Genomic DNA, 71,445 nt, shown 5'->3' with positions numbered 1-71,445 from the left:
CAGTGGTTCTAAACCAGGGGTACATTTACCCCTGGGGTTACGCAGAGATCTTCCTGGGGGCACATCATCAGCTCATCTAAATATTTATTTAGTTTTACAACAGGCTACATAAAAAGCACTAGCATAGTCAGTACTAACTTAAATTTCATACAATGACTTTTTTATACTGCTGTATATACTATCCATTGAAATGTAAGTACAATATATATATTCCAATTGATTTATTTTACAATTATACGGTAAAATGAAAAAGTAAACTATCAGTACTAATGTGCTGTGAAACTTGTGTATTTATGTCTGATTTTGTAAATAAGCAGTTTTAAAGTGAGGAGAAGCTTGGGGGTACACAAGACAAATGAGAATCCTGAAAGGGGTACAGTAATCCGGAAAGGTTGAGAGCAACTGGTCTATAGGGACTTTTCTCACTGAGACGTGGCCACCTCTGGGGTGGGGCATGTGGGCTGTTTATACATGTGACAGGGAGGAATGGGGGGGCTGCTGTGGGGAGTGGGATGGGGTCAGGGTTGCTGGAATAATTTGTATAGTGGGGGTGGTAAGAGCCACTGAATTGGGGGAGGGGCTACTGGGGGAGATGGGGTGGGGGCGATGAGGAACCTGGGGTAGGGGGTGCTGAGGCAGAGACAGATATGGGGGGGCATTGTGGATTTCACCCTAGCATTGAAACTGGAAGGTTTAATCTCACTTTATTACCTATGTCCTGAGTGAATCAGACACGGCATCTCAGAATTGATTCCCCCAACACACACACACCATCTGCAGCTCCCTCCCACCCCCCACGGGCTCTGTCTGGGGGAAGAAAGCTGTCCTGTCGGTGGGAAGCACAGGGCAACAGCTCATTGGGGCTGGGAGATGCTCACAAAGCTGAGTCTGCAAAGCTTCCGAGGCAGCCAGCTCCATGTAAGCCTCAAACAGCTTGGATCAGCTCTGGGGCCAATTGTGATGAAGGGTGTGACATACCATCTGCAGAGATAGTCGCCTGCATCTGGGTCAGCCACAGCCCAAGAGCAGGACCTGAGCTGAAGTCTCATCGTGGCAAAAATTCAGCCTGTTCACACCTGGATACGCACCAGACCCCAACTTGGGTCCCTGAAGTGCCACTGGGTCGGTAGTGATTTGTGTGACGATCCTGCTGCCCTTCATCCCCAATCAGTCCTCGAACCTCCTGGAGAGACATTGCCAGGTGGTGAGTGGATTGTGAATATCTTGATTCGGTGGCTGTGAGACACATGACATCGTGCTTGCTCCACAACTGGCTGGTGGATGGGTTGGAATCTGGAGAATGGCCAGCAACACAGTGAAGGGCGAAAGCTTCATGAATTTTGGTCAGGAATATTAGGATTTATTGAGACACTGGCTTAAAAAGCCACTGTGATGGGATTCCCGGCGCGCAAGCTGGACTGTGGGACCTCTGAGCCTTTTGTAACACCAACCTGGGGTATCCCTCTCACACTGTGATGCTGTGTCAGGCTGCAAACCTCTGGCAGGTCCTACACTACACAGCCATCCCCACGCCCTGCTGAGTTCCATGACCTCCCAGCCCCTCATGAACCATCAATAGGGAGGCTCCAGTCAATTCCCCCCCCCCCCCGGCTCCCTGGCCTTGCAGCTCAGAAATATACAGTCCTGCATTGGTCAGAAGCCTGGCAAGTGAAAGTTCATTACCCAGTCTGCGCCTCCCCCAATGTGGAGAGCACAAACACCAGTTTTGGAAACTGAGCTGAGTTTTACCAAGAACTTCAATCAAAACACACCGTTTTACGTAGAATATAAAGCAGGTTTATTAACTACAGACAGATTTAAAGTGATTATAAGCAGCAAGCATAGAGATCACAGTTATTTACGCAACAAGTAAAAGTAAATTTGAAGTCTGAGTTAAATAAACTAGACAGGATTTGAATCAAGCCATCTGTCACCCTGGCAGATGGTTCAAGAAGGTTATAGTTCCTCAGTTCACAGGCTGAATACCAAATTGAGGTATCAGTTCCTCAATATCCAGTTCCTCAATATCCAGCCGGATACCAAATTGCTACAGTTCAAAGTCTCCATTGTCTACGTGCTCTCTCTCAGAAATCTCTATTTTATACAGTTCCTGAGATAGTGGATTCTTGGATGGGTGCTGATGAGCCAGTAATGCTGTCTGGCTCCTCCAATGTTGAACCTGAAAGGCTGGTTTTGGGTGTTCCCAACATCACAGCTCATTTCAGTAACAGACACATAGCAAAACTTCCTAACTCCCGATGCAATGACAGCACATACAATTCAATAGGATATTAATAATTAACAGATCAAGACTTTTTTAATGATATCTCACAAGGCAGATTTTGTTCATATTTATATGACAGTGGTGAATATGGGGGTTCAAGGGTGCTGCTTTGAGGTACAGAGTGCCACAGCCACCCACATTTTATTTAAAGTCCCCAATATTTTATACACCTCCTCACTCCATTGGTCTCCAAAACAGAGCTGGATATTTATTGTTTTCTAAAACTTTTGGTGTATTTTTGTAGTGTTACCAACTCTAACAGTTTGCGTGCGGCATTTGCCATGCTTGTAATTTTCCTCCAAGCCCCAGATCCTGGAATCGGATGATTATGTGGGAATTTCAGCTTTCTTTTCTTTTTTTTAAAGTAAGTTTCCAGCCTTTGTTCTTGCCTAGAAAAGCTTTAAATGCGCCCCCCACAAAAAAAAAATCATAAGGCAAAAAAGAAGAAACCCAAATGTGTTTCTTTTCAAACAAATCTCATGATATATTAGGGGGTTGCTAATGAGTTTTGAAGGCTTGGGTTTGGTAATGAAGAGACAGGTCTAGATTTTAAAAAGTGGTTAAGGGAGTTAGGTGCCAAATTCCTATTGAAGTTAGGAGTTAAGTACCTAACTCACATAGGTGCTTTTGAAAACTTAACCCACAGAAGTCTGAGTCAATTCAATTACATCATGTAATGGCAGACAGCTAAAAAGTGATATTTAAGTGCTTATATACAAGTGCTAGAAGTCTAATAATAAGATGTGGGAACTAGAGTGCCTTTTATTAAATGAGGAGATTGACATAATAGGCATCACAGAAACTTGGTGGAATGCGGATAATCAATGGGACACTGTAATACCAGGTTACAAACTATATCAGAAGGACAGAACAGGTTGTGCTGGTGGGGGAGTGGCACTATATGTGAAAGAAAGCATAGAGTCAAATGAAGTAAAAATTTTAAATGAACCTAACTGTACCATAGGTTTCAGAGTAGCAGCCGTGTTAGTCTGTATTCGCAAAAAGAAAAGCAGTACTTGTGGCACCTTAGAGACTAACAAATTTATTAGAGCATAAGCTTTCGTGAGCTACAGCTCACTTCATCGGATGCATTTGGTGGAAAAAACAGAGGAGAGATTTATATACACACACAGAGAACATGAAACAATGGGTTTATCCTACACACTGTAAGGAGAGTGATCACTTAAGATAAGCCATCACCAGCAGCAGGGGGGGGAAAGGAGGAAAACCTTTCATGGTGACAAGCAAGGTAGGCTAATTCCAGCAGTTAACAAGAATATCAGAGGAACAGTGGGGTGTGGGGTGGGGGGGGAGAAATACCATGGGGAAATAGTTTTACTTTGTGTAATGACTCATCCATTCCCAGTCTCTATTCAAGCCTAAGTTAATTGTATCCAGTTTGCAAATTAATTCCAATTCAGCAGTCTCTCGTTGGAGTCTGTTTTTGAAGGTTTTTTGTTGAAGGATAGCCACTCTTAGGTCTGTAATCGAGTGACCAGAGAGATTGAAGTGTTCTCCAACTGGTTTTTGAATGTTATAATTCTTGACGTCTGATTTGTGTCCATTCATTCTTTTACGTAGAGACTGTCCAGTTTGGCCAATGTACATGGCAGAGGGGCATTGCTGGCACATGATGGAATATATCACATTGGTAGATGCGCAGGTGAACGAGCCTCTGATAGTGTGGCTGATGTGATTAGGCCCTATGATGGTATCTCCTGAATAGATATGTGGACAGAGTTGGCAACGGGCTTTGTTGCAAGGATAGGTTCCTGGGTTAGTGGTTCTGTTGTGTGGTGTGTGGTTGCTGGTGAGTATTTGCTTCAGATTGGGGGGCTGTCTGTAAGCAAGGACTGGCCTGTCTCCCAAGATCTGTGAGAGTGATGGGTCGTCCTTCAGGATAGGTTGTAGATCCTTGATGATGTGTTGGAGAGGTTTTAGTTGGGGGCTGTAGGTGATGGCTAGTGGCGTTCTGTTATTTTCTTTGTTGGGCCTGTCCTGTAGTAGGTGACTTCTGGGTACTCTTCTGGCTCTGTCAATCTGTTTCTTCACTTCAGCAGGTGGGTATTGTAGTACCTACAATCTTGATGGATAGTAATTCCATGCTGTAATTATAAAAATATAACAGTACGGATATATTATCGACCACCTGACCAGGATGGTGATAGCGACTGTGAAATGCTGAGGGAGATTAGAGAAGCTATTAAAATAAAAACAACTCTATAATAATGAGGGATTTCAACTATCCTCGTATTGACTGGATACATGTCAGTTTCGGATGGGACACAGAGATACAGTTTCTTGTCACCTCAAATGACTGCCTCTTGGACCAGATAGTCTTAGGACCCACAAGGGAAGAGGCAATACTTGATTTAGTCCTAAGTGGAGCACAGAATCTGGTCCAAGGGGTGAATATAACTGAACCGCTTGGTAACATGGACCATAATATAATTAAATTTAACATCCCAGTGGCAGAGAAAACACCACATCAGCCCAACACGGTAACATTTTATTTCAGAAAGGGGAACAACACAGAAATGAGGAAATTAGTTAAACAGAAATAAATGGTACAGTGCCAAAACTGAAATCCCTGCAAGCTGCATGGAAATGTTTTTAAGAGACCATAACAGAGGCTCAAATGTATCCCCCAAATTAAAATACATAGTAAGAGAATCAAACAAGTGCCCCCGTGGCCAAACAACAAAGTAAAAAAGGGACTGAGAGGCAGAAAGGCATCTTTTAAAAAGTGGAAGTTAAATCTTAGTGAGGAAAATAGAAAGGAGCATAAACTCTGGGAAATGAAGTGTAAAACTATAATGAGGAAGGCCAAAAAAGAATTTGAAGAACAGCTAGCCAAAGAGTCAAAAAGTAACAGCAATTTTTTTAAGTACATAAGAAGCAGAAAGCCTGCTAAACAACCAGTGAGGCCACTGGGCGCTCGAGATGTTAAAGGGACCAGAGTGACCTAGACAAACTGGAGGATTGGGCCAAAGGAAATCTGATGAGGTTCAACAAGGACAAGTGCAGAGTCCTGCACTTAGGAAGGAAGAATCCGATGCACCGCTACAGGCTGGGGACCGAGCTGGCTAAGCAGCAGTTCTGCAGAAAAGGACCTGGGGATTACAGTGGATGAGAAGCTGGGTATGAGTCAACAATGTACCCTTGTTGCCAAGAAGACCAGTGGCATATTGGGCAGAATTAGTAGGAGCACTGCCAGCAGATCAAGAGAAGTGATTATTCCCTTCTATTCAGCACTGCTGAGACCACACCTGGAGTATTGCATCCAGTTTTGGTCCCCTCACTACAGAAGGGATGTGGACAAATTGGAGAGAGTCCAGCAGAGGGCAATGAAAATGATTAGTGGTTTGGGGCATATGACTTACGAGGAGAGGCTGAGGGAACTGGACTTATTTAGTCTGCAGAAGAGAAGAGCGAGGTGGGATTTGATAGCAGCCTTCAACTACCTGAAGGGGGGTTCCAAAGAGGATGGATATAGACTGTTCTCAGTGGTGGCAGATGATAGAACAAGGAGCAATGGTCTCAAGTTGCAGTGGGAGAGGTCTAGGTTGGATATTAGGAAACACTATTTCACTAGGAGGGTGGTGAAGCACTGGAATGGGTTCCCTAGGGAGGTGGTGGAATCTCCATCCTTAGAGGTTTTTAAGCCCAGCTTGACAAAGCTTTGGCTGGGATGATTTAATTGGTTTTAGTCCTGCTTTGACCAGGGGATTGGACTAGATGACCTCCTCTATGATTCTGTGAGCACTCAAGAACTATAAGGCCATTGCAGAGAAGCTAAATGAATTCTTTGCATCGGTCTTCACAGATGACCATGTGAGGGAGATGCCCAAACCTGACCATTCTTTCTAGCTGACAAATCTGAGGAACTGTCCCAGATTAAGGTGTCATTAGAGGAGATTTTGGAACAAATTGATAAACTAAATAGTAGTAAGTCATGAGGATCAGATGGGATTCAAACAAGAGTTTTGAAGGAACTCAAATATGAAATTGCAGAACTACTATCTGTGGTATGCAAACTATCATTTAAATCAGATTCTGTACCAGATGACTGGAGGATAACTAATGTGATACCAATTTTTAAAAAAGGCTTCAGAGATGATTCCAACAATAACATACTGGTAAGCCTGATTTTACTACCAAGCAAACTGGTTGTAACTATAGTAAAAAACAGAATTATCAGGCCCATGGATGAACGTGATTTGTTGCGAGAGAGTCAACATGGATTTCTAGAGGGAAATCATGCCTCACCAATCTAGTAGAATTCTTTGAGAGGGTCAAAAAAAAGTGGACAAGGGTGACCCAGTTGATGTACTCAAATTTTCAGAAAGCCCTTGACAAGGTCTCTCACCAAAGGCTCTTTAAGCAAAATGAGCTGTCATGGGATAAGAGTGACGGGCTTCTCATGGATCAATAACTGGGTAAAAGATAGGAAACAAAGAGTAGGAATAAATGGTCAGTTTTCAGAATGGAGAGAGGTAAATGGTGTTCCCAGATGTCTGTACTGGGACCTGTCCTATTCAACATATTCATAAATGATCTGGAAAAAGAGGTAAACAGTGAGGTGGCAAAATTTACAGATGATACAAAACTACTAAAGATAGTTAAGTCCAAAGCTGATTGCAAAGAGTTGTAAAGGGACCTGTAACAAGGCGTAGTAGGGCCCCTCTTGGTTCCGCCTCTGCTCTGCCTTAAAAATCACTGAGAGACTTTCTGGCTTAGCAGTCACTGGTGCCATTTATTTACACACTGCAAACCCACCATCTCTCATCACATAGTACTAGGGGCTTCTCTTTCTTGTAGCCAGCAGGGCAGAGCTATCCCTCACCTTCTAGTCTCTGGCTTCTCCTTCCCCTTCTGTCTCTCTGGCTTCCTTTCTCTGAGGCTTTTATGCAGCCCTAGGCTAATTAGGCTAGCAACTGGTTCCCTTTTGCCAATCAGGTGCAGGTTTCTCTAGGCAACTCCAACCTACCTCCCTTAATTGGAGCTGGCTAAGCAATTCGGACCCAGCAGGACCTCACAAAACTAAGTGACTGGGCAACAAAATGGCTGATGAAATTCAATGTTCATAAATGCAAAGTAATGCACACTGGAAAGCATAATCCCAACTATACATATAAAATGAGCTGTTTCCACTCAAGAAAGAGATCTTGGAGTCATTGTGGATAGTTCTCTGAAATCATCCACTCAATGTGCAGCGGCCATCAAAAAAGTGAACAGTTGGAAATAATTAAGAAAGTGATAGATAATAAGACAGAATATATCATATCACTTTTATATAAATCCATGGTACACCCACAGCTTGAATACGGTGTGCAGATGTGGTCGCCCCATCTCAGAAAAGCTATATTGGAATTGGAAAAGGTACAGAAAAGGGCTACAAAAATGATTAGGGGTATGGGACAGCTTCCATATGAGAAGACTGGGATTTTCATCTTGGAAAAGAGACGACTAAGGGGGGGTTATGAAAGAGGTCTTTAAAATCCTGACGGGTGTGGAGAAAGTAAATAGGGAAGTGTTATTTATTCCTTCTCAGAACTAGAGGTTACCTATTGAAATTAATAGGTAGGTGGTTTAAAACAAACAAAAGGAAGCATTTCTTCACACAATGCACAGTTAACCTGTGTCACCCTTTGTCAGAGGATTTTGTAAATGCCAAGTCTATAATTGGGTCCAAAATAGAATTAGATAAGTTCATGGAGGATAGGTCTATCAATGGCTATTAGCCAAGATGGGCAGCGATGGTGTCTGTAGCCTCTGTTTCCAGAAGCTGGGGATGGATCACTTGATAATTACCTGTTCTGTTCATTCCCTCTGGGGCACCTGGCATTGGCAACTGTCAGAAGACAAGATACTGGGTTAGATGGACCTTGGGTCTGACTCAGTCCTGCTGTTCTTATGTTCTTATGTTATGTTCTCATTGACTCACAACTGGATTCCTATGGGCCTAAAGACTTTTAAAAATAGGACTTAGACCCTTTTGAAAATGTTTCCCTTTGTTTCATAGACCCCTTGATCTTCAACAAACATAGAAAAGAAAAAGAGCTGGAGCCCCACTGCTATGAGAGTTAAGATGACATGATGAGAAGAATAATGACATAGCAATGCAGAAAAGGAAAGACCATAAAGAACCAAACGCCCCAAAATGATCTAAAACTGAACAAAAACAAGACTCCAATCTATTTCATTAAAATAATAGATTCACAGATTCCAACGCTGGAAGAGACCATTGTGATCATCTCATATTACCTCCCCGATCACACAGGCCAGAGAACTGCCCAAAATAATTCCTAGAGCAGAGCTTTTAGAAAAACATCCCAGCTTGATTTAAAATTGCCAGTGATTGAGGATCTACCATGACCCTTGGGAAATTGCTCCAGTCGTCAGTTACTCTGATCATTACAAATTTGCACCTCCTTTCCAGTTTGAATTTGTCTAGGTTCAACTTCTGTTCACTGGATCATGTTAGACCTTCCTCTGGTAGATTGAAGAGCACTTTATTAAATATTTTTTCCTCATGTAGGTACTTACAGACTGTGAACAAGTCACCCCTTTTCCTTCTCTTTGTTAAGCTAAATAGATTGGGCTCCTTGAGTCTCTCACTCTAAGGCAGGTTTTCCAATCCTGCTATCATTCTTGTGGCTTTTCGTTGAGTAAGGCAAAAAAAATTCTCTTGCTAAACAGGACAATTTTGGGATCAAGAGGAAGTTATGGGTCACAGCTAACAGATTTCTTTCTCCATGCAAATATCGACAATTCATCCATTCCTCTATTCAGGCACCGCCAAATTCTCTGTGGTTTGGGCTCTGCATGAATGTTGCCGGTATCTCAGAAACTCTTCCTCCATGATGAGGTAGAAGATGGGGTTGAGGCAACTGTTGAAATATGTCAGGATACAAGCAAAAGTGCTTCCCATTTTCAGAGTAGGCAGAGGGTACTTAGCTGAGATCTGCAGGAAGAAGAAGACATGATACAGCAGCCAGCAGATGAAAAAGGTCAGGATCAAACCAAGAAGGATCTTGAGTGGCTTGGTGGACTGGTTCAGCCTGTTCCTTAGCTTGGCACCTAGAAAGATGTAGAAGGTTGGGATCAAGATCAAAGCTAATGGGATCAGAAACCCAAACAGGAACTGGATCACAATGGCAGCCTTCACCCTCCCTTCATCTAGTTGGAAATTCATGTCAGTGCTGGCAGGTGAGAGCAGGGATTCCCAGAGATAACCGTACCGCAAGCTGAACCAAGCAGACAGGGCCCACATGCCCATAACCATTCTGAAAGCCAGGAGTGGTGTCCGGCATGTCTGGGCCCACTCAGGGTGTGCCACAAGGATGCAGCGATCAACACTGAGGGCCGTGAGGAGGAAGGTGCTGAAGAACATGTGGAAGGAGGTGAGGGTGCTGCTCAGCCCCTTTGCCCAGTCTAAGTCCAGGATGAAGATGGAGGTGAATCTGAGGGGCAGTAAGAAGATGAAGATGAAATCTGCCATGCCCCAGCTCCAGAACCACACAGCGCTGGCCGTCCTCTCCAGACGGCAGCTGGCAACGGAGAGGACATAGTCATTCAACGGCACCCCGGCGAAGAAGGCCATGCCACACAGCACCAGGAAGAGAATTGGGAGGAACACCATTCTTGGAAGAGTTGCAGTCACAATATCCCCTCCTCCTCCTCCTCCTCAGGACATGGCACGAGCAGCGTAGACGTTGTACTGAGCAAAGGAAGGAAAACGAATGAAACGGGCTCCAGGAGGGGAACATGGGCAGAGTTTGGTTTCTACTAACCCAAATTTTAAGAAACACACCGCTTTGCTTCTTGCTGAAAAGTTGGAATTCTAGGCAAGGAGAGGTTGACAATGGGGGTGTCCAGGATGCAGAGACAGAGATATGAGAGACCCCCAACGAATACTTACTAAAATTCCCAAATAATCTTTTTGCTGTTAGTTTCCCAAAGTAGCTGGTTATTCCCTTCTTGATTAGAAAAAATTAATGAATGATCATTTCCCCCTTTTCTTTTGAAATAATGGAATTTTTGAAAGTGATTCTTCTCCACCCCTTTCATTTTGAAGTGTAGTTTTTGTATGGTTTTGGCCATTTTGGGGTGCGGGGGGGCAGCAGTATGAGTTAATAGAGCCGTGTGGGCAAAATCCCCACTGAAAGAACCCCTATAGAAACCTCCACTGACGGAGAGCAATTCCCCAGAAGGAGAAAAGTAAGATTGAAAAGACAATGATGACAAAAAAGCCACCTGGCAAAACACCAGGGGAAAAAGAGACCAGTAACAAGTCAAAAGATTATTTTTAATTGCTAGTCTATTTTAGTGGGTAGACAGGGAGTCTGGACTCCTCGGCTTCATCCCAGACTCCGTCACTGAACTGGTTGGGGAGCCTGGACAAGTCACACCACGGCCCCATGCCTCAGTTTCCCCTCCAAACATTTGTCTGTTTAGAGTGTGAGCTCACTGTTTCTCCCTGTGGGTCTGTGCAACACTTGGAAGATGGGGCCCCCAAGCTTGGTCACGATCTGTGTACAACAAGCATGATGGGGGACCCTGACCTCTGAAAACAGGACCCACAAGTAATTTCAACCGGCTCTATCCAGAGCAGATGAAGGGGGGGATAGAGGCACCAATAAGAGGGGAGATCCAGGAGGTAGCGGGTGGAGGGGGCAGAATGAGATCCAGTGGGGTAGCTGAAGGGATTACCTCATTTCCTTAATTGTGTCTTGGTCTCAGAGTCGACCCCCGTCCCAGGTCTGCAATGCGACGTTTGCAGCTTGCCCAGACTGGGTCAGCCCAGAGCAGGAGGCTGTTCACGTGCGGATATATTGGGGGGAGGGAATGGGGGGAATTCACAGGATGTGGCTGGGTCTGATCACATCTGCAAAGCCTCAAAAGTCTTCATCAACCACAGCTACATGCAGACATCACATGAATGACAAGCTCCCCCCACCCCTCCCCCATGCTGGGCCCTAGCAAGATGTCTGCATTTGGCTGTCCACATCTGGCAGCAGACAAGGGGGGTCCCCACTGGGGAGCAGAGACTGAGATAGTCATGCACAGCCAACTCCACAGGGCGAGGTCCTAGATCTGAGATGGCAACTGGGACTCTGCCCTCCTGCTCCTCCTGGCTGGGGAAAGGGAACACAGCCCCGCTGGGAGTGGGACACGTGAGATTGTCAGCCCTGGCTTTGCTGCAGGGAACCCACCCCTCGGCCCGGTCATGTTACAGGCCATCCAACGCTAAGGAAACCCTTGCTCTGTGCTAGAGACCACACAAACCACAGCCCAGCCTGCAACCTGGCATCATCTCTCGTCATTTGCCTGGAGGCCTCAGGTGTGGGGGAAGTTTTCAGCTCAACAAGAGCTCCCAGAGCCGACAGGAATGCGGCCGTGCTGGGATGCATCAAAAGGGGAATCTCGATTAGGAGCAGGGAGGTGATTTTCCCTCTGTATCCGGCCCTGGTGTGACCACAGCTGGGATCCTGTGTCCGGTTCTGGCATCCAGCCTTCAAGAAGGATGTTGAGCAACTGGAAAGGGGTCAGAGACGAGCCATGAGAAGGATTAAATGACTGGCCCCAGGGCTTGACAGAGAGAGACTCCAGGAGCTCAGTGTGATATTCTATACCTCGGGGGAGTGTGCTGTAATCCCCATATTCCTCATTTTCATATAATCATGATCTTACATATAAAGCAGGCCTCGTAAGGTATCAGGGGAAAGGTCATGTTCTGCTGCAAGTCATTTCTCGATCCATATATATAAGCATCAATGCACATGAAGTTGTGAGAATTGTGTATCATGGTGGTCACTAAAACATGCTGTAAATTGGGGGAATCAGCCAGATCTTAGCTCCTCAGAGGCAACAGCAAGGAAAGTAACCAATGCCCATATGGGATGTCAAACAACCCATCAGCAGCCATTGTTCTGCAAGGGAGCAATAATGCAATGACTCACCTGCATGAGGCCACACCAGGGGAATTGCTCAACCTTGCTTGGAGAGACTCAGTAATGCTCACCTGACTCTGAAGGGTGGGCGGGCAAAGCCAAAAGAGAAGAAAGGACATGATAAAAGGGAAAGACATTTGCCATGCTTTCACTCTCTTCCACCTATACCTATAGACACCCCTAAGCGACTGAAGCACTGATCAAAGGGGAGAACCAGGGTGAAGAGCAACCAGCCAGCCTGTGGTAAGAAGCATCTAAGTTTGTAAGGGCACTGAAAGTTTTAAGATCAGCTTAGAGTGCGTCTTGCTTTTATTTCATTCGACCACATCTGACTTGTTATGTTTTGACTTATAATCACATAAAATCTATCTTTATTGTCATTACATTTGTTTGTTTATTCTACCTGAAGCAGTGCATTTAGTTTGAAGCATGTCAGAGGATCTCCTTGGGATAACAAGCCTGGTACATATCAATTTCTTTTTTAAATTGATGAACTCATATAAGCTTGCAGCGTCCAGCGGGCATAACTGGACACTGCAAGACAGAGGTTCCTAGGGTTGTGTCTGGGACCAGAGATATTGGCTAGTGTCATTTGGTTGCAAGTAGCTGGGAGTAGCTTACATGCCAGAGGCTGTGCGTGAACAGCCCAGGAGTGGGGGTTCTCACAGCAGAGCAGGGTAAGGCAGGCACCCACAGTCGAGGAGTGGAGAGGCCTAGCAGATCACTGGTCCAGACAACACCAGCGGGGAACGTCACACTCAGTGTGTTCAGTTTATCAAAGGGCATGTCTACACAGGGAAGGCTGCATTGATGCAGCTGTGGTGCTGTAGCAGCTCAGTGAAGATGCTGTCTGTGCTGAGACAAGAGCTTCTCCCATTGGCGTTGTTAATCCATCCCCCAGAGAGGCGGTAGCTGTGTTGATGGGAGAAGTGTTGTTTACACCGGGCATTAGGTCAGTATAACAGCATCACCCAGGGGAGTGGGTTTTCCACATCCCCGAACAACGTAGTTATATCAACATCAGTTGCTAGTGTAGACCAAGCGAAAGGGAAGGTGACGGGGTGACTTGATTGCCATTTTTTGACAAGCAGCTGAATTGCACGTATGCTGCCACTTACAGGCCAGGTGGTTTTACAGCCATCGTCAGCCCTGAGCCTTTGAATAACAGTCTATAGCAGTGGGGGTTCTCAACCAGGGGTACACGTCCACTGGGAGTGCACAGAGATCTTCCAGGGGGTACCTCAGCTCATGTAGATATTTGCCTAATTTTACAATAGGATACACAAAAAGCACTAGCATAATCAGTACCAAGTAAAATTTCATTCAGTAACTTGTTTATACTGCTCTATATAATGTCCATTGAAATGTAAGTACAATATTCATATTCCAATCAATTTATTTTATAATTATATTGTAAAATTAGAAAGTAATCCATTTGTCAGTACTAGTGTGCTGTCTGATTTTGTAAGCAAGTAAACAGGGAGGAATTCAGGGGGCCTGCTGTGGGGAGTGGGGTGGGGTCAGGGTTGCTGGAACAATTTGCATATTGAGGGTGTTGAGAGCCACTGAATCAAACCCATGGAAACCACTTCAAGCCAGGAGGTACGGCACCAATAGAAGGGCCGGGAGCGATCTGGAGAGGCTGCTATGGGTTGCGGGTCAGGATATGGAGGGGCTGCTATGGGAGGTGGGGAGGGGGCATGGAGGAACCTGGAGCAGGGGTTGGGGGGCACAGACAGATCTGGGGGGACCATTTTGGATTTCACCCTAACACTGAAGCTGGAAGCTTTATTCTCACTTTCTTACCTATGTCCTGGGGGTATCAGATACGGCATCTCATAATTGATTCCCTCAGCACACTCACACCACCTGCTGCTCCCCCCACCCCCACTGACTCTGTCTGGGGGCAGGAAGCTGTCCTTTCGGGGGTGGGGGGTGGCTCAGCAGGGGTGGGAGATACTCACAAAGCTGAGTCTGCAAAGCCTCCGAGGTGGCCAGCTTGGTGCAAGCCTCAAACAGCCTGGCTCAGCTCTGGGGTCTCTCATGAAGTAGGGCCGGAGATCCCGTCTGCAGAGATGATCACCCACATCCAGGGCAGCCACAGCCCAAGCGCAGAAGCTGAGCTGCGGCCGCATCATGGGAAAAATTCAGCCCATTCTCACCTGGATATGCTGGGTTGGGAGTGATCTGTGGGTGGGCCGCCATTCACCTCCTGTCCTCCTCGAACATCCTGGAGAGAGCTTTGCTGGTGGTGGGTGGATCGTGAATCTCTCACTTCGTTGGCTGTGAGCCACATGACACTGTGTCTGTTCCACGACTGGCTGATGGATTTGTTGGACGCTGGAGAACAGGCAGCGACGTAGCAAAGGGCGAAAGCTGCGTGAATTTTGGCCAGAAATAACAGGATTCATTGAGACACTGGTATAAAAAGCCACAGTGATGAAGTTCCCGGTGTGCAAGCTATACCGTGGGGCCGCTGAGCCCTCTGTCCCACTAACCTGTGGTAGCCCTCTCACACTGTGATGCTGTGTCAAGTTAAAACCTCTGGCAGGCCCTGCACTTCCACAGCCATCCCCAGGCAGGGACACACCCAGCTGAGTTCCATGAATGACCTCCCAGCCATTCATGAACCATCAACAGAGAGGCTCCAGTCAGTTCCTCCTGGCTCCCTAGCCTTGCAATCCAGAAATATACCATCCTGCATTGGTCAGAAGCCTGGGAAGTGTAAGTTCATTACCCAGCCTGTGCCTCCCCCGATGTGGAGAGCACAAACACCAGCCTTTGTCAACTGAGCTGAGATTTCCCAAGCACTTCAACCATACACACAGTTTTAGGTAGAATATAAAACAGGTTTATTAACTACAGACAGATTTAAAGTGATTATACGCTGCAATCATAAAGATCACAGTTGGTCACCCAAGAAGTAAAAGGAAATTGTAATCTGAGTTCTACAAACTAAACAGAATTTGAATCAAGCCGTGTCTCACCCTGGCAGATGGTACAAGCAGGTGACACATCCTCAATGAACAGGCTGGGCTTGTCTTCCAGCCTGATACCAAAGTTCAAAGTTTTTGTCCTCCAGACATTTTTCCAGGTGTTGAGTTGTGGGGGTAGTGAGACGAAATGGTGACATCACTTCCCCTCTTCTGTTGTTTCTTCCACCCTGATGGAAATATATTTTGTGATGACTTGGGTCAAACAGTCTCCATTGTCTATGTGCTCTCTCTGAGAAATCTCCATTTTATACAGTTCCTGAGATAGTGGATTCTTTCATGGGTGCTGATGAGCGAGTAACACGCTCTGGCTCCTCCATGGTCAGACCTTAAAGGCTGGTTCTGGGTGTTCCCAACAAAACAACTTATTTCAGTAACACACCCATTGCAAAACTTCATAACTCCCCATACAATGACAGCACATACAATTTAACGATATATTAATAATCAACACACCAAGACTTTTTTAATGATACCTCACAAGGCAGACTTTGTTCATATTGATATGACCATGGTGAATATGGGGGTTCCAGGGTGCTGTTTTGAGGTACAGAGTGCCACATCCACACATTTTATTTAAAGTCCCGTGCATTTTAAACACCTCCTCACTCCATTGGCTTCAATAATAGAGCTAGATATTTCTGGTTTTCTGAAACTTTTGGTGGAATTTTGTAGCATCGCCGACTCTTACACTTTCACTGTGACATTTGCCATGTTTGTCGTTTTCCTGCAAGCCCCAGATCCTGGAATCAGATGATTAGGTGGGAATTTCAGCTTTTGCTTCTTTTTTTTTTTTTAGGTAAATTTCCAGCTTTCGTTTTTGCAGAGAAAAGTTTGACATGCCCTCCCTCATGGCAGCGGCCATCAAAAAAAGCAAACAGACTGCTGGGAATCATTAAGAAAGGGACAGATAAGATTGAAAATGTCATATTGCCTCTATATAAATCAATTTAAAAAAAGATATATTGGAATTTGAAAAGGTTCAGAAAAGGGCAGCAAAAATGATGAGGGGATGGAACGGCTTCCATAGAAGGAGAGATTAATAAGAGTGGGACTTTTCAGCTTGGAAAAGAGACGACTACGGGCCGATATGTTAGAGCTCTATAAAGTCCTGACGGGTGCGAAGAAAGTAAATGAGGAAGTGTTATTTACTCCTTCCCATAATACAAGAGCTAGGGGTCACCAAATGAAATTAATAGCCAGCAGGTTAAAAGAAATGAAAGGAAGTATATAAACAAATAAAAGGAAGTATTTCTTCACACAACACACAGCCAGCCTGGGAAACTCTTTGTCAGGGTTATATTATGTTATAGTCTCATTGACTCTCAGCGAGGTTCACCCCTCCACCTTCTCTTAGGCTAAATAGACTGTACTCCTTGAGTCTCTCACTGTAAGGCAGGTTTTCTAATCGAGTAATCATTCTCGTGGCTCTTCTATGAATAAGGTCAAAAAATTCACTTGCTAAAAAAAAGAATTTTGGGATCAAGAGGAAGTTACATGTCCCAGAGAACAGAATTCTTTCTCCATGCAAATATCGACAATTCATCCATTCCCCTATTCAGCCAGCTCCTGCCCCCATTTGTCGGGCGTTTGGGGGTTGCATGCACATTGTCAGTACCCCTGAAACTCTTCCTCCATAGTGAAGTAGAAGATGGGGTTGAGGCAACTGTTGAAATATGTCAGGACACAAGCATAAGCACTTCCCATTTTCAAAATAGGAAGAGGGTACTTAGCTGAGATCAGCAGAAAGGAGAAGACGTGATACAGCAGCCAGCAGAGAAAAAAGGTCGGGATCAATCCAAGAAGAATCTTGAGTGGCTTGGTGGATTGGATCAGCCTGTTCCTTCTCATCTTGGCAGCTAGTACGATGTAGAAGGTTGGGATCAAGATCAAGGCTAATGGGATCAGAAACCCGACCAGGAATTGGATCGTAACGACGGCCTTCACCTTCCCTTCATCTGGATGGAAATTCATGCTGGTTCTGGCAGGTGAGAGGAGGGATTACAATAGATCACCGTACCTCAAGCTGAACCCAAGAGACAGGGCCCACATGCCCAAAACCATAATGAAAGGCAGAGGGGGCGTGTGGTGGTTCCAGGCCCACTCAGGCGTGCCACAAGGATGCAGCAATCGACACTAAGGGCCACGAGGAGGAAGGCGCTGGAGAACATGTGGAAGGAGGTGATGGTGTTGCTCAGACTCTTGGCCCAGTCTAAGTCCAGGATGAAAATGGAAATGAATCTGAGAGGCAGGAAGATGATAAAGATGAAATCAGTCGTGGCCGAGTTCCAGAGCCACATGGCACTGGCCGTCCTCTCCACATGGCAGCCAGCGATGAAGAAGACGTAGCTGTTCAGTGCACCCCAGCAAGGAAGGCCATGGCACACACCACCAGGAAGAGAAGTGGGAGGAACACCATTCTTGGAAGAGGTGCAGTCACAATATCCCCTCCTCCTCCTCAGGGATCAGCTGGGACAGTGCAGACATTGTACTGAGTAAAGGAAGGAAGAGCAATGAGAAAAGTGCTCACGGACAGAGAGAGTCAGCTGCAGAGTTTATAATTTCCTTAGAGTTTATATACTCCCCAGATCCTGAGCTGAACTAAGATAGAATCAAATCCTTGTAGGCCAATGGCACCAATGGTTTGAAGATCTTTGGAACATAGAGCCAGAGGGTTAGAAGGGGACCGCAAGGGTCATATCTTCTAACCCCCTGACAAGATACAGGACTTGTGTCTATTCTCTCCCTGAATGTTTTTTGTTTTGCCCCAACCTCTGACAACAGGCCCCATAAATAATTTCAACTGGTTCTAACTGGAGCAGATGAGGGGATGGGATGCGGGCTGCTGGAAGGGGAGAGATCCAGGGGGCAGCAGTGTGAGGGGTGGGACAGGAGATCCAGTGAGGAAGCTGGAGAGTTTATCTCATTTCCTTACCCGTGTCTTGGGGGGATGCAACGTCTCAGAGTCGACCCCTGTCCAAAGTCCCCAACATGATGCCTGCAGATCTCCCAGATTGGCTCAGCCCGGAGGAGGAAGCTGTTCATGTGGGGGTATATCTGGGGTGGGGAGAACAATGAGTGGCAATCACAGGATGTGGCTGGGTCCAAATACTTCTGCAAAATCTGGAAGGCCTCTGGCACCCACAGCTACATGCAGATGTTATGCGAACCATAAGGTCCTGTTAGAATATTCATATTCAGGCCTGCCTGTAAAGGCCTATACTTTAAGGACTTAGGTGTATTTTTACCACTTAGCTAGTTACAGAGCTATAAAAACAAAGAATCAAAATTACAGTTCGCCTGTATATGGGCCTTGTCTCTCTAGAATAATTCATTAATGATCTGGAGGATGGCGTGGATTGCACCCTCAGCAAGTTTACAGATTACACTAAATTGGGAGGAGAGGTAGATACGCTGGAGGGTAGGGATAGGATACAAAGGGACCTAGACAAATTGGAGGATTGGGCCAAAAGAAATCTGATGAGGTTCAACAAGGACAAGTGCAGAGTCCTGCACTTAGGATGGAAGAATCCCATGTACCGCCTCAGACTAGCGACCGATTGGCTAGGCAGCAGTTCTGCAGAAAAGGACCTAGGGGTTACAGTGGATGAGAAGCTGGATATGAGTCAGCAGTGTGCCCTTGTTGCCAAGAAGGCTAATGGCATTTTGGGCTGTATAAGTAGGAGCATTGCCAGCAGATCGAGGGACGTGATCATTCCCCTCTATTCGGCACTAGTGAGGCCTCGTCTGGAGTACCAGTTTAGGACCCCACACTACAAGAAGGATGTGAAAAAATTGGAAAGCATCCAGCGGAGAGCAACACAAATGATTAGGGGGCTGGAGCACATGATTTATGAGGAGAGGCTGAGGGAACTGAGATTGATTAGTCTGCAGAAGAGAAGAATGAGGGGGGATTTGATAGCTGCTTTCAACTACCTGAAAGGGGGCTCCAAAGAGGTTGGATCTAGGCTGTTCTCAGTGGTACCAGATGACAGAACAAGGATTAGTGGTCTCAAGTTGCAGTGGGGGAGGTTTAGGTTGGATATTAGGAAAACCTTTTTCACTAGAAGGCTGGTGAAGCACTGAAATGCGGTACCTAGGGAGGTGGTGAAATCTTCCTTAAAGGTTTTTAAGGTCAGGCTTGACAAAGCCCTGGCTGGGATGCTTTAGTTGGGGTTGGTCCTGCTTTGAGCAGGGGCTTGGACAAGATACCTCCTGAGGTCCCGTCCAACCCTGATATTCTATGATTCTGTGACAGTCTGAGGCCTTGTTCTTAGGCTCAGGCCTTTGGCTAAGCAGCAGGGGCAGCCATAAGCTGGGAAGCGAATGGTCACGTCCTCAAATCCCAAACCAGTCACATTGAAATAAGGGTGTATTGGGCTATTAGGAAGACAATCCTGTCCTGATAGTGCCCATCACCACCACATAAAGATGGTTAAAGAAAACTCAGTTTGATAGCATCCTGTTTGGCAAGAAATAACTTATCAGTGGTTGTCGTTATGAAACCTCCATTTCTGTATGTTTTATCTTTATGGCCCCACTTTTCTATTCTTAAACTGTCTGGTTCTCTAATTGTTTCTGTCTGCTGTATAATTAATTTTGCTAGGTGTAAATTACTTAGGGTAGTGGGATACAATTGGTTAGAGAATGATTTTACAATATGTTAGGATTGGTTAGTTAAATTTCAGTAAAATAATTGGTTAAGGTCTAGCTGTGAATATTACTATATAAACTGGGGTCAACCAGGAAGTGGGGGGAAGGGAAATTGGAGTCATGCTTGCTGGACATTAACCCCAATAAACATCCCATTGTCTGCACTATGGACTTCTGGTCTTTTGCTGCCAGTGTGACAAGAACCAGAGAAGTGGGAGGATGGAGGGAACGCCCTCTAACAGCTCCCCTGCACTCCCCACTGGGCCCTAGCAAGGTGACTGCATTCAGCTGTCCACATCCGTGGGCTGGTGGGTGGGGCCCCCATCGGAGGGCAAGGGCTGAGACAGCCACTTCCAGCTGACTCCCCCGTGCGAGGTCCGAGGAGCAGAGATGCCAGCTGAGACACTGCCCTCCAGCCCCTCCTGGCTGGGGAAAGTGAACAGAGCCGCACTGGGAGTGGGTCGCGTAAGATTCTCAGCCCAGCCTTTGCTGCAGGGAACCCACCCCTCAGCCTGGTACACGTAACAGGCCAGGCAACGCTAAGGAAACCCTCGCTCTGTGCTGGAGACCACACAAACCACAGCCTGGCCTGCAACCTGCCTTAGTCTCTCATCATTTGCCTCGAGGCCTCAGGCGTGGGGACACTTTTCAGCTCAACATGAGCTCCCAGGGCCAACAGGGCTCCAGCCATCCTGGGATGCATCAACAGGGCAATCTTGATTAGCAGCAGGGAGGTGATTTTCCCTTGGATCTGGCCCTGGTGCAACCACAGCTGGGATCCTCTGTCCGGTACTGGTGCCCACCCTTCAAGAAGGATGTTGAGCAGCTGGAGAGGGGTCAGAGAAGAGCCATGAGAAGCATTAACGGACTGGCCCCCAGGCAGAGAGAGACTCATGGAGCTCAGTCAGTTCAATTGATCAAAGGACACGTCTACACGTGGAAGGCTGCAACGATGCAGCAATGGCACTGTAGCAGCTCAGTGAAGACGCTGTCTGTGCTGACTCAAGAGCTTCTCCCATCGGCGTCATTAATCCAACCCCCCGAGAGGCGGGAGCTGTGCTGATGGGAAAAGCATCGTCTACACCAGGCGTTAGGTCGGTATAACAGCGTCACCCGGGGGGAGGGGGGTTTCCACATCCCCGAGCGACGCAATTGCACCATTATATGTTGCCTAGTGTAGACCAAGTGAAAGGGAAGGGGACGGGGTGACTCGATTACGAGTTTCTGACAAGCACCTGAATTGCACGTATGCTGCCATCTGCTGGCCTGGTGCTTTTACTGCCATCATCAGCCCTGAGCCTTTGGATAACAGTCTATGGGAGTGTGTCCCAACCAGGGGTATGTGTACCACCGGGAGTATGCAGTGGTCTTCTGTGGGGTACATCAGCACATCTAGATATTTCCCTAGTTTTACAACAGGCTACATAAAAAGCACTTGCATAGTCAGTAGAAACTAAAATTTCAAACAATGACTTGTTTATACTGCTCTATATACTGTCCACTGAAATGCAAGTACATTTATGTTCCAAGTTATTTATTTTATAATTATATGATAAAATGAGAAAGTAAACTATTTATCAGTAGTAGTGTCCTGTGACACTTGTATTTTTATGTCTGACTTTGAACAGAAGTAGTTTTTAAGTGAGGCGAAACTTGGGAGTACACAAGACAAATGAGAATCCTGAAAGGGGTACAGTAGTCTGGGAAGATTGACAGCCACTGGTCTACTGAGTCTTTTCCCATGAGATGTGGCCACCTCTGGGTTGGGGCGTGGGGGATGTTTATACAAGTGACAGGGAGGAATTTGGGATGGGGGGCTTCTCGTGGGGAGTGGGGTTGGATCAGGGTTCCTGGAACAATTTGTATAGTGGGGGTGCTGAGAGCCACTGAATCAAACTTTAAACCCTGTATATGATGAAAACCACTTCAATTTAGGGGCTGCAGCACTGATGGGTGGGGCTGGGAGGGATATGGGGAGGCTCCTGTGGGGAGTGCAGTAATTTCAGGGAAGTACCTGGGGTAGGAGGTGGGGGGACAGAGACAGATATGGGGGGGGGCATTGTGGATATCACCCTAGCATTGAAGCTGGAAGGTTTAATCTCACTGTTTTATCTATGTCCTGGGGGAATCAGACACGGCATCTCGGAATTGATTCCCCCAACATACACACACCATCTGCACCTCCCTCTACCCACAGACTCTGTCTGGGGGCAGGAAGCTGTCCTCTCGGGGAGGGGGAGAAGGGGGGGGTCTCATCGGGTGTGGGGGATGCTCACTAATCTGAGTCTGCAAAGTCTCTAAGGCAGCCAGCTCCGTGCAAGCCTCAAACACCTCGGCTCAGCTCTGTGGCCTCTCGTGACAAAGGGTCTGAGATCCCGTCTGCACAGATGGTCGCCCACATCCGGGGCAGCCACAGCCCCAGAGCAGGAGATGAGCTGCAGTCACATTGTTGCAGAAATTCAGCCCGTTCACACCTGGACACACACCAGACTCAGCTTGGGTCAGGAGTGATTCATGGGTGGGCCCTACCGCCCTTCACCCCTGATCACCCCATGAATGTCCTGGAGAGACCCTGCCAGGTGGCGAGTGAATTGTGAATCTCTCGTGTCATTGACTGTGAGCCACACGACATAGAGTCTGCTCCACGACTGGCTGAGGGATTGGTTGGACACTGGAGAACAGCCAGCAACATAGCGAAGGGTGAAAGCTGCATGAATTTTGGTCTGGACTATCAGGATTCATTGAGACACTGGTTTAAAAAGCCACTATGACAGGGTTCCTGGCATGCAACATGGACAGTAGGACCTCTGAGCCCCCTGTCCCACCAACCTGGGTTGTCCTTCTCACACTGTGATGCTGTGTCAAGCTACAAACCTCTGGCAAGCCCTGCACTTACACAGCCATCCCCAGACAGGGACACACGCAGCTGAGTTCCATGAATGTTTGTCCCCGCCACTCATGAACCACCAATAGGGAGGCTCCAGTCAATTCCCCCCGGCTCCGTGGCCTTGCAGCCCAGAACTGTATTGTCCTGCCCTAGTCAGAAGCCTGGCCAGTGTAAGTTCATTGCCCAGTCGGCGCCTCCCCCAATGTGGAGAGCACAAACGCCAGTCTTTGTCAACTGAGCTGAGATTTCCCAAGCATTTCAACCAAATACACAGTTCTAGGTGGAATATAAAACAGGTTTATTAACTACAGACAGATATTATGTGATTAAAAGCAGCGAGCGTAGAGATCACAGTTGGTTACCTAAGAAATAAAAGTAAATTCCCAATCTGAGATAATAAACTAGACAGGATTTGAATCAAGCCGTGTCTCACCCTGGCAGATGGTACAAGCAGGTGACAGTTCCTCAGTATTAGAGTAACCAGATGTCCCATTTTTAAAGGGACAGTCCCATATATGGGGACTTTTTCTTATATAGTCGCCTATACCCCCCACCCCCGTCCCGTTTTTTTACCGTTGCTATCTGGTAACCCTACTCAATAAATAGGCTAGGCTTGTCTTCCACCCTGATACCAAACCTTCCTAGGTCAAAGTCTTTGTCTTCTAAACGTGTTTTCAGGTGTTGAGTTGTGAGGGGAATGAGGCCAAGTGGTGATGTCACTTTCCCTCTTTTGTAGTTTCTTCCAGCTTGATGGAAAGATCTTTTCCTCTGACATGGTTCAGACAGTCTCCATTGTCTATGTGTTCTCTCTGAGAAATCTCCATAGTGGATTCTTAGATGGGTGCTGATGAGCAATTAACACTGTCTGGCTCCTCCATTGTTGTATCTGAAAGGCTGATTGTGGGTGCTTCCAACATCACAACTTATTTCAGTAATACACACATAGCAAAATTCACAACCTCACATACAGTGACAGCACATACAATTCAACAGGATATTAATAATCAACACACCAAGACTTTTCTAATGATACCTCACAAGGCAGACTTTGTTCATATTGCTATGCCGTGGTGAATATGGGGGTTCCAGGGTGCTGTTTTGAGGTACAGCATGCCACAGCCACCCACATTTTATTTAAAATCCCCAATATTTTAAACACCTCTTCACTCCATTCGTTTCCGAACAGAGCTGAATATTTCTGGTTTTCCAAAACTTTCGGTGGAATTTTGTAGTGTTGCCGACTTTTACAATTTGGTTGCGGCATTTGCCATGCTTGTCCTTTTCCTCCAAGCCTCAGATCCTGGAATCAGATGATTAGGTAGGAATTCAGCTTTTTTTTCTTTTCTTTTTTTTTAAGTTAAGTTTGCAGCCTTCGTTGTTACAGAGAAAAGCTTGAAATGCCCCCCCGAAAAAATCATAAGCCAAAAAAGAAGAATCCAAATGTCTTTCTTTTCAAACCAATCTCATGATGTTTTAGGGGCTGGCTCATGAGGTTTGAAGGCTTGCGCTTGGCAAAGAAGAGGCAGGACTAGATTTTTAAAAGTGGTTAAGGGAGTTAGACGCCAAATTCCCATTGAAGTTAGGAGTTAAGCACCTTTTGAAAACCTCACCTACAGAAACCTAAGTCAATTCAATTACACCATGTAATGGCAGACAGTTAAAAAGTGACATTTAAGTTCTTAAATAAAAATGCTAGAAGTTTAAATAATAAGATGGCTGAACTAGACCTTGTATTAAATGAGGATATCGATGTAACAGGCATCACAAAAACTTGGTTGAGAGAGGATAATCAATGGGACACAGTAATACCAGGGTAAAAAATATATTGGAAGGACAGAACGGGTCATGCTGATGGGGGACTGGCCCTTTATGTGAAAGAAAGCGTTGAGTCAAATGAAGTAAAAATCTTTAATAAACCAAACTGTACCATAGAATCTCGATGAATAATAATTTCATGCTCGAATAATAAGAATATATCAGTAGGGATATGTGACCGACCACCTGAGGAGGACAGTGGTAGTGACTGTGAAATGTTCAGGGAGACTAGAGAGGCTATTAAAATAAAAAAAAATTAGTAATAATGGGAGATTTCAACTGTGCTCATATTGACTGTGTACATGCCACTTCAGGACAGGATGCAGAGATAAAGTTTCTTGACACCTTAAGTGACTACTTCTTGGAACAGCTAGTCCTGGAACCCACAAGGGTAGAGGCAATGCTTGATTTAGTCCTAAGTAGATCACAGGATCAGGTCCAAAGGGAGAATATAACTGAACTGCTTGGTAATAGTGACCATATTATAATTAAATTTAACATCCCTGTAGCGGAGGAAACATGACAGCAGCCCACCACGATAGCATTTACTTTCAGAAAAGAGAACTACACAAAAATGAGAAAGTTAGTAAAACAGAAATGAAAAGGTACAACACAAAAGTGAAATGCCTGCAAATCCCTGGAAACTTTTTAAAGACATCATAATAGAGGCTCAATTTAAATGTATCCTTCAAATTAAAAAACATAGTAAGAGAACCAAAAAAGGGCCACCGTGGGTAAGCAACTAAGTAAAGAAGCTTTGAGAGGCAAAAAGGCATCCTTTAAAAGTGGAAGTTAAATCCTATTGAGGAAAATAGAAAGGAGCATGAACTCTGGCAAATGAAGTGTAAAAATATAATGAGGAAGGTCAAAAAAGAATTTTAAGAACAGCTAGCCAAAGACTGAAAAAATAAAAGCAAAAAAATGTGTAAGTACATCAGAAGCAGGAAGCTGCTAAACAACCAGTGGGGCCACTGGATGATCGAGGTGCTCAAAGAGAACTCAAGGATGATAAGGCCATTTCAGAGAAACAGAATGAATTCTTTGCATTGATCGTCACGGCTGAGGATGTGAGGGAGATTCCCAAACCTGAGCCATTCTTTTTAGGTGACAAATCCAAGGAACTGTCCCAGATTGAGGTGTCATTAGAGAAGGTTTTGGAACAAATTGATAAATTAAACAGTAATAAGTCACCAGCACCAGATGGTATTAACCCAAGAGTTCTGAAGGAATTCAAATGTGAAATTTCAAACTGCTAACTGTGGTACGTAAGCTAGCATTTAAATCAGCTTCTGTACCAGATGACTGGAGGATAGCTAATATGACACTAATTTTTAAAAACGGCTCCAGAGGTGATCCCGGCAATTACAGGCCGGTAAGCCTGATTTCAGTACCAGGCAAACTGGTTGAAACTCTAGTAAAGAACAAAATTGTCACACACATTGATGAACATGATTTGTTGGGGAGAATCAACATGGTTTTTGTAGAGAGAAATCATGCCTCACCAATCAACTAGAATTCTTTGAGGGCGTCAAAAATCATATGGCCAAGGGTGATCCAGTGGATGTAGTGTACTTGGAGTTTCAGAACACCTTTGACAAGGTCCCTCACCGAAGGCTCTTAAGGATAGTAAGCTGTTGTGAGATAAGGGGGAAGGTCCTCTCATGTATCAGTAACAGGTTCAAAGATAGGAAACAAAGGTAGGAATAAATGGTCAGTTTTCAGAATGGAGAGAGGTAAAAAGCAGTGTCTCCCAGGGGTTTGTACTGGGACCTGTGCTGTTCAACATATTCATAACTGATCTGGAAAATGGGATAAACATTGAGGTGGCAAAATGTTCAGACGATACAAAACTACTCAAGATAGTTAAGTCCAAAGCAGACTGTGAGGAGTTACAAAGGGTTCTCACACAACTGGGTGACTGGGCTACAAAATGGCAGGTGAAATTCAGTGTTGATAAATGCAAAGTAATGCACTTTGGAAACCATAATCCCAACTATACATATACAATGATGGGGTCTAAATTAGCTGTTACCACTCAAGAAAGAGACCTTGGAGCCATTGTGGATAGTTCTCTGAAAACATCCACTCAATGGACAGTGGCAGGCAAAAAAGTGAACAGAATGTTGGGAATCATTAAGAATGGGATAAATAATAAGACTGAAAATATCATATCACCTCTATATAAATCCATGGTACGCCCACACCTTGAATACTATGTGCAGATGTGGTCGCCCCATCTCAAAAAAATAAATTGGAATTGGAAAAGGTACCGAAAAGGGCAACAAAAATGATTAGGGGTATGGAACGGTTGCCGTATGAGGAGAGATTAATAAGAGTGGGACTTTTCAGCTTGGAAAAAGAGACGACTAAGAGGGGATATGATTGAGGTCTATAAAATCCTGACGAGTGTTGAGCACTTAAATAGGGAAGTGTTGTTTATTCTTCTCATAACACAAGAACAAAGGGTTACCCAATGAAATTAATAGGCAGCTGGTGTAAAAGAAACAAATGGAAGTATTTCTTCATGCAATGTACAGTCAGCCTATGGAACTCCTTGTCAGAGGATGTTGTGATGACCAAGACTATAACAGGGTTCAAAAAAGAATTGGATAAATTCATGGAGGATAGGTCCATCAATGGCTATTAGCCACGATGGACAAATATGGTGTCCCTAGCCTCTGTTTGCCAGAAGTTGGGAATGGGAGACAGGGGATGGATCACTTGATGATTCCCTATTCTGTTCATTCCCTCTCGGGCACCTGGCAAAGGCCACTGTCAGAAGACAAGGAGTACTTGTGGCATCTTAGAGACTAACAAATTTATTTGAGCATAAGCTTTTGTGAGCTACAGCTCACTTCATCGGATGCATTCAGTGGAAAATACAGTGAGGAAATTTATATACCTAGAGAACATGAAACAATGGGTGTTAACATAGGTGGGCCATTTCCAGCAGTTGACAAAAACGTCTGAGGAACAGTGGGGGGTGGGAGAGGGGGAATAACATGGGGAAATAGTTTTACTTTGTTTAATGACCCATCCACTCCCAGTCTCTATTCAAGCCTAAGTTAATTGTATCCAGTTTGCAAATTAATTCCAATTCAGCAGTCTCTCCTTGGAGTCTGTTTTTGAAGTTTTTTTGTTGAAGAATTGCAACTTTTAGGTCTGTAATCGAGTGACCAAAGAAATTGAAGTGTTCTCCAACTGGTTTTTGAATGTTATAATTCTTGATGTCTGATTTGTGTCCATTTATTCTTTTACGTAGAGACTGTCCAGTTTGACCAATGTACATGGCAGAAGGGCATTGCTGGCACATGATGGCATATATCACATTGGTAGATGCGCAGGTGAACGAGCCTCTGATACTGTGGCTGATGTGATTAGGCCCTATGATGGTGTCCCCTGAATATATATGTGGACAGAGCTGGCAACGGGCTTTGTTGCAAGGGTAGGTTCCTGGGTTGGTGGTTCTGTCGTGTGGTGTGTGGTTGCTGGTGAGTATTTGCTTCAGATTGGGGGGCTGTCTGTAAGCAAGGACTGGCCTGTCTCCCACGATCTGTGAGAGTGATGAGTCGTCCTTCAGGATAGGTTGTAGATCCTTGATGATGCGTTGGAGAGGTTTTAGTTGGGGGCTGAAGGTGATGGCTAGTGGCGTTCTGTTATTTTCTTTATTGGGCCCGTCCTGTAGTAGGTGACTTCTGGGTACTCTTGTGGCTCTGTCAATCTGTTTCTTCACTTCAGCAGGTGGGTATTGTAGTTCCTCAGACGTTCTTGTCAACTGCTGGAAATGGCCCACCTTGATTATCACTACAAAAGGTTCCCCCCCGCCCCCGCTCTCCTGCTGGTAATAGTTCACCTTAAGTGATCACTCTCGTTACAGTGTGTATGGTAACACCCGTTGTTTCATGTTCTCTATGTATATAAATCTCCCCACTGTATTTTCCACTGAATGCATCCGATGAAGTGAGCAGTAGCTCATGAAAGCTTATGCTCAAATAAATTTATTAGTCTCTAAGGTGCCACAAGTCCTCCTTTTCTTTTTGCGAATACAGACTAATACGGCAGCTACTCTGAAACTTGTCAGAAGACAGGATTCTGGGCTAGATGGCCTTTTGGTATGACTCAGTATGACCATTCTTATGATCTTCTGTTTTGTCTCATTGACTCTCAGCTAGGTTTCTATGGCCTAAACACTTGTAAAAATAGAACTTACACCCTTTTGAAAATGTTACCCTTTGTTTAATAGATCCCTTGATCTTCAACAAACACAGGAAAGAAGAAGAGCTGGAGACGCATTGGGAGCAAACATGACATGATAAGAAGAATAATAACACGAAGATGTAGAAAAGGACAGACCATAAAGAACCAAATGCCCCAAAATGATCTAAAAATGAACAAAATCAAGACTCTAATATACTTCATTAAAATGATAGATACATAGATTCCAAAGCTGGTAGGGACCAGTGTGATCATCTCGTCTGACCTCCCAGGTTACATGGGCCAGAGAATTGCCCCAAAATAATTCCTAGAGCAGAACTTTTAGAAAAATATCCCAGCTTGATTTAACATTACCAAGTGATGGAGGACTCACCACAACCCTTGGGAAATTGCTCCAATGCTCAGTTACTCTGATCCTTACAAATTTACACCTCCTTTCCAGTCTGAATTTGTCTAGGTTCAAATTCTGTTCATTGGATCATGTTACACCTTCTTCTGCTAGATTGAAGAGCCCTTTTTTAAATATTTGTTCCCCACCGTAGGTACTTACAGACTATGATCAGGTCACCCCTTCACCATCTCTTTGTTAAGCTAAATAGATTGAGATCCTTATGTCTCTCACTCCAAGGCAGGTTTTCGAATCCTGTAATCGTTCTTGTGGCTCTTCTCTGAATAAGGCCAAAAAAATCACAATTTGGGGATCAAGAGGATGTTACAGGTCCCAATGAACAGAATTCTTTCTCCATGCAAATATTGAAAATTCCATCCATTCCCCTATTCAGTCAGCTCCGACTTCAAGTTGTCAGTGGTTTGGGGGCTTAATGTATGTTGCTGGTACCTCAGAAACTCTTCCTCCATGGTGAGGTAGAAGATGGGGTTGAGGCAGCTGCTGAAATATGTCAGGATATAAGCAAAAGTGCTTCCTATGTCCAGAAGGGGCAGAGGGAACGTAGCTGAGATCTGCAGGAAGGAGAAGATGTGATATGGCAGCCAGCAGAGGAAAAAGGTCGGGATCAAGCCAAGAAGGATCTTTAGTGGCTTGGTGGACTGGATCAGCCTGTTCCTTCTCAGCTTGGTAGCTAGAATGATGTAGATGGTTGGAATCAGGATCAAGGCGAATGGGATCAGAAACCCGACCAGGAACTGGATGGCAACGGCAGCTTTCACCCTCCCTTCATCCAGTTGGAAATTCGTACGGATGTTGGCAGGTGAAAGCAGGGACTCCCAGAGATCACCATACCGCAAGCTAAAACCAGCAGACAGGACCCACATGCCCATAATCAACCTGAAAACCAGGATGGGTGTGCAGCGGTTCTGGGTCCTCTCAGGGCATGTCATGAGGATGTAGCGATCGATGCTGAGGGCCGTGAGGAGGAAGGCGCTGGAGAACATATGGAAGGAAGTGATGGTGCTGCTCAGCATCTTGGCCCAGTTTAAGTCCAGGATAAAGATGGAGGTGAATCTGAGGGGCAGGAAAATGATGAAGATGAAATCTGTCATGGCCCAGCTCCAGAACCACACGGCGCTGGCCGTCCTCTCCACACGGCAAGCGGTAAAGAAGAGGATGTAGCCATTCAATGGCACCCCGGCAAGGAAGGCCACACCACTCAGCACCAGGAAGAGAATTTTAAGGAACTCCATTCTGGAAGAATTGCAGTCACAATATTGCCTCCTTTTTGTCAGGGCTCGGTGAGGGTAGTGCCGGCGTTGTACTGAGCAAAGGAAAGAAGAGCAATGAAACAGGCACCAGGAGGGGACACGGACAGAGTTTGCTTTCTACTAAACCAAATGCTGAAAAAACACACCCCTTTACTTCTTACTGAAAAGTTTTCTAGCCAAGGGGATTTCTAGCCAAGGGGAGGTTGCCAGTGGGTGTGTCCAGGATGCAGAGACAGAAATATGAGAGACCCCTGACGAATACTCACTAAAATTCCCAAATAATTTTCTTGCTCTTAGTTTTCCAAAGGAGCTGGTTATTCCTGTCTTGGTTTCCCGCCTCTTTTTTTAAAAAAAATGGAATTTTTTTAAGTGATTCTTCTCCACTATATGCATCCGATGAAGTGAGCTGTAGCTCACGAAAGCTTATGCTCTAATAAATTTGTTAGTCTCTAAGGTGCCAAAAGTACTCCTTTTCTTTTTACAGATACAGACTAACATGGCTGCTACTCTGAAACTTCTCCATCCCTTTCATTTTGAAGTGGAGTTTTTGTATGGTTTGGGCCATTTTGGGGGGTGGAGGGGGGTGAGATAGTGGAGCTCGGCGGGCAAATTACCCACCAAAAGAACCCAGCTATAGAAATCTCCAGTGATGGAGAGCAACTCCCCAAGAGGAGAAAATAAGATTGAAAAGATAACAATGACAAAAAAGCCATCTGGCAAAACACCAGAGGAAGAAAAGACCAGTAACAAGTCAAAAGATTTTTTTTTAATTGCAAGAATCTATTTTAGTGATTAGACAGGGAGTCCAGACTCCTGGGTTTCATCCCAGACTCTGTCTCTGAACTGTTTGGAGAGCCTGGACAAGTCATGTCATGGCCCTGTGCCTCAGTTTCTCCTCCAAACATTTGTCTGTTTAGAGAGTGAGCTCGCTGTGGCCAGGCCTTTTTCTCCCTGAGGGTCTGTGCAGCACCTGGCACAATGGGATGCTCGAGCTCAGTCAGGGTCTGTGCAACACCCAGTGTGACAGGGGCCCCTGACCTCTGACAGGAAGACCCACAAATAATTTCAACTGGCTCTATCCAGAGCAGATGAGGGGAGGGGATGGGGGCAGCTGGGAGGGGGAGATCAAGGGGGCAGAGTTGGAGGGGGTGAGAATGAGATCCAGTGGAGCAGCTGGAAGGTTTACCTCGTTTTCTTACCTGTGTCTTTGGGGGATGTAGCGTCTCAGAGTCGACCCCCATCCCAGATCCCCAACACGATGCATGCAGCTCACCCAGATTTGGCTCAACTGGGGAACATGGAGCCATTCATGTGGGGGTATATTGGGGGGGACAATAGGGGCAGATCACAGGACGTGGTTGGGTCCAATCATGTCTGCAAAGCCTGGAAGGTCTTCGTCACCCACAGCTACATGCAGATGTCACACGAACCACACAAACCACAAGGTCCCCCCCGTGCTGGGGCCTAGTAAGGTGTCTGCATTTGGCTGCCCACATCCTGGGGCAGGTGGGTGCGGCCCCCAGGAGACAACAGGGGCTGAGACAGCCATGTCCAGCTGACTCCAGTGGGTAAGATCCCAGAAGCGGAGACACCAGCTGGGACTCTGCCCTCGAGTCCCTCCTTGCTGGGGAAAGGGAAAAGAGCCCCGCTGGGAGTGGGACGTGTGAGATTCTCAAACCTGCCTTTGCAGCAGGGAACCCACCCCTTGGCCCCAGGCCATGTTACCAGCTAATGCTAAGGAAACCCTCGCTCTGTGCTAGAGACCACACAAACCACAGCCCTGCCTGCAACCTGCCTTCATCTCTTGTCATTTGCCTGGAGGCCTCAGGGTGGGGGCACTTTTCTCAATTAGGAGCAGAGGGGTGATTTTCCATCTGGATCCCGCCCTGGTGCAACCACAGCTGGGATCCTGTGTCCGGTTCTGGTGCCCACCCTTCAAGAAGGATGTTGAGCAACTGGAGAGGGGTCAGAGAAGAGCCCTGAGAAGGATTAATGGACTGGACTCCATGTTTGACAGAGAAAGACTCCAGGAGCTGAGGCTGTTCATTTTATTAAAGGGCAGGTCTACACGGGGAAGGCTGCACCGATGCAGCTGTAGCGCTGTAGTGGCTCAGTGAAGACGCTGTCTGTGCTGATGGGAGAGCTTCTCCCATAGGCGTAGTTAATCCCCCCCACCCTTCAAGAGGTGGTAGCTGTCCTGATGGCAGAAACATTGTCTACACCGGGAGTTAGATCAGTATAACAGAGTCACCCAAGGGTGGTGGGTTTCCACACCCATGAGTGACATAGTTATACCAAGATCAGTTGCTAGTGGGGTGGGGGGAAGGGAGGAACCGGGGTAGGGTGTAAGGGGGCAGAGACAGATCTGGTGGGGGGGCATAGTGGATTTTAACCTAGTATTGAAGCTGGAAGATTTAATCTCACTTTCTTACCTTTGTCTTCGGGGAATCAGACACGGCATCTCAGAATTGATTCCCCCAACACACACACACCACTTGCAGCTCCCCCCGCCCCCAGGGACTTGGGGGCAGGAAGCTATCCTCTTGGGGGGAGAGAGCACAAGGGGGGTGGCTTAGCGGGGGTGGGAGATGCTCACAAAGCTGAGTCTGCAAAGCCTTCAAGGTGGACAGCTCCGTGCAAGCCTCAAACAGCTTAGCTCAGCTCTGGGGCCGCTCATGTTAAAGGGTCTGAGATCCCATCTGCAGAGACGGTCGCCCACATCCGGGGAAGCCACAGCCCCAGAGCAGGAGCTGAGTTGTGACTGCATCGTTTCAAAAATTCAGCCCGTTCACACCTGGAAACACACCAGACTCAGCTTGTGCCCATGAAGTGCCGCTGGGTCGGGAGTGATTCGTGGGTGAGCCCTGCCGCCCTTCACCCCCAGTCACCCCACAAATGTTCTGGAGAGACCCTGCCAGGTGGCGAGTGGATTGTGAATCTCTCGCTTCTTTGCCTGTGAGGGAGATTACATTGTGTCTGCTCCTTGACTGGCTGATAGAGGGGTTGGATGTTGGAGAATGGCCAGCGACAGAGCGAAGGGTGAAAGCTTCATGAATTTTGGTCAGGAATATCAGGATTTATTGAGACACTGGTTTAAAAAGCCACTGTGATGGGATTCCTGGTGCGCAATCTAGACTGTGGAACCTCTGAGCCTTTTGTAACACCAACCTGGGGTATCCCTCTCACACTGTGATACTGTGTCAAGCTGCAAACCTCGGGCAGGTCCTGCACTTCCACAGCCATCCCCAGACAGGGATACACCCATCTGAGTTCCATAAATTACCTCCCAGACACTCATGAACCATCAATAGGGAGGCTCCAGTGAATTCCTCCCGGCTCCCTGGCCTTACAGCCAAGAAATCTACTGTCCTGCATTGATCAGAATCCTATCAAGTGTAAGTTCATTACCCAGTCTGCGCTTCCCCCAATGTGGAGAGCACAAACTCCAGCCTTTGTAAACTGAGCTGAGATTTCCCAAGCACTTCAATCTAAGCACACAGTTTTAGGTAGAATATAAACAGGTTTATTAACTACAGACAGATGGATTTTAAGTGATTATAAGCAGCAAGCGTAGATATCACAGTTCGTTACAAAATAAGTAACATTAAATTTCCAATCCGAGTTAAATAAACTAGACAGGATTTGAATCAAATCATGTCTCAACCTGGCAGATGGTACAAGCAGGTGACAGTTCTTCAATACACAGGCTGGGCTTGTCTTTCAGACCCATACCAAACTTCTGCAGATCAAAGTCTTTGTCCTCCAGATGTTTTTCCATGTGTTGAGTTGTGGGGGGAGTGAGGCCAAGTGGTGATGTCATTTCCCCTCATTTGTAGTTTCTTCCAGCTTGGTGGAAATATATTTTGCTATGATGTGGGTCAAACAGTCTCCATTGTCTATGTTCTCTCTCTGAGAAATCTCCATTTTATACAGTTCCTTAGATAGTGGATTCTTGGATGTGTGCTGATGAGACATTAACGCTGTCTGGCTCCTCCACTGTTATACCTGAAAGGCTGGTTGTGGGTGTTCCCAACATCGGAAATTATTTCAGTAACACACACATAGCAAAACTTCATAACTCCCCATACAATGACAGCACATACAATTCAAGAGGATATCAATAATAAACAGATCTAGACTTTTTTAATTATACCCCACAAGGCAGACTTTGTTCATATATATATGACAGTGGTGAATATGGGGGTTCCAGGATGCTGTTTTGAGGTACAGAGTGCCACAGCCACCCACATTTTATTTAAAGTCTCCAATATTTTAAACACCTCCTCACTTCATTGGCTTCCAAAATAGAGCTAGATATTTCTGGTTTTCTGAAATTTTTGGTGGAGTTTTGTAGCTTCGCCGACTCTTAGAATTTAGTTACAGCATTTGCCATGCTTGTCCTTTTCCTCCAAGTCCCAGATCCTGGAATCAGATGATTAGGTGGGAATTTCAGCTTTTGTTTCTTTTCTTTTTTTTTAGGTAAGTTTCCATCCTTCATTGTTACAGAGAAAAGCTTGAAATGACCCCCTGAAAAAAATTCAGGAGGCAAAAAAGAAGAACCCAAATGTCTTTCATTTCAAACCAATCTCATGAGGTTTTATCGGGTGTCTCATGAGGTTTGAAGGCTCGGGCTCTGCAATGAAGAGACAGGACTAGAGTTTTAAAAGTGGCTGTGACAAAGCTCCTCCTCTACTTTGGTGGGTCTTGCACTTATTGGTGGATTTGCTCACCTTGGAGCTTCATGGCAGCCCTCAGTTTGGCCATTTTTATGAACCCATAATCCAGATCAACTCCTCTTGTGTCTGACCAGGAGTTGGGAGGTTTTGGGGGAACCCGGGCCAGCCCTCTACTCCGGGTTCCAGCCCAGGGCCCTGTGGAATGCAGCTGTCTAGAGTACCTCCTGGAACAGCTGTGTGACAGCTACGCTCCCTGGGCTACTTCCCGTGACTTCCTCCCAACACCTTCTTTATCCTCACCATAGGATCTTCCTCCTGGTGTCTGATAATGCTTGAACACCTCAGTCCTCCAACAGTCTGCGTTCTCACTCTCAGCTCCTAGTGCCTCTTGCTCCCAGCTCCTTACATGAGCACCACAAACTGAAGTGAGCTCCTTTTTAAACCCAGGTGCCCTGATTAGCCTGCCTTAATTGATTCTAGCAGCTTCTTGATTAGCTGCAGGTGTTCTAATCAGCCTGTCTGTCTTAATTGTCTCCAGAAGGTTCCTGATTGTTCTGGAACCTTCCCTGTTACTTTACCAGGGAAAAGGGACCTACTTAACCTGGGGCTAATATATCTGCCTTCTATCACTTTCCTATAACCATCTGGCCTGACCCTGTCACATGGCTAAGAGAGTTAGGTGCCAAATTCCTATTGAAGTTAGGAGTTAAGCACCTAACTCACATAGGTGCTTTTGGAAATCTCACCACTAAAAGCCTAAGTCAATTCAATTACATCACATAATGGCAGACAGCTAAAAAGTGACATGTAAGTTCTTGTATACAAAAGCTAGAAGTCTAAATAATAAGATGGGTGAACTTGAGTGCCTCATACTAAATGAGGCTATCGATACAACAGGTAGCACAGAAACTTGGTGGAATGAAGATAATCTACGGGAGACAGTAATACAAGGTTACAAAATATATCACAGAACAAGTCATGCTGCTCGGGGAGTGGCACTATATGTGAAAGAAAGTGTAGCGTCAAATGAAGTAAAATTCTTAAATGAACTGAACTGTACCATAGAATTTCGATGGATAGTAATTACATGCCTGAATTATAAGAATGTAGCGGTAGGGATATATTGCCGACCACCTGACCAGGATGGTGATAGCGACTGTGAAATGCTCAGGGAGATTAGAGAGGCTATTAAAATAAAAAACTCAATAATAATGGGGGATTTAAATGGTCCCCATATTGACTGCGTACATATTACCTCAGAACGGGACGCAAAGATAAAATTTCTTGACACATGTTGATGACTGCCTCTGTTAGAGGGCTTTCCCTTCACCCTCTCCCCTGGTTCTTGTCATGCAGACAGCAAGCAGCAAAAGACCAGAAGTCCGAAGCGCAGACAATGCAATGTTTCTTGGGGTTAATTTCCAAGCAAGCATATTTCGAAACCCTTCACACTGGTCAGGCTTATCTCTATACACCAATAGAGTCTGTTCCCGAGTGTCTCCCTTCCCAGCTTTGACACCGCGGAGCATTTACCCCTTGTCCCCCTTCCCAGGTCTGACACCACGGAACCTTGCCTGTGTCCCTGTTCCCCCTTCCCTATTCCCGTTTCCCCCCTTAGCAAACATGATTCCAATTTCCCTTTTTTCCACTTCCTGTTTGACCCCAGTTTATATAGTAATAGTCTCAGCTATACCTTAACCAATCATTTTACTGAAATTTAACAAACCGATCCTAACATATTGTAACATAATTCTCTAACCTGTTATATTTCACTAACCTAATTTACTTACAGCTAGTGAAATTAATTATACATCAGACAGAAACAATTAGAGAACCAGACAGATTAACAATAGAAAAGTGGGGACCATAAAGATAAAACATACAGAAATGAGGGTTTCACAAACCCAACTATTGATAAGTAATTTCTTGCCAGACAGGATGCTATCAAACTAAGTTTTCTTTAACAATCTTTATTGGGTGGTGATGGGCACTATCAGGACAGGATTGTATTTGTAACAGCCCAATAGCATCTTATTTCAATGTGACTGGTTTGGAAAGTGAGGACGTGACCATTCACTTCCCAGCTTAGGGCTGCTCCTTCTTCTTAGTCAAAGAACGTAGCCTAAGAACAAGGCCTCCGCCTGTCCTAGTGAGAGAAGGCCCGGACACAAGTGGATTGTGATTTTGATTCTTTGTTTTATACCCATGTAACTAGCTAAGTGAAAAAAAGACACCTAAGTTCTTAAAGTATAGGGTTTACAGGAAGGCCTGAATATCGATATTCTAACAGCTTCTTGGAGCAGCTAGTCCTGAAACCCACAAGGGGAGAGGCAAGTCTTGATTTAGTCCTAAGTAGAGCACAGGATCTCGTCCAAGGGGTGAATATAATATAATAATAATAGTGACCATAATATAATTAAAGTTAACATCCCTGTGGCGAGGGAAACAACACAGCAGCCCAAAACTGTAGCATTTAATTTCAGAAAAGAGAACTACACAAAAATGAGGAAGTTAGTAAAATAGAAATTAAAAGGTACAGTGCCAAAAGTGAAATCCCTGAAAGCTGCAATGAAACTTTTTAAAGACATCATAATAGAGGCTCAATTTAAATGTATCCTCCAAATTAAAAAACATAGTCAGAGAACCAAAAAAGTGCCACGGTGGGTAAACAACTGAGTAAAGAAGCTTTGAGAGGCAAAAAGGCATCCTTTAAAAGTGGAAGTTAAATCCTATTGAGGAAATAGAAAGTAGAATAAACTCCGGCAAATAAAGTGTAAAAATATAATTAGGAAAGCCAGAGACTCAAAAAGTAATAACAAAAATATTTTGAGGTACATCAGAAGTAGGAAGCTTGCTAAACAACCAGAGTGGCCACTGCATGATTGAGATGTTAAAGGACAATAAGAACATTACGGAGAAACAAAATGAATTATTTAAATCAGTTTTCCCGGCTGAGCATGTGAGGACGATTCCGAAACCTGGGCCATTCTTTTTAGGTAACAAATCTGAGGAAATGTCACAGATTGAGGTGTCATTAGGGGAGGTTTTGGAACAAATTGATAAACTAAACAATAAGCCATGGGACCAGATGGCATTCGCCCAAGTGTTCTGAAGGAATTCAAATGTGAAATTGCAGGACTACTAACTAACAAAGGGTAGGGATAAAATGTCAGTTTTCAGAAAGGAGACAGATAAATAGCGGAGTCTGTACTGCGACCAGTACTGTTCAACATATTCATAAACGATCTGGGGAAAGGGATTAAGAGTGTGGTGTCAAAATTTGCAGATGATACAAAACTACTCAATATAGTTAAGTCCAAAGCAGACTGCAAGGAGCTACAAAAGGGTCTCACAAAACAACAACAAAATGGCAGATGAAATTCAGTGTTGATAAATGCAAAGTAATGCACATTGGAAACCATAATCCCAACTGTACATATAAAATGATGGGGTCTAAATTAGCTGTTACCACTCAAGAAAGATCTTGGAGTCATTGTGGACAGTTCTCTGAAAACATCCACTCAATACGCAGCGGCTGTCAAAAAAGCAAACAGAATATTGGGAATCATTAAGAAAGGGAGAGATAATAGGACAGAAAATATACGTTGCCTCTATATAAATCCATGGTACGCCCACATCTTGAATACTGTGTGCAGATGTGGTCGCCCCATCTCAAACAAGATATATTGGAATTGGAAAAGATACAGAAAAGGGCTACAAAAATATTAGGGGTATGGGATGGTTTCCGTATGAGGAGAGATTAATGAGACTGGGACTTTTCAGCTTTGAAAAGAGACGACTAAGGAGGGTTTTGATAGAGCTCCATAAAATCCTAACAGGGTGGAGAAAGTACATAAGAAAGTGTTGTTTAATCCTTCCCATACCACAAGAACTAGGGGTCACCAAATGAAATTAATAGTCAGCAGGTTTAATACAAACGAAAGGAAGTATTTCTTTCTACAACACACAGACAACCTGTGGAACTCTTTGCCAAAGGATGTTGTGAAGGCCAAGACTATAACAGGGTTATGTTATGTTATATTCTGTTTGACTCTTAGCAAGGTTCCTACAGGCCTAAACTCTTTTAAAAATAGGACTTAGACACTTTTGAAAATTTTATTATTTGTTTCATAGATCAGTTGATCTTCAAGAAACACATGAGAGAGAGCTCCACTGGGAGCAAAGATGACATGATGAGAAGAATAATGACACAAAGACGCAGAAAAGGACATATCATAGAGAACCAAACACCCCAAAATGATTTAAAAATTAACAAAACCAAGACTCTAATATATTTTGTTAAAATAACAGATTCACAGATTCCGAGGCTGGAAGGGACCATTGTGATCATCGCGTCTGAACTCCCCAATCACACGGACCAGAGAACTGCCCCAAAATAATTCCTAGAGCAGAGCTTTTAGAAAAACATCCCAGCTTAATTAAAAATTGCCAATGATGGAGGACCCACCACGACCCTTGGAAAATTGCTTCAATAGTCAGTTACTCTGATTGTTACAAATTTACACCTCCTTTCCAGTCTGAATTTGTCTAGGTTCAACTTCTGTTCACTGGATCATGTTAGACCTTCCTATGCTAGATTGAACAGCCCATTATGAAATATGTATTCCCCACGTAGGTACTTACAGACTGTGATCAAGTCATCCCTTCAGCTTCTCTTTGTTAAGCTAAATAGATTGAGCTCCTTGTGACTCTCACTCTAAGGCAGGTTTCAGAGTGATAGCCGTGTTAGTCTGTATCAGCAAAAAGAACAAGGAGTACTTGTGGCACCTTGGAGACTAACAAATTGCTTTGGGCATAAGTTTTCATGGGCTAAAACCCACTTCATCAGATGCATGCAGTGGAAAATACAGTAGGAAGATAGATATATAGATATATAGATATATAGATATATATATATATACAGAGAACATGAAAAAAGGGGGTTGCCATACCAAATCTAACAAGACTAATCAATTAAGGTGGGCTATTATCAGCAGGAGAAAAAAACGTTTGTAATGATAATCAGGATGGCCCATTTCAAACAGTTGTCAAGAAGGTGTGAACAGTAGGGGAAAAATTAACATGGGGAAATAGTTTTTAGTTTGTGTAATGACCCATCCACTCCCAGCCTGAAGCAAATACTCACCAACAAACAAACAAAGCCCCCCAACCTGAAGCAAATACTCACCAGCAACCACACACCACACAACAAAAACATTAACCCAGGAACCTATCCTTGCCACAAAGCCTGTTGCCAACTCTGTCCACATATCTATTCAGGAGACACCATCATAGGACGTAATCACATCAGCCACACCATCAGGGGCTCATTCACCTGCACATCTACCTATGTGATATATGCCATCATGTGCCAGCAATGCCCCTCTGCCATGTACATTGGCCAAACCAGACAGTCTCTGTGCAAAAGAATAAATGGACACAAATCAGATGTAAAGAATTATAACTTTCAAAATCCAGTCGGAGAACACTTCGATCTCCCTGGACACTCAATTGCAGACCTAAAAGTTGCAATTCTTCAACAAAAAAACTTCAAAAACATACTTCAATGAGAAACTGCAGAACTGGAATTAATTTGCAAACTGGACAACATTAACTTAGGCTTGAATAGAGACTGGGAGTGGATGGGTATTACACAAACTAAAAACTATTTCCTCATGCTAATTTCTAATCCTGTAATCATTCTTGTGGCTCTTCTTTGAGTCAGGCCAAAAATTAACTTTCTGAAAAAGACAATTTTGGGGTCAAGAGGAAGTTATGGGTCTAGTGAACAGAATTATTTTTCCATGCAAATAACCACAATTCCATCCATTCACCTATTCATCTGGCTCTGGCCCTGAGTTGTCGGTGGTTTGGGTGTTTCGTGCACATTGCCGGTACCTCTGAAACTCTTCCTCCATGGTGAGGTAGAAGATGGGGTTGAGGCAGCTGCTGAAATATGTCAGGACCCAAGCAAAAGTGCTTCCTATGTCCAGAAGGGGCAGAGGGAACGTAGCTGAGATCTGCAGGAAGGAGAAGACGTGATATGGCAGCCAGCAGAGGAAAAAGGTCGGGATCAAGCCAAGAAGGATCTTTAGTGGCTTGGTGGACTGGATCAGCTTGTTCCTTCTCTGCTTGGCAGCTAGAATGATGTAGAAGTTTGGGATCAATATCAAGGCTAATGGGATCATAAACCCGACAAGGAACTGGATCACAACGGCAGCCTTCACCCTCTCTTCCTTCAGTCGGAAATACATGCTTGTGTTGGCAGGTGAGAGCAGGAATTCCCAGAGATCACTATACCACAAACTGAATCCAAGAGACAGGGCCCATGTGCCCAGAATCACCCTGAAAGCCAGGGGGGGCGTGCGGTGGTTCCAGGCCCACTCAGGGCGTGCCACGAGGATGCAGCGATCGATACTGAGGTCCGTGAGGAAGAAGGCGCTGGAGAACATATATAGGGAGGTGACGGTGCTGCTCATACTCTTGGCCTCGTTTAAGTCCAGGATGAAGATGGAGATGAATCTGAGGGGCAGGAAGACGATAAAGATTAAATTGGCCATGGCCTGGTTCAGGAACCACACGGTGCTGGCTGTCCTCTCCACACGGCAGCCAGCAATGAAGAGGATGTAGCTGTTCAACGACACCCCGGCGAGGAAGACCATGCCACTAAGTACCAGACAGACAATGAATAACTCCATTCTCGAAAGAGTTGCAGTCACAATATCCCCTTCTTTTCCTCAGGGCTCAGCAGAGTCAGAGCAGATGTTGTACTGAGCAAAGGAAGGAAGAGCAATGAAAAGGGCTCCAAGAGAGGACACGGACAGAAAGAGACAGCAGCAGAGTTTATAATCTCCTTAGAGTTTATAAACTCCCCAGATCCTGAGCTGAAGTCAAATAGGATCAAATCCTTGAAGGCCAATGGCACCAATAGTTCAAAGACCTTAGAAGCATAGAGCCAGAGGGTTAGAAGGGACCGCAAGGGTCGTCCAGTCTAACCCCCTACCAATATTCAGGATTTGTTCTGTCTATTCTCTGTCCGAACATTTTTTGTTTTTACATAATATTGTTTTTTTACCAACCCAAATATTTAAAGAAACCCACGTTTGCTTCTTGCTGAAAAGTTAGATTTCCTGGCAAGGGGATGTGGACAGTGGGGTATCCCAGATGCAGAGACAGAGATATGACAGACACCGTTGTCCCCCAAAGCCTCACTAAAATTCCCAAATAATCCTGTTAGTTTCCTGAAGGAGCTCATTATTCCCGTTTTCATTAAAAAATAAAAAAGTTAATCAATCATCGTTTCCCCTTTTCTTTTTTTTAAAAATAATGGAATTTTGGAAAGTGATTCTTCTCCCCCTGCCCCCATCATTTTGAAGTGCAGTTTTTGTGTGGTTTAGGCCATTTTGGGGGGATGAGTTAGTGGAGCAGACAAAATCCCCACCGAAAGAACCCACCTATGGAAACGAGGACGACAACAAAAAAGTTTAAAGGAAGGATATTGCCAGAGTCTATTGTAGTGGACAGACGTGGAGTCAGGACTCCTGGGTTGCATCCCAAACTCTGCCACTGAACTGCTTGGTAGATTTGACAAGTCATGTCATCGCCCCGTGACTCAGTTTCACCTCCAAACATTTCTTTGTTTAACTTTACAGTGTGAGCTGGCTGTGACCAGTCCTGTTTCTCCCGGTGGGGCTGTGCACTACCTGGTGTGATGGGACCCCCAAGCTTGGTTGGGGTCTGTGTAGCACCCAGTGTGACAGGGTCCCTGACCTCTGACAACAGGACCCACATATAATTTCAACCAGCTCTATCCAGAGCAGATGAGGGGAGGGGATGGAGGCAACAGGAAGGGGGGAGATCCAGGGGGCAGCAGTGAGGGGGTGAGAATGAGATCCAGTGGGGCAGCTGGAGGGTTTACCTCATTTCCTTACCCATGTCTTGGGGGATGCAGCGTTGCAGAGTCAATCCCCGTCCCAGGTTCCCAACGTCTCCAGGACTGCAGCTCGCCCAGACTGGCTCATCCCGGAGCAGGGAGCTGTTCATGTGGGGATATATCTGGGGTGGGGGGGACAATGTGAGGAGATCACAGGATGTGGCTGGGTCCGATCAAGTCTGCAAAGCCTGGAAGGTCTTCATCTCCCACTGCTACATGCAGATGTCACACGAACCACAAGCTCCCCCCACCTCCGCGCGGAGGCCTAGCAAGGTGTCTGCATTCGGCTGCCCACATCCGGGGGCAGGTGGGCAGGGTCCCGAGTGGAGAGCAGGGGCTGAGAAAGCCACATCCAGATGACTCCACTGGGCGAGGTGCCAGGATCAGGGACCCCAGCTGGCACTCTGCCGAAGTCATACAAACTAAAATGTAAGTACAATATCTATATTCCAATTGACTTATTTTATAATTACATGGTAAAATTAAATAGTTAGCCATTTGTCAGTACTAATGTGCTGTCACGCTTGTGTATTTATGTCTGATTTTGTAATCAAATAGGTTTTAAGTGAGGTTAAACTTGGGGGTACACAAGACATGAGAATCCTGAAAGGGGTACAGTAGGCTGAAAAGGTTGAGAGCCACTGGGCTATAGGGTCTTTTCCCACTGAGATGTGGCCACCTCTGGGGTGGGGTATGGGGGCTGTTTATACAGGTGACAGGGAGGAATAAGGGAAGGGCTGCTGTGGGGAGTGGGATGGGGTCAGGGTTGCTGGAAAAATGTGTACAGTGAGGGGGCTGAGAGCCACTGAATCAAATTCTAAACCCTTTATATGATGGGAACCACTTCAATCCAGGGGCTCCAGCACCTATGCGGGGGACAGGGAGAGATCTGGGCAGGCTGCTTTAGGGAGTAGGGTGGGGGGTGCAGGGAAGGATCTGGGGAGGCTGCTAGGGGGAGAGGGTCGGGATCAGGAGGGCAGCTATAGGCAGTGGGGTGGGGGAAGGGAGGAACCGGGGTAGGGTGGTGCGGGGGCAGGGACAGATCTGGGGGGGGCATTGTGGATTTTAATTTAGTATTGAAGCTGGAAGGTTTAATCTCACTTTCTTACCTATGTCCTGGGGGAATCAGATACAGCTTCTCAGAATTGATTCCCCCAACACACACACACATGCCACCTGCAGCTCCCCCCACCCCCACCCCCATGGACTCTAGGGACAGGAAGCTGTCCTTGCCGGGCTGGTGGGGGGGGGAGCACTGAATGGACAGCTCAGTGGGGATGGGAGATGCTCAGAAAGCTGAGTCTGCCAAGCCTCCGAGGCAGCCAGCTCTGTGCAAGTTTCAAACAGCTCGGCTCAGCTCTGGGGTCTCTGATGACGAAGGTTCTGAGATCCCATCTGCAGACACGGTCACCCACATCCGGGGTAGCCACAGCCCCAGAGCAGGAGCTGAGCTGCAATCGCATCATTGCAAAAATTCAGCCCGTTCACACATGGAGACACACCAGACCCAGCTTGGGCCCCTGAAATGCTGCTGGATCGGGTGGGTTTCGTGGGTGGGCCCTGCTGCCCTTCACTCCCAGTCCTCCTCGAACATCCTGGAGAGACCTTGCCAGGTGGCAGGTGGATGGTGAATCTCTCGCTTGATGGATGTGAGCCACACAACATTGTGTCTACTCCACGACTGGCTTGTGAATTGGTTGGATGCTGGAGAAAGGCCAGTTACGTAGCAAAAGGTGAAACCTGCGTGAATTTTGGCCAGGAATATCAGGCTTCATTGAGAAACTGGTTTAAAAAACCACTGTGACAGGGTTCCTAGCATGCAACCTGGACTGTGGGACCTCTGAGTCCTCTGTCCCACCAACCTGCAGTATCCCTCTCAGACTGTGTTACTGTGTCAGACTGCAAACCTCTGGCAGGTCCTGCACTTCCACAGCCATCCCAGGCAGGGATACACCCAGCTGAGTTCCATGAATGACCTCCCAGGCACTCATGAACCATCAATAGGGAGGCTCCAGGGAATTCCCCCCCCCCCCGGCTCCCTGGCCTTGCACCCCAGAAATGAACCATCCTGCATGGTCAGAAGCCTGGCAAGTGAAAGATCATTACCCAGTCAGCACCTCACCGATGTGGAGAGCACAAACACCAGCCTTTGTAAACTGAGCTGAGATTTCCCAAGCACTTCAACCACACACACAGTTTTAGGTAGAATATAAACAGGTTTATTACCTACAGACTGATTTTAAGTGATTATATGCAGCGAGCTTAGAGATCACATTTGGTTACCCAGAAATAAAAGGAAATTCACAATCTGAGTTCTACAAACTAAACAGGATTTGAATCAAGCTGTGTCTCACCCTGTCAGATGGTACAAACGGTGACAGTTCCTCAATACAACAGGCTTGGGTTGCATTTCAGCCTGATACCAAAGTTCAAAGTCTTTGTCCTCCAGATGTGTTTCCAGGTGTTAAGTGAGGCCAAATGGTGACATCACTTCCCCTCTTTCATTGTTTCTTCCAGCTTGCTGGAAATATATTTTGTTATGACTTGGGTCAAACAATCTCCATTGTCTATGTGTTCTCTTTGAGAAATGTCCATTTTATACGGTTCCTGAGATAATGTGTGCTGATGAGCCATGAATGCTGCCCGGCTCCTTCATTGCCGTACCTGAAAGGCCAGTATTGGGTGTTCCCAACATCACAATTTATTTCAATAACACACACATAGCAAAACATCCTAACTCTGCATACAATGACAGCACATACAATTGAACGGGATATTAATGATAAATAGATCAAGACTTTTTTAATGATACCTCACAAGGCAGACTTTGTTCATATTGATATGACAGTGGTAAATATGGGGGTTCCAGGGTGCTGTTTTGAGGTACAGTGTGCCACAGCCACACATTTTATTTAAAATCCCCAATATTTTAAACACATCCTGAACTCCCTTGGTTTCCAAAAAAACCTGAATATTTCTGGTTTTCCAAAACTTTCGGTGGAGTTTTGTAGCATTGCCAACTCTTAAAATTTGGTTGCAGCATTTGCCATGCTTGTCCTTTTCCTCCAAGCCTCAGATCCTGGAATCAGATGATTACGTGGAAATTTCAGTTTTCTTTTCTTTTCTTTTTTAAGGTCTGTTTGCAGCCTTCATTGTTACAGAGAAAAGCTTGAAATGGCCTCCAGAAAAAATCATAAGCCAAAAAAGAAGAATCCAAATGTCTTTCTTTTCAAACCAATCTCATGATGTTTTAGGGGATTGTTTCATGAGGTTTGAAGGCTCGAGCTTGGCAATGAAGAGGCAGGACTAGATTTTTAAAAGTGGCTAAGGGAGTTAGGTGCCAAATTCCCATTGAAGTTAGGAGTTAAGCACCTTTTGAAAACCTCCATAGAAGCCTAAGTCAATTCAATTACATCATGTAATGGCAGACACTAAAAAGTGACATTTAAGTTCTTATATACAAATACTAGGAATCTAAATAATAAGTTAAATGAACTAGAGTGCCTTATATTAAATAAGGATATTGATGTAACAGGCTTCACAAAAACTTGGTGGAATGAGGATAATCAATGGGACACAGTAATACCAGGGTACAAAATATATCAGAAGGACAGAACAGGTCATGCTGCTGGGGGAGTGGCACTCTATGTGAAAGAAAGCATAGAGTCAAATTAAGTAAAAATGTGAAATGACCCAAACTGTACCATAGAATCTCGATGGATAGTAATTCCATGCCCAAATAATAAGAATAAAGCAGTAGGGATATATTACCGATCACCTGAGCAGGACGATGATAGCGACTGTGAAATGTTCTGGGAGATTAGAGAGGCTATTAAAATAAAAACAACTCAGTAATAATGGGGGATTTCAATTGTACCCATATTGACTGGGTACAGGTCACTTCAGGATAAAATTTCTTGACACCTTAAATGACTACTTCTTGGAACAGCTAGTCCTGGAACCCACAAGGGGTGAGGCAATTCTTGATTTAATCCTAAGTAGAGCACAGGATCTGATCCAAAGGGGGAATATAACTGAACCGCTTGGCAATAGTAACCATAATATAATTAAATTTAACATCCCTTTGGTGGGGGAAACATGACAGCAGCTCACCATGGTAGCATTTAATTTCAGAAAAGAGAACTACACAAAAATGAGGACGTTTGTAAAATAGAAATTAAAAGATACAGCGCCAAAAGTGAAATCCCTGCAAGCTGTAATGAAACTTTTTAAAGACACCATAATAGAGGCTCAACTTAAATGTATACCCCAAATTTAAAAACATAGTAAGAGAACCAAAAAAAGTGCCACCATGGGTAAGCAACTAAGTAAAGAAGGTTTGAGAGACAAAAAGGCATCCTTTAAAAAGTGGAACTTATACCCTATTGAGGAAAATAGAAATGAGCACAAACTCTGGCAAATGAAGTATAAAACTAAAATTAGGAAGACCAAAAAAGAATTTGAAGACCAGCTAGCCAAAGACTCTAAAAGAAATAGCAAAAAAATGTGTAAGTACATCAGAAGCAGGAAGCCTGCTAAACAACCAGTGGGGCGAAAGGAGCACTCAAGGAGAAAGAACATGAATTCTTTGCATCGGTCTTCATGGCTGAGGATGTGAGGGAGATTCCCAAACCAGAGGGTTCCCATTCTTTTTAGATGAGAAATCTCAGGAACTGTCTCAGATTGAGGTGTCATTAGAGAAGGTTTTGGAACAAATTGATAAACTAAATTGTAATAAATGACCAGGACCAGATGGGATTCACCAAAGAGTTCTGAAGGAATTCAAATTTGAAATTTCAGAACTACTAATTATGGTATGTAACCTATCACTTAAATCAGTTTCTGTACCAGACGACTGGAGGATAGCTAATTTGACACCAATTTTTAGAAGAGGCTCCAGAGGTGACCCTGACAATAACAGGCTGGTAACCCTGACTTCAGTACAAGCAAACTGGTTGAATCGACAGTAAAGAATGAAATTGTCACACGCATTGATGAACATGATTTGCTGGGGATAATCAACATGGTTTTTGTAGAGGGAAATTATGCCTCACCAATCGACTAGAATTCTTGGAGGGCATCAAAAAGCATATTGACAAGGGTGATCCAGTGGATATAGCGTACTTGGTGTTTCAGAAGGCCTTTGACAAGGTCCCTCCCCAAAGGCTCTTAAGCAAAGTAAACTATTGTGAAATAAGGGGGAAATTCCTCCAATGGCTCAGTAACTGGTTAAAAGATAGGAAACAAAAGTAGGAATAAATGGTCAGTTTTCAGAATGGAGACAGGTAAATAGCGGTGTCGCCTTGGAGTCTGTACTGGGACCAGTACTGTTCAACATAAACGATCTGGAAAAAGGGGTGAACAGTGAGGTGGCAAAGTTTTCAGACGATACAAAACTACTCAAGAGAGTTAAGTCCAAAGAGGACTGCGAGGAGTTACAAAGATGTCTCACAAAACTGTGTGACTGGGCAACAAAATGCAGATGAAATTCAGTATTGATAAATGCAAAGTAATACACATTAGAAACCATTATTCCAACTATACATATAAAAGGATGGGGTCTAAATTAGCTGTTACCACTCAAGAAAGAGACCTTGGAGCCATTGTGGATAGTTCTCTGAAAACATCCACTCAATGTGCAGCAGCAGTCAAAAAAGTTAACAATCTCTTGGGAATCATTAAGAAAAGGATGACATGTTGAGAAGAATAATGACACAAAGATGCAGAAAAGGACAGACCATAAAGCACCAACCGCTCCAAAATTATCTAAAAATGAACAAAACCAAAAAATTATATATTTTGTTAAAATGGTAGATTCACAGATTCAAAGGCTGGAAGGGACTATTGTGATCATCTCTTCAGACCGCACCAATCCCATGGGCCAGAGAACTGCCGCAAAATAATTCCTAGAGCAGAGCTTTTACAAAAACATCCCAGCTTAATTAAAAATTGCCAGTGATGGAGGACCCACCACAACTCTTGGGAAATTGCTCCAATGGTCAGTTACTCTGACCATTACAAATTTAGACCCCATTTCCAGTCTGAATTTGTCTAGGTTCAACTTCTGTTCACTAGATCGTGTTAAACCTTCCTCTGCTAGATTGAAGACCCCTTTATTGAATATTTGTTCCCCATGTAGGTACTTACAGACTATGATCAAGTCACTCCTTCAGCTTCTTTTTGTTAAGGTAAATATATTGGGCTCCTTGTGACTCTCACTCTGAGGCAGGTTTTCTAATTCCATAATCATTCCCATGGCTCTTCTTCGAATAAGGCAAAAAAAATTCACTTGCTAAAAAAAGACAGTTTGGGGATCAAGAGGAAGTTAAGGGTCCCAGCTGACAGAATTCTTTCTCCATGCAAATATCAAAAATTCGATCCATTCCCCTATTCAGCCAGCTCTGGCCCCGAATTGTCAGTGGTTTGGGGGTTGCGTGCATGTTGCCGGTACCTCTGAAACTCTTCCTTCATGGTGAGATAGAAGGTGGGATTGAGGCAGCTGCTGAAATATGTCAGGATGTAAGAAAAGTGCTTCCTATGTTCAGAAGAGGCAAAGGATACTTAGCTGAGATCAGCAGGAAGGAGAAGACATGATATGGCAGCCAGCAGAGGAAAAAGGTTGGGATCAAGCCAAGAAGGATCTTGAGTGGCTTGGTGGACTGGATCAGCTTGTTCCTTCTCAGCTTGGCAGCTAGAACGATGTAGAATTTTGGGATCAGAATCAAGGCTAATGGGATCAGAAACCCAACCAGGAACTGGATGGCAATGGCAGCCTTCACCCTCTCTTCCTGCAATCGGAAATACATGCTTGTGTTGGCAGGTGAGAGCAGGAATTCCCAGAGATCGCCATACCTCAAGCTGAAACAAACAGACAGGGCCCACAAGCCTATAACCATCCTGAAAGCCAGTGGGGGTGTGCAGTGGTTCTGGGCCCATGCAGGGCGTGCCACAAGGATGCAGCGATTGACACTGAGGGCCGTGAGAAGGAAGGCGCTGAAGAACATGTGGAAGGAGATGAGGGTGCTGCTCAGCCCCTTCACCCAGTCTAAGTCCAGGATGAAGATGGAGGTGAATCTGAGGGGCAGTAAGAAGATGAAGATGAAATGGGCCACAGCTCAGCTCCAGAACCACACAGCACTTACCTATCCAAGGCAGCTAGCGATGAAGAGGACGTAGCCATTCAATGGCACCCCGGTGAGGAAGGCCACGCCACACAGCACCAGGAAGAGGGTTGGGAATAACACCATTCCTGGAAGAGTTGCAGTCACAATCCTTCCTCCTCAGGGCTTGGCGGGAGCCATGCAGATGTTGTACTGAGCAAAGGAAGGAAAAGCAATGAAACAGGCTCCAGGAGGTGACATGGACAGAGTTTGGTTTCTACTCAACCAAATGTTTAAAAAACACACCCCTTTGCTTCTTGCTGAAAGGTTGGATTTCTAGGCAAGGGGAGGTGGACAATGGGGGTGTCCAGGATGCAGAGACAGAGACATGAGAGACCCCTGATGAATACTCACTAAAATTGCCTAATAATCTTCTTGCTGTTAGTTTCCGAAAGGAGCTGGTTATTCCCGTCTTGGTTTAAAAAAAAAAAAGATCATTCCCCCCCCCCCCCATTTATTTTTTAAAGAATGGAATTTTTTAAGTGATTCTTCTCCTGCCCACCTTCATTTTGAAGTGGAGTTTTTGTGTGATTTAGGCCATTTGTGGAGTGGGGGGACTTGAGTTATTGGAGCCAAGCAGTTAAAATCCCCACTGAACACCCCTCCACCCCCACATGGAAACCTCCAGTGACAGATAGCAACTCACCAAGTGGAAAAAGGTAAGATGGCAAAACACCAGGAGAAGAAAAGATCAGTAATAAGTCAAAAGATTTTTTTTTAATTGAAGAGTCTACTTTATTCTATTTTAGACAGAGAGTCCAGACTCCTGAGTTCCATCCCAGACTCTGTCACTGAACTCTTTGGGGAGCCTGGACAAGTCACGTCATGGCCCCATGCCTCAGTTTCCCCTCAAATATTTGTCTGTTTGGAGTGTGAGCTCACTGTGGCCAGGCCTGTTTCTCCCTGTGGGTTTGTGCAGCACCTGGCACAACGTGGCCTCAGTCATGGTCTGTGCATCACCCAGTGTGACTGGGGCCCCTGACCTCTGACAAGAGGACCCACAAATAATTTTATCTGGCTCCATCCAGAGCAGATGAGGGGAGGGGAAGGGAGTAGCTGGAAGGGGGAATATCCAGGGAGCAGTGATCGGGGGGGGTGCAGAATGAGATCCAGTGAGGCACCTTTTGGGGTTTACCTCATATCCTTACCCGTGTCTTGGGGGGGATGCAGCGTCTCAGTGTCAACCCCTGTCCCAGGTCCCCAGTGCGATACCTGCAGCTCACCCAGCCTGGCTCAGCCCAGAGAAGGAAGCTGTTCATGTGGGGGTATATCTGGGGGGGGGAACAATGTGGAGAGATCACAGGACGTGGTTGGGTCCGATCTCGTCTGCAAAGCCTGGAAGATCTTCGTCAACCACTGCTACATGCAGACATCACACCAACCACAAGCTCCTCCCCACCCTGCCACTGGGCCTTAGCAAAGTGTCTGCATTTTGCTGCCGACATCCTGGAGCAGGCAGGTGGTGCACCCACAGAGAGCAGGGGCTAAGACAGTCACATCCAGTCACATCCAGTCACTCCCCGGGGTGATGTGCCAGGAGCAGAGACACCAGCTGGGACTTTGTCCTCCAGCCCCTCCTGGTTGGGAAAGCGAACAGAGCCCCCCTGGGAGTCAGATGCGTGACATTCTTAGCCCTGCCTTTGCTGCAGGGAATCCACCCCTTGGCCCCAGGCCTTGTTACAGGCCAGCCAACGCTAAGGAAACCCTCGCTCTGTGCTAGAGACTACACAAACCACAGCTCAGCCTCCAACCTGCCTTCGTCTCTCGTCATTTGCCTGGAGGCCTCAGGCATGGGGACACTTTTCAGCTCAATGTGAGCTCCCAGAGCCAACAGCGCTCCAGCCACCCTGGGATGCATCAACAAGGGAGTCTCAATTTGGAGCAGGGAAGTGATTTTCCCTCTGGATCTGGCCCTGGTGTGACCGCCGCTGGGATCCTGTGTCTGGTTCTGGTGCCCACCCTTCAAGAAGGATGTTGAGCAATTGGAGAGGGGTCAGAGAAGAGCCACGAGAAGGATTAATGGACTGGACTCCAGGTTTGACAGAGAGAGACTCCAAGAGCTCAGTCAGCTCAGTTCAAAGGGCACGTCTACACCGGGAAAGCTGCAGTGATGCAGGGACAGGAGAGCTTCTCCCATCCGTGTAGTTAATCCACCTCCCCAAGAGGCAATAGCTGTGTTGATGGGAGAAGCATTGTCTATACTGGGCGTTAGGTTGGTATAACAGTGTCACCCAAGGGGGTGGGTTTTCCACATCCCCAAGCAACGTAGTTGTACCATTACAGTTGCCTAGTGTAGATCAAGCGAAAGGGAAGGAGACGGAGTGACTTGATTATCAGTGGTAAATACCTACAGGGGGAACCAAGATTTGATAGTGGGCTCTTTGATCTAGCACACTATCATAAATATAAAGGGAAGGGTAACCACCTGCTGTATACAGTGCTATAAAATTCCTCTTGGCCAGAGGCAACATCCTGTTACCTGTAAAGGGTTAAGAAGCTCAGCTAACCTGGCTGGCACCTGACCCAAAGGATGAATAAGGGGACAAGATACTTTCAAATCTTGGGGGGAGGGGGGGAAAGGCTTTTGTTTGTGTTCTTTGTGTATGTGGTAGTTCTCTCTTGGGACTGAGAGAGGACAGACAGAAATCCATCTTCTCCAACCCATCCTAATCCAAGTCTCCAATATTGCAACCAGTAGGGGTAAGACAGGCAAGGTGGATTAGTTTATCTTTTGTTTTATGTGAATTTTCCCTGTGTTAAGAGGGAGGTTTATTCCTGTTTTCTGTAACTTTAAGGTTTTGCCCAGAGGGGGATCCTCTGTGTTTCGAATCTGAATACCCTGTAAAGTATTTTCCATCTTGATTATACAGAGGTGATTCTTTTACCTTTTCTTTAATTAAAATTCTTCTTTTAACAGCCTGATTGATTTTCCATTGTTCTTAAGATCCAAGAGTTTCGGTCTGTGTTCACCAGTACAAATTGGTGAAGATTATTATCAAGCCTTCCCCAGGAAAGGGGGTGTAGGTCTTGAGGGAAGACGTCTCCCCGTGGGCTCTTTCCCTGTTCTTTGTTTAAAACGCTTGGTGGTGGCAGCATACAGTTGAAGGCCAAGGCAAAGTTTGTACCTTGGGGAAGTTTTTAACCTAGCTGGTAAGAATAAGCTTAGGGGGGTCTTTCATGCAGGTTCCCACATCTATATCCTAGAGTTCAGAGTGAGGAAGGAACCCTGACACATACAAAGATCTAACAGATCCACTGGCTGGAAGTTGAAGCTAGACAAAGACACAGATTCACAATTGACAAGTCCAGAAGGTGCCATTGTGATTGTGATGAGCTCCCCCTGGGGTGCTACTTGGAACGGAGCCCATGTGACCCACAAGCCTGGGTTCCCATTACACTGTACTGTTCTGTAGCCTTTCAAATCCTTCCCCAGGATTCAGACTGCACTTGCAGGTAGGGACACACCCAGCTGCAACTATACACACAGATGCTGAGATCAGCTATTCATGGGAAGGCTCAGCTAAGGAATTGCCCATTACTCAAATGCCCACCTCCCTTTAGAGGGTAAACCCAAAATTGTACAATCTTCTGCTACACAGAGAACTGTACAGTGTAAGCTCATGAAATGCGCCCCCTCAGTGTGGAGAGAGATATACACAGCTTTCTGCCCCAAGTTATAATTTCCACACACTTTTTTTAGACAAAACAAAATGAGTTTTTTGACTACAAAAGATAGACTATAAGTGATTATAAGTGATAGCAAACAGATCAAAGCAGATTACCCAAATAAACAAAAACCACAAACTGAGCTTAACACACTAGATAGGTAGGATATGAATTATCAAATTCTCACCCTGAATGATAAACAGGCTGGCAGATTCTTAAGGCACAAGCCACCTTGATTTTCCCAGGTTTTTATACACAGGATAAAAATCCATCTAGCCTGGGACTATCACTTCCCACAGTTCAGTCCTTGTTCCTCAGGTGTTTCCAGGTGTGTTATTGTATGGAGAGTGAGGTACCATCATGATGTCATTGTCCCCCTTTTATATCTTCTTCCCACTTGCTGGAAAGCTCTTTTGCTGTGACCTGGGTCAAACAGTTCCCATTGTGTAGTACTATCTCTGGGAGGTTTCTATTGTTCACAGTTCCTGGGATAATCCTTGTCCTTGTGTGCATTTCCTCAGTAAGCCATTCACATTGTTTGGCCTTTTTACTGTTGTGCCTGAAAGGCTGCTTTTGAGTGTTTTCAACTTCACAACGTGTTTCAGTAACACACACAGAGCCAAACTTCATAACTTCATGTACAACGATAGCACACACAATCCAACGAGATATTACCGTCTAACAGATCAAGACTTTTAGAACAATACCACACCTGACATACTTTGTACAAAACATATCCTAACTACATTCAGAGGTGATTATTGGGGTGCTAAGTTGTCACAGTGATCATCTCCTCTGACCTTCTCTGCAGTATGGTCCCTACAGCTTCCCAAAGCTAATTCCTAGAGCAGATCTTTTAGGAAAACATCCAGTCTTGCTTTAAAATAGTCAATGATGGAGAATCCCCTGCACCCATTGGTAAATTGTTCTGTTAGTTAATTATGCTCACCATTAAAAATTGACATCTTATTTCCAGTCTGAATTTGTCTAGCTTCAACTTCCAGCTGTTGGACACATTAGACCTTCCTCTGCTGGATTAAAGAAACTGTTCTTGAATATTTGTTCCATGTGTAGATACTTATTGACTGTGATTAAACTTCTCTTTGTGAAACTAAATAGATTGAGTGACTCACTATAAGCCATTTTTTCTAGTGCTTTAATCATGCTCATGGCTCTTCTCTGAATAAGTCATCAATTTTCAACAGTGAGGGGACTCAATCATTGGAACAACTTCTCAAGGATCGTGGTAGATTGGCAATTTAAAAATTAGGGTGGGATTTTTTTTCTGAAAGATCTTCTGTCATTCAAAGAGGAATTAATTCAGAGACATTCTCTGGGCTGTGCTATACAGGTCAGACTACAGGATCACAATGGTCCCTTCTAGCCTGAAAAGCTATGAATATGTGAACATGAAAAAGATCCTGGGAGGAAATACTGACTCACTAAAGTCAATGGGGCTGTTGGCATCAATGGGGCTGGCTTTCATCTTTTGGTTTTGACTGATGTCTAAATATTGTATTCAAGAGATGTTAGAGAAAAATATCAAAGACGAATGCTGGAAAGTTGCAGTATAACATGACACGGAGTGTCTGCAGAGACTACAAACTCTACCAATCCTGAAAAGAAATTAACTGACCTGCCTCGACTCAAAATTGGCTTTTGCTTCGCAAAGGGCCATTGACAAAGCATCCAAAGCAAGGGATGAGAGAGGAAGAGATCATGACCACAGCAGCAAGACAGTGGAAAGTAGAATAGGAAGTGTCTTTGGAGATCACTAACTCTGCACAGTCTGGGATGAAATTAACTGAACCTCACACATCAAAATTGGTATCTGTTTGCTCAAGGGACGTCACTTCAAGTCTCTGAGGCAGGGAGTGATAAAGAGAGGGAAATGCCCCCACTGGATGCAGAAAGCCAGAGGGAGACTGAGCTGGGAGTGGCTGGGAAGAAATTAATCAACCACTTTTGCAAAGACTGAGAGGTTCCCAAAGACAGCCAAGGATTGAAGGAGAGGAAGGGATGCAAGGGTGGGTGTAATCCAGATGATGGAAGGGGGGGGTTCTCCTTCAAAATGGGGAGGGGAAGAGACAGAGATGGCAAGGAGGATTATTTTCTTACCTGTGCCTCAGGCAGCCATGGCATCATAGCATCAATCCCGGGTGCTTGACGTGGCTCACAGAGATGGTCTCTGTCTGGGGGCAGGAAGTTGTTCTGTTGTGGGTTTTGCTGGGTGGGGGGAAAGTGCAGATGGGGGTTGGGTCCAACAGCCTCTGCAAAGCCTCAGAGGCTTCGGGCATTTCTTGCTGCGATCTGAAAGTCATGTGGTCCCCCCCACCTCTGGCTCAGTCCTGGACCCCAGTGCCTTTTGCTGTGCAGAATCAGCATCATGGTTCTAAGAGATGAAGACTGACATCCAGGGCTGTTTTGAGGGGCTCTGCTGGGACATAGCCACGTTCTGGCATGGCCCTGGCCCCTTCTCACCAAGGGAAACAGAGATAGAGGTCATCGTGATAAAGTATCGTGCTGTGGCCCCTGGGAAAATTTCACTGAGGATGACTAGCTTTCTGGGGATTGCCGAGAGCAGATTGTGAAGGAGCCGGGGCTGGAAGTCAGGACTCCTGGGTTCCATGCTTGGTGCTGGGGGGGGCGGGGGAGTGGGGTCTAGTGGGTTAGAGCAGGGAGACTGGGAGTCAGAACTCTGGGGTTCTATCCCTGTCTGCATGAGGAGGTGAGAACATAGACACGGAAATGGACAGGTTTTACACTGTTCAAACTGCTGAGGTAGTTTCCAGGAGCTGGAGGTTATATGAAATATGGTGATAAAATCATGAAAGGTACCAATACTGAGAATGGCTTATTTGGGAAGAGGGGGAGTGATGTGTTTCACAAAATTGTGAATTTCTCAAAAAAGGCAGATTTCCTTTGGAAAAAACATTAATCAAAAATATATTAGCATGCAAGTCAAATTCTCCATTTTTTTCTAGTGACTCATCCTCACCAGAACATGGAGAGAGAGAGAGAGAGAGAGAGAGAAGCAACCAGCTTAACCATGAAATTTATTTATTGTCAGGTAATAACCATAGGGGAGCCAAACAAACAAAACAGTGATAATATTAAATCTAACTTAAATTTGATTGCAAAAGTCAGGTTTAGAAAACTATAACTGATCACACAAGTCAGGGTCAGAAGGCTATACCGAGAGAGAGAGAGCTGGGTTCTCACCACTCCGTGAAGCTTGAATTGATCGGGGGTCCCACATGGTGGTAGTAGCTAAGGGTCCAGAGTGCTGGAGTCAGGCAGAGCCCCCAGCATGATCAGTCAGGAGAAGATGAAGTCCCAATAGAATTGATGCAGATTTTGAATTCAGGCATTAGAGCACTTACTTGAGTGTGGGTCGGTGTTTTTGTAGAGAAAGAACAATTATTCAAAGGAGAACACTAGATTTATTTATGGGTAAACTGATGGCTCAAGGGAGAATTCCAAAGTTGTTTTGTTCAGGTTAGACAATAGGAACTGATCATTCCTGGCTTTGGGCGGTGTTCTTTGGAGGGAGCTCACAATGCAATTAGGGAGCTGCACTATTTTGAATACCAATGAAGGATTTATTACTAGAATTGGTCTGATAACTAATGAGCTGCGGGTGTGCAGGTGTGGGTTCATTAATATCTGGAGCAGAGATCCCCCATCATGCAATGCTTCCCTGCTTTTCTGGTCCCAGAGTTCCATGCGGTTCTTGCTTTGGAATCTCTGTTCTCCATTCTGTCTGCTAATGGAGATGCCTCCTTGTCCCCTCTTCAATGCAAATGAGGCTAGGGGAGTTTCCTTAATTCTGTCAACCTTATCTGGAGGGGTTTAGGTGTGTCTCCCACAGCCTTTTCACTGCTTTTTGTAAGTCTTTCTTCTGATCAGTTTTGGTTCAAGCAGAGGCTGAGGGGGGGAGGTCTTTTGTGAGTCAGACAGGCTGGGTATTGCACCCTGGTTCCTCAAGAACACAGAGCTGTTAGGTAACAAGTCCACCCGTTGCTGGGGTGCTTGCACTGAGCGAGTATCCCCATCACATCTTTACTCCATGGTACCAGGTCTGATCTTCCATCCATTGCAGCTGCCACATCATTCGCTGGATCCAGCAAACAAGTAGAACCAGACCAATTGCTAGTATAATTTGGAAACTGATGATCACCACAATGGGGTGAAGCAGAATATTCAAAAGACCTGTTGCACTGGGGCTCCATCCAAGCAAAGTCTCCTACCAGGAGTGATGGCCCTGTGTTGTAGCTGCTAGCCTAGAGATCTCCTGGTTGTGGTGTTGAATCTCGAGTTTGCCATTCTCCCCCAAAGTTCGGAGCTTCTGCAGCTCAGTTTGTAAGGAGGGATGAGTTAATAGTCCCTTAATAGCAGTGAGACCCATTCTCAGTGAAATGGGGGAAACCTCCTTGTAGAACTCAGAATTGGCTTTCAAATGTTGTACAGCCCATATAGGCACAGTAAACTTAACATCACAACTAACAATGGTGGTTACATTACCTAAACAGCGATTAACGTACGGCACCATGGGTGGAATCCAATGTCCATTAATCAATACAATATAACATTTCATTCTTACACACACACACACACACACACACACGCATTACCAACATAGACAATAACAGATGGATAACATCGAAGCAAGAATGAGACTTATTCCCAGGTTGTGGGAAGAAGCATTCATCGTGTTCCTCCAATGCTTGGTCTTCACAGATATAGCCCAAACCTTCTTTTCTCCTACACCCCTTTACATTTACTGTGTTTCACACATTATCTTTCTGCCTGGCCCATGTGTTAGGATCTCTGGAGTACATGACTGAGTTACCATTAACATGTAATCCCCGTGGGACTACTGGCTGGATTACTCTAATTTCTTTGCCTGCCACAGTTATCAGGAATAACTGCAAGCTTTGCTGGTGGTGATTGTACGAATGTTAACTAGTCTCCACCAGGGCCAGAGGACTAATTCTGCCTCCGTTACATGGGGCCAAATCAAGTTGATTGTTTCCATGGGAATTTGTCCTGCTATGGCTTGCTGAATCATTCCCATGATTATATTCTGGGTGAGAGCCTCAGCTTGCTCACATGCTGAAGTCAACGAGACATTATTCTGGAGGGATTGTGTACCAGACACCATTAACTCTTCATCTTTTTCTATGAGTCTTTCCCACCCAGGTAATACCTTACTTATTAACTGTTTCAAAGATGCTGTTAACGGGGTTCCCATCTTTTCTATATTTTCAGTGGCATATGATAGTTTATTAGCCAGAACTTCTACGTTTGTGGCATCAACTAAAGAGATTCCTGTTCCTACAGGTGACATCCAATCCCTTAATTCCCTTTTAACTCTATTTACATGGTTGGCGCCTTGGCACATTCTTACCCATTCATCCCAACCCTTATGGCTAGTTCCAATCAAGGGAGCGCATGCAGGTGCAATGTGAGAGATATTCAGGCCTTCTAAGTGGATGTGAACTTCCTTCAGAGAAGTCTGAGGTTGAAGGACCAAATGTTCTTGTTGATCCAATTTTAATACATGGGGTCCTGAAACTGGGGCTCTTAAACATCGGAGGGGAGCAAGGTTTGTGATCAGAGGGTCAACATTTAAAACTGTTTTTTGTTGTTGGCCCAATTCCATTCTGTATAATCCAGGCTCATGGGATCCCTCTGAAATGGCAATGTGTCCATAGAATTTAAACCAAATTGTTGGCATGAGCTTGTCACAATGTGTGGCCTTTAATGGAACTACCCAGTCTGGGGGACCTTGCTGAGTCTGGTCATTCCAGCTAAAGTCCAATTCAGCGGTTCCCAGTTTACAAGGAACCATGTGATATTTTTTCTGCTGGCGTGATCAGAGACAGCTGCAATTCATTTCCGAGTAACGGAGGTGTCTGTGTTCCGACGACAATGATGATACATAGGGGCATGGTTGATCCCCAAACAGCAGAGGAAACCAGGACTATCCTACACCTTCCACCACCCGGGAGGTTGTCACTGTGTGAGTTTGATAGTGTACGTCCCTTTTGAGACCACAACGGCTTAAAGAAGAATGGGACAGAGTCTGGCATGGTAACAAAACTTGAGTGACTCTCTGGTGGCACTCTGCGTGCAATTGGCAATGCTTTCCATGGGGCAACCCGAGGAGTTGCCAACAGTGTAGAACTGGTAGCGATGCTGCAGGGCCAGGGGGTTGCTCCCATTCCCATAGAATCCATGCATGTGGCAGAGCAATTTTACTTCCAGCTCCAGCTGGCCAGCACCTCCAGAGGCTCAGAGGATCACAGGTTCAGCATAGAGCCTGGATAGCATCAGACTCCAGACACTTATGAACAGCAGGGTGCTGGTGCACCATTGGGATGCCATGGCTCATAGTCAGGACCTGTAAGAACAGAGAAGAGAGAACAAATTTCCACACTCCCCCCTTATATACTGGGGGAGTCTGGGATCAATAGTGCAGAGTGACCATGAAGCAGTGACCTACGTGAGGGTGGCCATAATAAGTCAAGGACTTCTCTGGCCTTTTCCTGACTCAACATCGGGATAGGCACTGACAAGCCCACCCGACATGTATTTTCCAATGGTCCAGAGCCATTCCTTCTTGCCGGCAGGATGGAGAAGACAGTTATACTATTCCTTGGGGGTCAGCTGGTTTACCCTTCCACTCTTTGAGCTGTGAGGAATGAAACCATTTCCGCCAGCGTTTCCCGTTTTTTCCATTCAGGATTTCTACCTGATAAACGCTGGGGCTGGCCTGATTCACAGTAAAGCAGGGGCCATCCTAGGTGTGTGTCACAGAGTGCTCCTTTGCTGAAAACCTTCTGTCCATCACTGGTTGGCCTAATTCCCATATCAAAGGAGGTTTTCCCCAGTCTAGTTTTTTGTCCAGGTTTTGCTGTACGATGCCTGGCTGTGCTGCCCCTCGCTTGTGCAAAGCAGCGATCGTCCCTGCTAAGGGTTGTACCCATTCATCTGTTCCCACCTTCCCTTCCCAGGCACTAGGCAGCTCCACTCCCAACCACCAACTTTCAGGCATGTGCATTTGCCTTCCAGTCATAACTTCAAAGGGAGTGTACCCATGGATCGCAGTGGAGCCTCTTTGAGCCATTAAGATGATTGGTAGCTTTTCATCCCCATCCCTCCCTGAGCACTTTACTTGTTTTTTCAAAGCTTTCTTTAGTGTGTGATTGGTTCATTCAACTTGTGTAAAGGACTCAGGGTGTCCAGCTATGTGGAAACAGTGCTTAATGCCGAAAGCCTTACATAGCTCTTGCAGAACATCTCCCACAAAATGGGATCCCAAATTTGAATCAATTACTCTGGGAATTCCCGTTCTTGAGAAAACCATTAAAGAGCTGCTTAGCCATGACCGAGGCAGGGTTGGTTTTAGTAGGGATGGCTTCCACCCATTTGGAGAAGCGATCTGCTATTACTCAGCAGTATTTATTCCCCCTGCAGGTGGTAGGTAAAGGGCCTATGTAATCCATCTGAATCTACCCTCTATGCCCCAATCCATGTTTCTGAACCTGGCCATCAGCATTAACCATGGCGCACTGCAGACAATTATCACAATTATGAATTATCATGGATCAATACCCGCTCCCATGCCTGGCCACCACCCTATATCTTTAACCCTGTTTAAAGTACCCCCTTTTCCTCTATGCCCTTGCTCATGCACAAACAGAATCAGGTCCCCCTGTACCTTGCTGGTGACTATCCAGTGCCTTTTACCACCTGTGTCCACTGCCCACCAGACCTTTACAACCTGCTCAACCCTGTATTTTTCTATGGGATCTTTCCCTATCCTGGCTAAGGACCAGATTTCTGTATCCCCATCTTGACGGGGACTTAAACCCAAGGTATCTATTCCTTTGCCAAAAGTTTTTCCCCGGGTAGTTACTGCCTCTGTTTGTTCTAGCTGGTCTGTGTCTCTAGCGTGGTCACTAGTAGCAGCAGCTTTGGCTAAGGCACCAGCTCGGTTGTTCCAATGTGCCTCTTCAGAGTGATTTTTCTGATGTCCCTTTCTGTGAGTCACCCAGGTGTCCCCAGTTCTTTCCTTGATAACCTGTTTATCAGTGGATCTCCCTCCGGAGATCCACTGGGGACTTAGAATGTTTACTGATGCTCCGGTGTCCACTGGCAATTGGGCAAATATCCCTGGGTTGCCCACTGTAGCGCTCACAGTGGGTCTCCTCCATACGATGCACTGAAGTCTTGCGATCAGCTGGGGAGACCCGCAGGGACCTGGGCATCCCTACTGCTTGGCCAACTCCCTCGAGAGCCTCCACTCAGAGGAGGGGCAGGGATCTGGTTTTGACAGGGAATGAGCGTGGGGAACACACTCTGTACTGGGACAGTGAGAGGAGGAGGGGCTCCCTGCATTAACTCTGTTCTCTGCATCACCTGAGATAAAGCATTAATCAGGATGCTGAGGGGCTGAACATCGTATTTTCCCATATCCTCCCCTAACTTCACCAGCTTAATCCAAATCATATTCCTAAGGGTCTCCTTGGGTTGGCGCAGCCCAGAGTTGTAGGAGGTAGGGGGTTATCACTGGGAGGGCGACTGGCAAGGTGAGGACCATTATTCACAAATGTAATAGCCTGTACTAGCTCTGAGGTAGTCTTTTTGCTGACTTGCCTTTTTAAGACACCAGTCTCTAGCAAAAAGAAAAGGAGTACTTGTGGCACCTTAGAGACTAACAAATTTATTAGAGCATAAGCTTTTGTGAGCTACAGCTCCCTTCATCGGATGCATTTACCAAATCCGGTGAAGTGAGCTGTAGCTCACGAAAGCTTATGCTCTAATAAATTTGTTAGTCTCTAAGGTGCCACAAGTACTCCTTTTCTTTTTGCAAATACAGACTAACACGGCTGCTACTCTGAAACCAGTCTCTAGCAGTAAATCCCCTGCCTGTTTGATTTTTGCCTCTAGTTCATTACAGGTTAGGTGTTCTAAATCCACAGCCCCCATGGTCAGTTTTGTCTGAGAATTTAGTCCTGCATAAGTGCTCTGTACTAATTCAGGTCCCTGATAATAGGAAGTGATAATCCCATTTGCTTCTGTCTGGGGTAATAAATCAGAGAGTTGCCAGCGTCTTTCTTCGAATTAGGTAAGCTTTGGGGGCCTCTTCTGGTTTCTGCTCTTCCATTATATACAGTTTCTTAAGGGAAGACGCAGGCAGTAATATTTTAAGAACACTTATCATCCATTCCCGAGGTCCAGGGGCAGTCTGCACCCAAGAACCTATGCCTATGTCCAGAGCATCTGCATCACAAGGAGAGGCGCATAACTAAGCCAATTGGGTTAAGTCCATGCCATCAGCAGAGGGGTGCATTTGCCAAACATGGGCCAGCTATGCCATGGCTGTGTCACGGTTCAGTGGCCCCAGTCTCTCGGCAGTAGCCTTGGCCTGACTAGGAGACCACCTTACTACATCCGTGACGAGCTCCGTTGTGGGAAGATCAGCTCCTGCAACTATGTGTTTAACCTCCCTTGTGGAAACAGGGACAACATTATGCATGTGTGGCCAATCAGGGTTCAATGGGTTTTTGGGGTCAGCATCGGGGGTCTCTCTTTTTTCCCCAGAGGGCTCAAAAATCGCAATTCTCTCTCAACCTTACAGCTGCTACCCCCCCTTCTGGGCACTAAATTGGGCTCGCAATTTACTAATCTCTGCCTCACACTCCTGATGGCCTGCTGCTGCCTTATTCTGATCTGCCAGGAAGAGAGTTACTGCTTTCGCTTCTTCTAACAACATTTGTGTGTGTGTGTTAACTCTGTCCTGTACTGTTCTGCATCCCTGCCGGCCTTGTCTCTCTCCTCTTGTACATCTATAAGTACAGTCAACAGTCTGAGTTTTTCTGCTATCAGTTCACACCCATCTGTCTCACATTTTTTCAAACACTGTTGTAACTGCTTGGTCTCAAGCTCCAGTTCCTGCCTTCTCTTTACCATTTCAACCCTGTCCAGACATGCATAAAATAATGCCCATGCACCAGCCGCATCCTCTGTGCTACCCCCTGGCTTAAAGGTTGTGCAATATTGTTCAAAGCTCAGACTCGCTCAATCAGGGGATTCTCACCCTTAAAGCACCCCCTTTCCCAGGGTCATTTCCTCTTCTTCATTACCTATCTCTCTAACCTATTGGTTTTCTCCTGTCTCAAGTGAGCAGCCAAGGGTTTTTTCCCCAAGCCATCTCTACTTCCCTTATCTCAATAATGATCCCTACCAAAAGCCCTTTCATGCAGTCACAGTATTGCTCTAAAATCTTTACTTTTACGGTACAACTCTTTAACAGGGCTGGCTCTAGGTTTTTTGCTGCCCCAAGCCAAAAAAAAAAAAAAAGCAGCCCCAAGTGCCGGAATGCCACCCTTTGAAAAGTGCTGCCCCAAGCACATGCTTGGTTTGCTGGTGCCTAGAGCAGGCCCTGCTCTTTAACTCCTTATTGGACGGTCCTACAGTTATTCTAAGCATGATTCTTAACTTAAAAGTTACAGGATATTACCAAATATTCTGAGAGAGAGAGAGACCTCGCTAAAGGAGCTTAGTCTGAAAAAGAAAGACAGTTTGCTCAGGTCAGTGCCTCAGTTTCCCCATTCCACAGCAACTACTCAACAAATACCATGTGATTAGGGTCACATGCTGCCCACGTTCCTCCATCAATTTGTTACCAGATTTGCCCATTACTTTGGGGTAGGCTCATTTATTAGAGTACTTGTGGCACCTTAGAGACTAACAAATTTATTTGAGCACAAGCTTTCGTGAGCTTTCGTAGCTCACGAAAGCTTGTGCTCAAATAAATTTGTTAGTCTCTAAGGTGCCACAAGTACTCTTTTTTTTTTTTGCGAATACAGACTAACATGGTTGCTACTCTGAAACCTGAGGGGGGGGTGTGTGGAAAAAGAGGTCTGTAATTCTATCCATGTAACGCTTATGTCCTCATACGGAGCTCTACTTCTCCCTGCAGCAAGTCCCCTCCCAATGGAGCTATCCTGCAGGACCTAGATTCCCCAGGGCTGGGTTCTTCCAGCCCCAGAATCAGATGTGCATGCACACACACACACACACACACACACACACACACACACACACACTCTAACAGAGCCCATCTGAGAGGTCTGTGTTATCAGCACTCCCAAGCTGACCCCTTAGATGTCCCTGGACTCAGTAGACTGGATCGAGCAGCATTTCCAAGCTGTCAGCCTCATATGCCTTTGGACTCAGCACATCTCTATCCCCACTTTCACGTACAATTGTTCTGGTCGTAACCCACTTGATGAGCAAACGCCACAGGATTTTTGGGCACTGGAGGGATCTTAAGCTTAGGTACAAGGAGCGTTGCTGCAGAGCGAATGAGAAACCAAAAATACACCCACGAGGGGGAGCGAGAGAGAGAGAGAAGCAACCAACTTAATCATGAAAGTTATTTTATTGCCAGGTAATAATCATAGGGGAGCCAAACAAACAAACCTGTGATAATATTAAATCTAACTTAAATTTGATTGCAAAAGTAATGTTTAGAAAACTATAACTGATCACACAAGTCAGGGTCAGAAGGCTATACCTAAGAGAGAGATTTTTACCACTCTGTGAAGCTTGAATTGACTGGGGGACCCAGGTTTTGGTGGTAGCTGAGGGACCGGAGTGCTGGAGTCAGGCAGAGCCCCCAGCATGATCAGTCAGGAGAAGATGAAATCCCCCATGGAACTGATGCAGATGTTGAAACCAGGCATCAGAGCACTTACTTGAGTGTGGGTCGGGATTTTTGTAGACAAACAACAATGGTTCAAGGGAGAACACTAGATTTGTTGATGTGTAAACAAGGGAGGACACCAAAGTAGTTTTGTTCAGGCTAGACAATGGGAGCTGATCATTCCTGGTTATGGGCAATGTTCCTTGGAGGGAGCTCACAATGCAATTAGGGAGCTGCACTATTTTGGATACCAATGAAGGATTTATTACTAGAATTGGTCTGATAACTAATGAGCTGGGGGTCTGCAGGTGTGGGTTCATTTGCATCTGGAGCAGAGATCCCCCATCATGCAGTGCTTCCCTGCTTTTCTGGTCACAGAGTTCCATGTGGTTCTTGCCTTGGAATCTGTTCTCTATTCTGTCTGCTAATGGAGATGCCTCCTTGTCCCCTCTTCAACGCAAATGAGGCTAGTAGAGTTTTGTTAATCCTGTCACCCTTGTCCCAGGGGTTTAGGTGTGTCTCCCACAGCCTTTTCATTGCTTTTTGAAATTCTTTCTTCTGATCAGTTTTGGTTCAAGCAGAAGCTGTGCGGGGTGGGGGGGAGAGAAGGTCTTTCATGAGTCAGAGATGCTGAGTAGTGCACCCTGGTTCCCCAAGAACACAGAGCTGATAGGTAACATGATGTACATCTTTCTGATGCTCTTTGGCCTAACCTTCCTCGCCAGGATGTTTTTGAATGACTACATCATCTTCCTCCCTGGCTTCTTCATGGAGAGGATGGTCAACATCTTCTGGCTCCTCAGCTTGGCCATGCACCTCCTTCTCAGGGCTTAATAGATAGACTGTGGCAGGCAATGCTTAACAATGAGGGTAATTAACCACTGGAGCAATTTACCAAGAATTGCAATGGATTCTCTATCACTGGCAAATTATAGATCAAGATTGAATGTTTTTCTGAAAGATAAACACTAGACATAATTTTTTAGAAAATTCTATGGCCTGTGTTATCCAGGAGGTCAGACTATATGAGCACAATGATCCTTTCTGGCCTTGGACTCCTGGATCTGGAAGAGAGGGGGGCTAGTGCATCAGAGCAGGGGCACTGGGCATCAGTCCCAAAGATTTTATCATCTAAACAGGCAAATGCACGGTTTTACAGCATCGGAAGCCCCTGATCTGAAGTGCTGGCTTACAGGCTGGGAACTGAACTCCTGACCCCAGCGGGCTGGCTCTCCTTAATCCTGTGGACAAATGTAAATTGGGGGAAGTGGCAGGTTCTGCTTCTCTTTCCTTGCTGTTTCCTCTTTTAGGAAAAACAGAGCCAGAATCAATGTTAAAACTGAGGCTTTTATTGTTTGCCTCAAGCAGGATTCCATCCAAGCTAGGTGTTAGCTCCAGGAGGGGAGTGGGGTCTGGTGAACAGAGCAGGAGGGTCTGGGAGCCAGGACTCCTTGGTTCTATCCACAGCTTGGGGAAGGAAGAGGTGAGTAGCCTGATCATAATGGGGGCAATTCCACCTTTGACCTACTGCTGTCCTGGTTCTTGCTGGGGAGGATGGCCTGGACCTCAGCGTCACTGAAGGCCTTCTGGAAGGCAAAGACCACGGAGAGCCACAGCGTGTCCTTGCAGCCCCAGCTCACGAAGGCGTACAGGGCAGGGTTGAGGCAGCTATTCAGGGAGGCCAAGGGAAGCGCGACATCAAGGAGCACTTGTATTGCTGGAGTTACCCTCTTTGCCAACATGGCCAATAGGATGGAGAGGTGGTAGGGGAACCAGCAGAGGAAGAAGGCCATCACCACGGCCACCATTATCTTGTAGGGTCTGGCAGAGCGGGCCACATGGTTCCTCATCAGTTTGGCCGTGATGACTCCGTAGCAGGTCAGGATGATGGCAAATGGCACCAGGAACCCAGTCACAAGGCAGGTGAGCACCATGGCCCGGTGTCGATGCTCCCACAATGTGGCCTCCTTCTCCCTAGTGAAGTTCCCCACTGGGATGTAGTTGTTGTAGCAGAGGGTGATGTCCCCCCTCAAGAGGGAAGCTCCTAATATCCCGGAAAACGATATACGGTGTGCTGAGAGCCAAAGCTGCAAACCAAACAGCTGCAGCCACCCAGAAAGCCAGCCGGGGCGAGCGGTGGTTGTGGGCCCAGACCGGCCAGGCCATGGAGATGCAGCGGTCGGCGCTGATGACGGTGAGGAGGAAGATGCTGGCGAAGAGGTTGAGGAAGGACACTGCGCTGTGGATCTTACACAGTGTCTGGCCAAAGGGCCAGTAGAAGTTCAGCGCTGCATAGGCCACCTCCATGAAGAGGAAGGAGGTGAACATGAAGTCGGACACGGCCAGGTTGAGGTACCAGATAGAGGCCACCGTCTTCGTCATCCAGAAGCTAGCGATGAAGATAACCAGGCCATTGCCCACTACTCCGAGTAGGAATCCCAGACTGAAGAGGACGGGAAAGAGAACTCCTGTTCATTCACGCTGGGCTCCATGCTGGTAGGGATTCCTGAAGAAGGGGTGTAAGGTGCTGTTCACATATGGAAAGGCGGGGTGGGCCCAGCGGGGCTGGAAGGGCGTGGTCTCCTCTATTCTACAACAACCAAACCCAGATCCACTGTCACCATTTGTACCAGTGGGGCGAGAGAGCAGGGAGTTAACAGAGCTGGGCAGAAAACGTTTTTCCCAATGCCACTTTTCTCAACTTTTGAAAAATTGTTCCATCCTGAATTGGAGCCAAATCTTGAAATCTCAATAGTTTCATGGACCAAAAACCAAAAATCGGTTCAGGACAATCATAGATTCCAAGGCCAGAAGGCACCATTGTGATAATCTAGTCGGACCTTTATGACACAGGCCAGAGAATGTCCCCAAATTAATTCCTGTTTGAACTAGAGCAGATATCTTAAAAATAATCCCACCCTGATACCAAAATTGCCCACGGTGGAGAATCCACCCTCATCAAAACCCTCTGTTCTGACCATTTCTAAATGTGGCATCCAATTCTACCTGCTTTTTATTTCTTTTAAATTGTTTTTAAAAATAATAATTAGCTTATTTTTTCCCCAAACAAAAAAGCTGTTTTGGAATAATTGGATTTTTTCATCTGCCATGTCACAACTTTTTTCCCAAAAAAAAGTTTTTTGGGGTCAGGAAATTGGTGAAATTCCCAGAAAAACTTTGATGTCAATGAATCAGCTGTTTTAGACATGAAACCATCTCTTGTCAAAAGTTTCCTGACCAGCTCTGGAGATAAGTAGTATGAGACAAGGTGAAAAACCCTCCCCTTTCTTCCCCTTGCAGAGGGGATGGGGCATTCCCTTTTCTCGGGGGCAAGATTTCCCCTTTTGTCTCCTGGAGGGGTGGAGTTGCTTCCTCCCCCTCTCCTCTCACCCACACTGCCTGCTAATTGGTAACCATTTCCCCACACCCTCTGCTGATTGGCCATATGTCAGTGACACTCAGAAACTGGCTGCAGGATAGTGGGGGGAGTTTCTGGGGCAGGAGCTGGTCCAATCCAATTCTGACCAGACCAATCAGTGGGGGGTAGGAGAGGGAGGAGCTAACCCAAGCCACACCCCCACAGACTGAAGTGGGGTGCAGCTGTGCTGATGTGGGAATAGGAATAGGATATCTTCCATCCAGGGCTGGAGCAGCTGGATGTGGGGGTGGCGCCTCCACATTGGTGGATATCAGGGGCCACCAGGCTCCATCCACAGCCACCCCCCAGGGTCTGCTGGTCCGTTCCCAAATCTTCCTTGATTCAGCCCAGCTGTCACCCCGACTGCACCCTCTGCAGAGCCACAGCCCCATCAGCTACCTGGGGGATCCACCAGCTCCGTCAAGGGCAGGCTGGGGTATTGGGGGACTCCTCACAAGAGGGACCCTGCCTGGGGAGGGGAGGGGAGGGGAGGGGAGGTGGGAGGGACCCGGGGCTGAGCTGGAGGGATCCAAGCCTTTCCTTACCCCTGTCTCAGAGGGACGTCTCTCTGCGGATCTCCAGAGCTGGTCTCCTCCCGTGGCCCCGGCAGCTTGCACTCTGGCCAGGCTAGGAAGCTTGGAGGGGTCATGGGAAGGGGAAGGGGGAGAAGGAGGTTGGGCCTGGGGCTGCCTCAGTACTTTCATTTCCTCTGGTGATTTGTTGCTAGCAAAGGGATCAGACAGCTTCAGGACTGCGCTGCGCTCCCTCCCTCTGGTATTATTCTCAGTTCCCTGTTTGCTTTTTATCATGCTCCCCCTCCTTATCCCATATAGACCTCACTCCCCTCCCAGAATCGGGGAGAGAACCCAGAAGTCGCCGGCTCCCACCCTCACCCCTGTTCTAAATCACTAGACCGCATTCCCCTCCTACACCATGGGAGAGACCCCAGGAGTCCTGACTCTTTCTAGTTCCTTCCTTGCTCCCTTTAGCAAGAAGCAACCCCCTCTGCTTCTCCCACCCCACTTGGACCATCCCCCTTGTCTCTCTGCTCTTCTTCTACCTACCAGTCCTTCAGGAACTCAGTTCTCTGGCTTAGGCTCATGGTGGAGGCCGAGATACCAAGCTCTAGGGCAGCGCAAAGGGGCATTAAATGAGGGAGCAGGATACCAGTCTACATAGGCCCATGGGTCTGATCTGCTATAGCGGAGTGGGAGGAGATACCAGGTTACACGGGCCCCCCTGGGTCTGTTCCAATGATGCCCACCATCCCTGCACTCTAACCTACTAGATCCCACTCCCTTCCCAGAGCTGGAATAGAACCCCGGAGTCCTGGCTCCCAGCACCCCCTGCTCTAACCCACTCGACCCCACTCCCCTCCCAGATCTAGGGTTGCCAACTTTCTACTCAAACAAAATTGAAAACCCTTGCCCCACTCCTTGCCCCACCTCTTCTCCAAGGCCCCGCCCTCCACTCACTTCATCCCCCCTCCCTCTGTCACTCTCTCTCCCTCACCCTCATTCTCTCACTCACTATTTTCATCAGGTTGGCTCAGGGGGTTGGGATGCAGGTGCTGGCTGGGGGTGCAGCCTCTGGAGTGGGGCCAGAAATGAGGAGTTCAGGGTGTAGAAGAAGGCTCCAGGCTGAGGCACTGAGTTGGGATGCAGGAGGGGGTGAGGGCTCCAGCTGGGAGTGCGGGCTCTTGGGTGGGGCAGGGGATGAAGGGTTTGGGGTTCCTGATCAATGGGAGCTAAGGAGCTGGCGCTTGGGGCAAGGGCAGCGCACGGAGCCTCCTGGCTGCCCCTACACCTAGGAGCCGGAGGGGGGACATGCCGCTGCTTCCATGAGCCAAGCGGAGCCATGTAGGGAGCCTGTCTTAGCCCTGCTGCATCACCAACTGGACTTTTAATGGCCCAAACAGCAGTGCTGTCCGGAGTCACCAGGGTCCTTTTTTGACCAGGTATTCTGGTCAAAAACTGGACACCTGGCAACCCTCCCCAGAGCTGGGATAGAACCCAAGCATCCTGACTCCCAGCTCTCCCTGCTCTAATGCACTACACCCCACTCCCGAAGTTCTATTTCCAAATGAGTCGCCATTTACTATAGTGACAAGTTTCAGGGGGTAGCTGTGTTAGTCTGTATCCACAAAAACAACAAGGAGTCTGGTAGCCCCTTAAAGGCTAACAGATTTATTTGAGCATAAGCTTTCATGGGTGTAATGGGGTGCAGACTCACCCAGCAGCACCTCCTGCTGGTTGTCTCAGGGAATTAGCATCCAGCCTCTGGAGCACCTCCTTCAGGCTGGTGTCTCGCCACCCCTGGCCCCCATGTCCCTCCTAGACCCCGGTGCCCTTGTCTTGGGTGCTGTCCCCTGGCAGTACCCCACAGTTCTGGGTCTCCCGCTCTCAGGGGAA

General features: G+C 46.0%; 4 protein-coding genes and 2 pseudogenes across 4 annotated transcripts; all 6 read right to left on the bottom strand.

Moving 5' to 3' along the window:
• Positions 1-9,018: 9,018 nt before the first annotated feature.
• On the bottom strand, positions 9,019-9,952 carry LOC119848089 (chemokine-like receptor 1). The gene has a single exon (XM_038383467.2). The coding sequence runs from the start codon at positions 9,927-9,929 to the stop codon at positions 9,072-9,074; it is 858 nt and encodes a 285-aa protein (XP_038239395.1). The 5' UTR covers positions 9,930-9,952; the 3' UTR covers positions 9,019-9,071.
• Positions 9,953-16,577: 6,625 nt separating this feature from the next.
• LOC122457382 lies at positions 16,578-18,368 on the bottom strand (annotated as a pseudogene).
• Positions 18,369-29,454: 11,086 nt separating this feature from the next.
• LOC119848086 (chemokine-like receptor 1) lies at positions 29,455-30,496 on the bottom strand. The gene has a single exon (XM_038383458.2). The coding sequence runs from the start codon at positions 30,442-30,444 to the stop codon at positions 29,578-29,580; it is 867 nt and encodes a 288-aa protein (XP_038239386.1). The 5' UTR covers positions 30,445-30,496; the 3' UTR covers positions 29,455-29,577.
• A 10,364-nt stretch (positions 30,497-40,860) lies between these two features.
• Positions 40,861-41,903, bottom strand: LOC119848085 (N-formyl peptide receptor 3-like). The gene has a single exon (XM_038383457.2). It carries the CDS (start codon positions 41,834-41,836, stop codon positions 40,973-40,975), a length of 864 nt encoding a protein of 287 aa, XP_038239385.1. The 5' UTR covers positions 41,837-41,903; the 3' UTR covers positions 40,861-40,972.
• Positions 41,904-48,818: 6,915 nt separating this feature from the next.
• LOC122457385 lies at positions 48,819-50,847 on the bottom strand (annotated as a pseudogene).
• Positions 50,848-65,432: 14,585 nt separating this feature from the next.
• On the bottom strand, positions 65,433-69,642 carry LOC119847657 (chemokine-like receptor 1). The gene is given in 3 exon segments (XM_038382598.2): positions 65,433-67,664; positions 67,666-68,206; positions 69,580-69,642. Coding segments are annotated over 2 exon segments (885 nt in total). The 5' UTR covers positions 67,999-68,206; positions 69,580-69,642; the 3' UTR covers positions 65,433-67,112.
• Between the last annotated feature and the right edge of the window lie 1,803 nt (positions 69,643-71,445).

The sequence above is a fragment of the Dermochelys coriacea genome, chromosome 24, assembly GCF_009764565.3.
Source record: "Dermochelys coriacea isolate rDerCor1 chromosome 24, rDerCor1.pri.v4, whole genome shotgun sequence".
Taxonomy (NCBI): Eukaryota; Metazoa; Chordata; order Testudines; family Dermochelyidae; genus Dermochelys; species Dermochelys coriacea.
The sequence above is the reverse complement of the archived record's forward strand: the minus strand, read 5'-3'. Positions and strand labels throughout refer to the sequence as shown.

What these genes read in the sequence shown, in the direction of transcription:
- LOC119848085 (XM_038383457.2), bottom strand. Translation starts at nt 41,836, where the DNA reads ATGGAGTTATTCATTGTCTGTCTGGTACTTAGTGGCATGGTCTTCCTC.
- LOC119848089 (XM_038383467.2), bottom strand. Translation starts at nt 9,929, where the DNA reads ATGGTGTTCCTCCCAATTCTCTTCCTGGTGCTGTGTGGCATGGCCTTC.
- LOC119848086 (XM_038383458.2), bottom strand. Translation starts at nt 30,444, where the DNA reads ATGGAGTTCCTTAAAATTCTCTTCCTGGTGCTGAGTGGTGTGGCCTTC.